General features: G+C 43.4%; 1 protein-coding gene and 1 long non-coding RNA gene across 3 annotated transcripts; both read right to left on the minus strand.

Moving 5' to 3' along the window:
• Window positions 1–4,162: 4,162 nt before the first annotated feature.
• LOC310699825 (LON peptidase N-terminal domain and RING finger protein 1-like) lies at window positions 4,163–41,962 on the minus strand. 2 transcript variants are annotated; one of them, XM_083488405.1, is made up of 12 exons: window positions 40,230–41,962; window positions 29,241–29,359; window positions 25,450–25,572; window positions 23,780–23,914; window positions 21,235–21,361; window positions 19,345–19,453; window positions 16,764–16,878; window positions 14,464–14,585; window positions 13,093–13,251; window positions 12,746–12,908; window positions 11,577–11,723; window positions 4,163–8,770 (listed from the first exon to the last, which is right to left on the minus strand). In XM_083488405.1, the coding sequence occupies exons 1-12, from the start codon at window positions 40,534–40,536 to the stop codon at window positions 8,606–8,608; spliced, it is 1,791 nt and encodes a 596-aa protein (XP_083344531.1). In that variant the 5' UTR covers window positions 40,537–41,962; the 3' UTR covers window positions 4,163–8,605. The 2 variants fall into 2 exon arrangements, with proteins under 2 accessions (XP_083344531.1, XP_083344532.1); XM_083488406.1 differs by having other exon boundaries at window positions 41,609–41,732.
• Window positions 41,963–52,061: 10,099 nt separating this feature from the next.
• On the minus strand, window positions 52,062–58,824 carry LOC310699910. The gene is made up of 5 exons (XR_014522289.1): window positions 58,707–58,824; window positions 57,867–57,905; window positions 56,147–56,247; window positions 53,513–53,566; window positions 52,062–52,254 (listed from the first exon to the last, which is right to left on the minus strand). It is a non-coding gene; the product is annotated as an uncharacterized lncRNA (long non-coding RNA).
• Between the last annotated feature and the right edge of the window lie 5,929 nt (window positions 58,825–64,753).

The raw sequence follows: 64,753 nt of genomic DNA on the forward strand, positions 1-64,753 counted from the left end.
CTATTGGCCCTTTCATATATGAAAGGAGCGTGTGATGGCTTCAAGGTCTTTGGAGAGGCACAGCCACCCAAATCCTAAAAAGAAAGTGTCAGAAACACAGTGGAGTGATGCTAGTCACTGCGGAAGCAGGTGGAGATTTGCATTCAACCGCTGTGGGACGCGGGTGGTGCTGTGGGTTAAACCACAGAGCCTAGGACTTGCCGGTTGGCGGTTCAAATCCCCGTGGTGGGGTGAGCTCCCATTGCTCAGTCCCAGCTCCTGCCAACCTAGCAGTTCAAAAGCACCTCAAAGTGCAAGTAGATAAATAGGTACTGCTCCAGCAGGAAGGTAAACGGCGTTTCTGTGCACTGCTCTGGTTCGCCAGAAGCGGCTTTGTCATGCTGGCCGCATGACCCGGAAGCTGTACGCCGGCTCCCTCAGCCAATAAAGCGAGATGAGCGCCGCAACCCCAGAGTTGGCCACAAGAGCTATGATCTCCTCCACTGCCGTTCCATCTGTACAGGGGGAAAGGCCATAACTCAGTGGCAGAGAATCCACTGGCATCTCCAGATAGAGCTTCTTTATGAAGTCCTGGAGAGTGGCTGCCAGTCAGTGTAGGCGATACTGGATTAACTAAACCAATATAACATAGTTTCCTATATTATTTTGCTCACTTTAACTGCAACGTCTTTGTGAAAGGCTGTCACAAATATGATAGAGCACCTCTCCCCCCGCCCCCCGCTGCCCCAGAAAGGTTCAAATTACAAGAAAAGGGGATTTCACTAGTCACTAAGAATAATATCCTTGCAGTATAAGCGGCTGGGGAATAGAACAGGTTGCCATGAAAAAGAATAGGCTTTCCTTTGTTAGAGGTTTTTAAGGCTGGGCAGCCATTTACCAGGGGTCTTGCTGGAGGGGTTGGACAATATGATATTTGAGGTGCCTTCTAATTCTATATATCCCCTAATGGAGAGATCCACATGTAAGAAGCATTTCATGTGTTTGCTGATGCACACACAAATCAATGTAGAACATTGAGGGGAGGCCCCATTAGCTAAAGTGGTGCTTCAGGTTAAGAACAGTTTCAGGTTAAGAACGGACTTCCAGAACGAATTAAGTTCTTAACCCGAGGTACCACTGTATGTCCTTGTTAATTCTCCTTAACCTCTCAGCAGCTTTCAGTACTATCTACCATAGTATCCTTCTGAAGCAACAGTCCAAACTAGGGGTGGGTGGCACCGCTTTGTGGTGGTTCCAGTCCTAGTTGGATGGCCGTTCCCAGAGGGTGTTATTTGGGGAATGCTTTTCAGCCTCATGGAACCTCCAATGTGGGGTTCTGCAGGGCTCAATCCTATTCCCTACATTGTTTAATATCTACATGAACCCATTGAGTGGGGTTATTTAGAGGTTTAGAGTACGTTGTCAGCAGTATGCTGATGACACTCGGCTCTATTTCTCCTTTACATCTGCAGGTGAGGCAGTGGAAGTGCTGGACTAGTGTCCTGCCTCAGTAATGGACTGGATGAAAGCCAACAAACTGACACTCAATCCAGATAAAGCTGAGGCACTGTTAGTGGGTGGTTCTCTAGACCGGATGGGTGGGAGATCACCTGTTCTTGATGGGGTTACACTTCCTCTGGAGAAGCAGGTTCATAGCTTGGATCTTGGATCCTTTGCTGTTGCTCAAGGCTCAGATGGCCTCAGTGGCCTGGAGTGCCTTCCATCAGCCTTGGCTTGTGGCCTAGCTGCACCCCTTTCTGGACAGAGATAGCCCAACTACTGTTGTCTATGCTCTGGTAACCTCAAAATTAGATTACTGCAAAGTGTTATATATATGGCTGACTCTGAAGGCGGTTTGGAAACTTCAGCTAGTGCAGAATTCAGCGGCCAGGTTGCTCACTGGAGCAAGACGGTTTGAGCATATGACACCGATCCTGGTAGCACTGGCTACCAGTTAGTTTCCAGACCCAGAACTGGTGCTGACCTATAAAGCCTTAAATGGCTCAGGACCGCAATACCTCAGGGACCGCCTCTTCCCATATGAACCTACCTGAACCCTGAGATCATCTTCTGAGGCCCTTCTTCATGTGCCTCCTCCATGAGAAGGCTGGAGGGTGGCAACTTGAGAATGGGCCTTCTCTGCAGTGGCTCCCCGTCTGTGGAATGTTCTCCCCAGGGAGATTCGGCTGGCACCTTCATTATACACCTTTAGGCATCAGGCAAAAACATTCCTTTGGTTGATTTCATTGACATCCAATGCCTTTTTTAAATGTGGTGGGTTTTTGGGGGGGTATTGGGCTATTGTTTTTATTTTGATTATGTATTTTGTGGTTTTATTCTGTGAACCGCCCTGAGACCTCCGGGTATAGGGTGGTATATAAATTCAATTAACAACAACAACAATCTTCAAACTACTGACATTTTATCCTAGAATCGGTGGAGACTGGGTACTTTTTTTTTCTACATAGTCCACACACATGTAGATCTATTGCATATTTGTTTTGCTCCTGAAAAGCAATGGTGGAGAAACTGCTTTCATTCAGAAAGCAAAAGCTCACTGCCGATTAACTCTGCATTAACCTGCAGTGTGTCCGTTCTTCATTCAGCTGGGGGAAAGGTGCAAAGAACCTAATCTGGGGGAGGTTTCAAATGTGTATCAGGTAAGGACACCCAGCCTTGCAGGTGGCAGGATCTGGAATCAATCTACATTGAAAGCAGCATATTGAGGACGAGCATGAACAATTCCAGATCAAGAAACATGACATTTTTGTGCTACCAATGAGTCTCTATGCAGCCTGAGCTAGTTGGTTATATGTCCCAGACCAGCTACTGAAGCTTTGCTGGCCCAAACTGGAACCAGGCCACAGAAACTTGCAACTGAACCTGAACAGAAACAGCAAAATTAACGGTTTGCTCTGTGCATTATGTACCACCCCCCACAAATACTTGCGCATAAACAGAGTGCTTTGGTGCATTCGGAAACGGGACACTTGATTTGGGAGTCGAAAAGCTTGGATGCTGGAGGAAATAGTCTCTTTCTATTGATAACCACCAGCGTGCTTAATTTTTCTTCCTTTGTCTGTGAAGTCCTCTGATCTATAATGACACCTAGTGGAAAGAGGCTTCATTGCAAAAGTACATCCCAATGCACTCAATACACTGCGCCGTCAAGAGATACATGTAACCCAAGAAGTAATACACAACCCATATGGCAAGGGGATGAACTGCTGGCCTCTTGTGCCATATGGTATATAGTAACCCCCTCCCCCCCAATCAGACTTGGGGGAGAACACCTTTATTGTACCCAACAGAATGCTTTTTGCAAGCCCAATTGCAATAGGAAGGTGCATTTTCAGAGAAGTCACAACTGAGGAAAGGAACCCTCCTCTCCCTGTGTGAGGCAACCCTTTGCTGAAAGCACAAACTAAACTACAATTAGTCTTGGAAAAGGCCTTCTATCACCTGCATGCCCCCCCATGGTGATTTTAAGCCGTTTCCTCTGCTTTTTCCGTTGCGTTGCCATACATCCGGGTTGTCCCTGACATTTTGCCGATTCGGCAAAATTCCCCCAAAGCCATTTTTACACCCAAAAAACAGGACATGGCAGAAATTTTCCTGACGTGTGGCAAGCCACTGATATGCAACCCCCTAGAGAGCAAGGGTAGACATCATAATGCCTTCCAGATTTTGATGGACTGCAACACTCATCAGCCCCTATTAGTGTGGCCAAAAATCAGAGCTATAGGAGCTGTGCATCACATTAAGCACCCTTGCCCTAGAGACTTGGCCAAGACGGAATATGCAGGGGGAGAGGGGGGGAGAGTCAATATCCCCCAAGCCAGTATCAGAGGCTGAAGGGGAGAGAAGAGTGGGGAGCCCCATTGCACTAGTTGAAGTCCTTGCTCAGAGCTGGATAGATGAATCCTGCCCACGTCTTTCCTGTATACCACATTACTCTGTTAGATTCCACCATGCTTCACTTGAAAATACTTCAGGCCAGTTACAACTTTTTCATGTATCTGTGTACTGCCTCCCCAATTATGAGAGCAGAGCATAAATACCCAAGTGATTGGAACTGCAAGGAGGAGGGGTCTTTTTGGATCTCTTTACAGCTGAAAGCTAGAGAATCCTTAAAGCAATTCCTGTGAAATATATAAACCCCAAGTAGACACAAACGCTGTGCTCAAAAACAAAAAAGTTTATTAGTTTGATAAGAAAATAATAATAATTAGACCAGCAGGAAATAAAAAGATACAAATTCAAATGAATTCGGAGTGGAATAATTCCCTAACACATTTTCTACCAGGTAAAATAAACAGCTCACTTACAGTGGAATCCGAAACGCACTTTCCCACCAGTGAGCCTCACTGAATCAAATGAGACTTACTCCTGGGTAACTGTATATAGGACCACAGCCTCAGTTTCTCTAAGTAATAATTTTGCAATGAAGAGAGAGCACATAAACACATTTTAAATACGATCCACACCCACATTTACAGACTTGGGGGGAAAGAGGGAAGCAAGGAAGTCCATGTGGGGTTAAAACACACACACACAAGCAGAATGAGTATATCTGCTGGTTGACTATGCAGTTTGAGAAATCCTAACTGCCAGAGGGTCAGTAAAACAACCGCTGCCACCCTCTCTTCCTTCAACCTGGCCTGGCTCTGAAGTAGCTCCACCCTGAAAAAAGGCACTTTCCAGTTAAGAAAAAACTTGTGCGTTTGTCAGTGGCTTTAAACACTCCCTTCATATTTCCATTTCCTATAGCATGTGAAGCAAGCAGCAGCAGCAAATCCCTTCCATAACAGGGATATATTTACAAAAGAGGCATTCACCCTATTCCCACTCCATTGCTGGGATAGACTCACTTCTCCTTACCCATAATTCCAAGGCCACGTGAACAGGCCTAGCACCCATAAGACTCCAATGCTAATTTGCTCCCTTTTTTTCCCTCCTTATGGAGACACAAGGTTGGACTGCAAAGGCTAAGCAGCCAACTTTGAACACATGGGGCAGGACGGACAGCAGTTCCCCACACAGACTGGCTTGCCATGTACAAAAAGACTGAAGGTTGAGGCTACCAAGCTGTTACACTGACACCTCCATGTATGAAAATGCCTCTGGGAAGTCAGAGTTAAAGTGTCTATCATACAAACTTCCTAGATACTCGAAATGAACCAGAGGATTTTATTTTATTTTTACATGTTGAAAAGAAACTAGTACTGATTTCAAGGATCCAACTTTGCCCCATCCCTTTTAAGCATCATTTAACATCTTTGGTTGCAGAAGCTTATTATTCCCCTTAATGAGGCACATTGTATGGAAGAATGGGCTCGACTCAAATGCTTTAGAACAAGACATTTGAAAGAAATAAACAGCTGATGCCAGCATGACAAAACAGTCAGTGAGGCTGCAGAATCTCAATTATACTCTATAAATAAATATCACTTATCCTGACTTAGGACTTTTAGCTAATGGGACAGATACTGTGATTGGCTGGAGAACCATGTCAAAATGCTGCACGGCTTATAATGTAAATAATATCTCTCCAGATGCTTCCAAATAAATACAGAATGAAATTCAAGATAAAAAAAGAACCAGCCTAGCCACCCACCACAGAAAAATTCAGGACACTAGACGATGTTGATGTTCTCTGTTCCTTTGCAATCCATTAAAGAAAACAACATTTGCAGTGAAGTTTAAGCAGTCAATGAAAAATAAATAATTACAATGGTAACTTAAAGTACTGGTTTTCTTCTCCTTGTGTTTTTAAGAACAGAGGACTCATTCACACTTATGTTTACCCTGCCCCTTTCCCCTGGGAAAACCTACGGATTAGCAATGGATTGGAACAAACAGCAATTGGGTTTTCTGTGGATTGCCATTTGCTCCAATTTAGTACTAAAGAGCAGGTTTTCCAAGGGAAAGCAGCCAGGCAAAGGCAAAACCATTTTGACTCATTCATACAAAGTACAGGATAAGCAGAGAACTGCTCAGACCTGTGCTTTCTAGGAGCTAACATGATGACCTTTCAAGTCTGCATACTAAACCTTCCAAACACAGTGCAGATTCCAGATTCAGAAGCTTTCAGACTGTAAGACACTTGCATCCTGTGAGAAAGCAGAGGTTACAAATATGGAGAAAAGCTAGACAAGGCCCAAAACTCGCACCCGTAGGCATTTTGGTAGCTTGGCACTCCCTATGTTATCTGATAAGCAGAGCAATCCTAAGTGTAGGAAGCTAGTGGAACTATAGCTCCGTCCTAGATTCCATTCAGGAGCAAGGATACTGCCTGTTGAGCCAGGATAAGCCTGGCAGAGAGGAAATGAGCTAATAAAATAAAATTTGACTTACACCACCCTTTTTACTCGCCTAACAGTGTCCTCAACTTGACTCAAGATGGCAACCATTTCCAGACATGTTGTCATCATACTGATTTGCTTGGGTGATTTTCAGCAAGTTCCCTCCTTTCTCTTTGAACCATTCCTATCCTATTACCAGGTGGTTGGGCAGATGAACCTAGTAGGAAGGATTGTGGTTGCCCAGGAGATGGTGAACATGTGCATTGCTAATTGTAATGTGGCAATTATTGGACAATCTGTCAAAATAACTTGTTGGGGTTTTCTGAACAGAAGGTTCACCTGCCTACAATAAAGTCTTAATTCTTCTTTCGAAATAAGAGGACCTGTACCCTGTACCTAACACTATTATTCGATGTCATTGGGAAAGAATTTAAGGTCAACTAAAAGGCAACAGAGCTAGAAATCTGGAGACGTTAATAACAGGACAGTTGTAATCAAGCACACCATGCCTTGTTGCTCATTCCTCACATCTATGTCCTTCAGTTGGGTGGCAGTTGAGGTCATTCTGCCAAGTACTTTTTTTCCTGAGGGTACTGAAGGGTACGTACCATCAGCACCTTTTTTTCTAGAAGAAATAAAATAATAAAACAAGGCCCTAATAATTTGGCCTAATAATTGTTAATCATAGAATGGTAGCATTTGAAGGGACCATAATAATCATCTTGTCCAACCCCCTGCAATGAAGGAATATGCAGCTGTCCCATACAGATATCCAACCTGCAACCTTGATATTATCAGCACCACAACATTCCCATCTTCTATGTAGGTAAGAGGCCTGTAGCACCTTAAAAGACCAGCAAAATGCATGACCACTCATAGCTTGCAAAGCAGATTCCTATACTGGATACATTTATGTGACCATCTCCTACCACATCAGATGAAGTGGTGCCTTGGTTACAAAAACTCATAATCAGCTGGCATTTCAAGGTGTTTTTTGTATTTCACATAATTGCCTAGCCAGGCACACAATAACTAGGCAGCGCAACAGAGCTGAAGCCTTAGCCTTGTTGGTTGATGCTCTGAAATGTAAGGTGATTCTTGGCCAATACATGTTAGACCACAGCGAATGTTTTAGCTCTTTGCTCCATTCCACAGCAGTGATTTCCAGAATTTAAATTTTCTTCTTCAAATCTCTCTGCAGTCATCTTTTGGAAGTTACATTGTTTTATTCGTGAACAGCCTTTCCCTAATTATACCACTTTGGAGTGTTACTTCTACGTTATGTAGTTGGGGGTTTTTTTAATCACATGACTACAGCAGGGGTGGGGAATCTTTGGCTATTGTTGCTAATATTCCCTGACCATTGGCCATACTAGCTACAGTTAATGGGAGTTCCAGTCCAACAACATTGGGAGGTCCACAATTTCTCTATCCCTGGCTATACCCTTGTTCTCCACAGTTTTCTTCTCTTCACAATGTCTTAAGGGCCAAGCCACACATGACTCCTGTGGTGTATTCTCCCACAGATTTTTTCTTTAGTTAAAATGCAGCTAGCAGGATAAGGGGTGCAATCTGAATTGAGGCTGAGGTGCAGGGGAGAGGATTTAACCCTTTGCTCCTGCACTGTGGCCTTGAGGAAAGTTGCTCCCCTCTGAGGTAACAACTGAAGAAAAGAAAAGAAAAGAAAATACAGATACCTGTATTGATCCTTTCTTTCTCTATCTTACTCTGTAACTTCAAGCAGATTGCTTAAGTTGAAGTTGAAGAAATGGCATAATATACACAATATACATTTTGTAGAGCTTTGAATAATTGTACACAAGCATCATTAAATGACATAAGAGGACAAAGCCCAGGAAGTCCTAGCATTCGTGGTGGGGATTTGGTTTTTGTTTTCAAGGGATGTGGTTGCTCAGAAGTTTCTTCACTTAGCACAATATAGGCATGGTAGTCAGATTTCTTGGACAGATTTCACATCTAGATCACTGCATTCTTTTAGACCCAACAAGGCCAACTAAAAGTCTTTCAAGAGATATTTCCTGTGGACGGTACATCTTTGCTATTGAATCTTGCTACTATTGCACAACAGTTTCAGTTATCTGGTTCATGGCCTATTGCTGGTCAGTTCTACAATGAAAAGAAGTAACTGAAACACACAGAAGAAATAAAGAAATAGAAGAACAGGTTAAGGCTTTACCCCAACCCCAGAAAGAAAACTGGTAGGTGAATACAGCAAAAACCCACTTTGTTTCTGCATATATATATATATATATATATATATGCATACACACACAACTTCTCTTGGGAATGAGGCTTGAGAATTAGCTGTTGTAGTCACGACTTTCCAGAATGACATTCAGAATATGCTTCAGTTGAGTGAGGCGAGCCTTCAGGGAGGTCTCAGAAAAGATTGTCAATTTGCGGGTCAAGTCAAGGGGCAAGATGGAGATAAGCCACCAACACCAAACTGGTCCATCTGGAGATGCCTTGTGAGAAAACAAGGGAAAATACATTAACTCATTGTGCTAGGGGTTCCATATCACTTCATGGAGGAATCAGTTATGGCCTGTTCAGTTGCAATAACTGAGGGATTGTCCCTTCTTCGGCTAATTAGTCTGCATTCCCCACCTGCAACAGTGATGGCTGATGTATGCATATTGTCTTGTTTATTATGTTACTAAGTTGTAAGCCCACCCTGTGAGCTTCTGACGTAAATTTCTTAAATAAATAGAATCCTTCAGGAACATACGGCTGTTGTTTCTGTGCTTTTTATCTTTGTTTCGTTCTTATGCCTTTTCAATGTAAGCATTTCACAGGTTGTATGCTGCTCTGGGAGTACTATATTGAAAGGTTGCCTAGAAATTATCTAAATAAGAACAGTAAGGGAAAAAATAACGACAGGAACCAAACTCCACTGGGAAATGTGCCCCTTCCTCACTTAAGATCAGGATAAGGGCTGAGAACGCCTGAGGATAGGAAAGAGTTCCTTCTTTCAGAGCTGTAATTCCTACTTCCATGTTGCTTCAGAATAAAGATATGCATGTTTTGTGCTGTTCAACAAGATAATAGTTCCTGTACTTTTAATTAATTAACCAACCAACCAACTGGGTAGAATAGGACAAAAGAATCTACCCAAATTAACAGGCTTCTTCACATGCTATAGTGAATGCAGGAACAAGCTGTCTCTGCATATGTACAAGTGTTTGTATAAAAAAATATGCAAGTTGATTAGTACAGCTCAACTATTTGTGTAACAGGTACATAGATTGTACACTCATTTAATAAGAAGAACTAGCGATGCAAAGAAGCCCACCCGTTACCACCATGAATTAGAAAATAGCTGCAGGACTGATTTGGAAAGTCCTTCACTTCCAGGATTTTTAAAAATACATCAGGTAGAAAATCCTTCTACAGACTTCTCTTCTTGCCTCTGCTGCACAGCCCAAGATGAAGCATCTTGTGGAAAATGCATGAATAGGGATGACAATGTATTGGTTCCATGGATATGGAAACAGAAGCCCTCCAACGACAGTCCATTGACCAAATATTAAGTAGCCTTTCTCTAGGAAATCACACAACCAATAACCAATACTGCAATCTGCATTTCCCATCAAAAGAATTAAAGTTTACTTTCATAAGAAATATGCATTAAAAGTTCATATTTAATGGATGTATTGCATTTAAAAAGTTTACTTTTTAAAACTTCGCATGAACTTAAAACAGTGCACAATCTTAAACTGCTTAGCACCCAATTTACTTGACATACTAAAAAAAAACCAACCTAGTAACAAAACAATGAACCACATGCTCGAAAAAGAAAATATCATAATAGTTCCTTTTTCCTTTTCCTTTTTTGTAATTTAAAAAACCTGCTTAGTTCCCAGGCAATAAATTTAGGCAATATCTCTTGGGAAGTCATAAGAAAAGCTTGTAAATAGACCCATTTATCTATTTAGCAGTGTGCACATATTTTAAACATATGCTCTAGAAATAAATTTGGGAAAGAAAACAAATATTTCGATTCATCCCATGTCCCTTGAGAGACCAGTGTAAGAGCTTAGTTTTCTGTAAAGTTGTTCTTGGCTGATCAAATATGCCTGAAGATTACATACTGTGGTCAAAAGTTCAAAGTTGGGGTCAAAAGTTACTTTAGTGGCCTTGGGTAGCAAGTTAACAAATGGACCAAATTTTCCATTCCCACAGTTAAGGTACATACAGCAAAGCATCAATTTATCCATAATGGCAGGCTGCTCTGAAAATCTTATGATGAAAAGCTGGGACTGATGGAAGTTGTGGTTCAACAACACCTGGAGGACCACAGTGGGAAAGGCTGATGTAAAGGAACTGGAGGAGCTGTTTGGTGCTTTAATCTATAGCCAAGTCTCACTTGGTATACAAACAGAAATTCAACACTTAATCATGCTGCATCAAGTCTTATCTTCGCCTCATTCCTTCAGTATTATTGTGTTCTTTCCCCCACACAATTTAGCCAAGATTGGCAGGCACCTGTAGAGATTGGCTACTGGTCTTTGAGACAGTCCACTGATCTCAGTAAGGCTATTCTTAACTTCTTGCATCTCAGCAAGCCAGCAAGAAGATGGAACAGATTAATCACAGGATGCAAATGATCGCACTGTTCCTGAGCTCTTTCAAAACAAGGCTGTTGCTAAACTTGGCAGCAGGCCATTTGCATCGCCATAGGCACAGCCAGTTCAACGGTGTGAAAAGCATAACATTAACAATGGCCTGGGCTATTAGTATCCCCGTTAGGCTGAGTCAACGAGCTGTCACTTCACTAAAGGGGAGTTTGAGATGAGGGGCCAAAACCAACACAACTCCATGAACTGCGGTAATTTTTTTCAATGCTGCTTTTATCCACGAGTGCCGTGCATCTACTGGTTCCTCACCTTATTATGTTATCTAATAAATGGTCCACACATCTTGTATGTAGAATCCTGTGAGCATTTTGCCCATTGGGAAGGCAGCTAGGCCAGTGCAAACCTACAGTGTATATGCTCTATTAGGCTCTTAGGGTGGGCTTGCAGGAAATAGGATGCATGCCAGTGCAAGTCACTCTGCACATTGTTGAAGCATCCAGATCTAACAAGACTGGATCTCCCATGATTTTTCAGCAAAAAGAGAAACAGAATGGGATGCGAGAGTGTCTGTATCATTAGGTACTTTTCTCCTATTCTGACCCTTCCCTAGTACCTTGTGTTTCACTAGTACATCGTGCTTTTGAATCTGGACAGCTCCCATTTCTAGGAGCCTGGAGAGAGAAAGTGCCAATACCTGTATATCTTCCTCTTTCTCAGGAAGAGGTCCATGGTGCATCAAAAGCTGTCTGAAGGTGGTGTCTCCATGTTCATAAAATCTCTGAGTTAGCTGGTATGTGCAGTCATGAAGAATTTGAAGCTCAGCCAGTTCTTCTCCTTCCACCTTTGCAGAGAGAGCAGCAGATGGAAGAACAAAAGAAGTGGAGGTGATGGAGAAGGGGAAGGGGAAGGATAAGAAGGGCGGAAAGAGGGAGAAAAGCTCTGTACGAACAACAAGGCCTTGATTTAAAGGGATGTCAACTAAAGCTTTAGGTAACTAATTGGCAGTGGGCAAATTTTAGCTGGTGAAGCTGAGAGTTAATGCCATGCTTTCTTCTCTCCTTTTTGAGGTTATTTTGGTTTTCAGATATGTGTCCTATTAAAGGTAAAGGTACCCCTGCCCGTACGGCCCAGTCTTGACAGACTCTAGGGTTGTGCGCTCATCTCACTCTAGAGGCCGGGAGCCAGTGCTGTCCGAAGACACTTCCGGGTCACGTGGCCAGCGTGACGAAGCTGCTCTGGCGAACCGCCACCAGCGCAGCACACGGAAACGCCATTTACCTTCCCGCTATAAAGCGGTACCTATTTATCTACTTGCACTTAAGGGTGCTTTCAAACTGCTAGGTGGGCAGGAGCTGGGACCGAACGACGGGAGCTCACCCCGCCGCAGGGATTCGAACCGCCGACCATGCGATCGGCAAGTCCTAGGCGCTGAGGTTTTACCCACAGCGCCACCCGAGGTTATTTTGGTTTTCAAATATGTCTCCTATTAACTGCACTGAATGGTGGCCTTTCCTTCTAACAATAAATTGGCTCTCCCATATCCATCAGTATCCTAAAAGGGCACGTTTGTGTGTCTGAAATTTTAATTTGATTAATCAGTTGAAAGGCAGATTAACACATCAGCTCAAGTTCCTTAATTGGTTGACAGCCCTACTAGTTTTGCATTTCTCCTGCACAGAACTTTCAATCAACAAAGTGCACCTGTCATTGCAATGATTTAGTAACTCAGTAAAATGAATGCCTGCCACATACACCCCATCACCAAAGCTGGCGCATAAGTTATACGGCCAATGGAGGAGACACTCTGTCCTATTCGGTGTTACGATTGCTGTAGCCATAAGCTACATGGGGCATGTTACTCACCTTCTCATCATCCAGATACTCAATATCTGCAGTGTGGTAGCCATCTCTATGTCCACGTCTCAAAACCTGGAACCTCCGTTTGCCTATGGTATCCACTAAAGAGCGTCCATCAGGTAGAAATGCTATCTTCTGAATCTCCAGCATGCAGCCATAATCAGCAAAACTGAAGAGAAGGAAACCAACATTGAGAGGGTTTCATAGAATAAAAGAATCGTAGAAGTTGGAAGGGACCTTAGGGTCATCTAGTCCAACCCCTTGCAATACAGGAATCTCAACTAAAGTTCAATAGAGGAAGAAAGGGATTAGAGAGGTCAGAGCCACTCTGCCAGGATCTCTCTGCCACTTACCTCTTCCCATTCTCATACATACACATGCCAAACATCTTTGTGCCAGTTTCCTGACACCTTCGCATCATGAGGCGGTAGCGAGGCTCAAAGACATGAAGGGGACACACAATGCCTGGAAAGGACATTGTGCACACAAAGATTGGGATATTCTTAGTCAAGCTGCAGAAGGAAGGAGAAAGAAGCATAATTACATGCTCTCGGTGTGGCTAAAATAATTTATACTTGTGCATGTGCACATGTGAATAATTCGCTAAACTGGAGCTCTCCAGATGTTTCAGGCAACAATTCCCATCAGCCCCGGCTGGCACTGCCAGTGGTCAGGGATGATGGGAGTTGTAGTCCAAAACATCTGGAGAGTACCAAATTGGTGTATGCTCCACATGTACAGTTATACAACTTAGAGATGAGGCACAAGCTCTCTCACACAAATCTAGGCAGCTGTGAAGGGCAGTCATTGCCAAAGGAATGGGGAAGACTGATCCTCTCCCTTACTCTTCACTTCCACGTCCTTTTCACACCTTTCACATTTGCTGGGGTCTAGCTTCCCTGGCAGGGCCCACTGGAACTGCTACCTATCTTATCTGATTCCTGAGACACTAGGCCCTCACGAAGCATTGCTGCCAGAGCCCAACACTGCTTGAGGCCCCAAGCACTGCTACAGCCATGGAGCCACTGCTCTCCCATATCCTCCTCCAGCTAAATGGGCCTATCCAGCAGCATTGGCACTTTGGGGGTGGAAGCAATTGTTTAAGACCAACCAGAGAAGTGGATGAATGCAGGCAGCTGCAGGGCCACCATGGGAAGACAGCTCAGAGCCAGGGCAATGGTGGTGGGATGACGATGAGTGGTCAGAGGGAGAAGAGGAAGAGCAGCCTAGGAGGAGGAAGGGCCATATGCTGGGGAGATAACAGAGCTTACTGAGCAGGAAGAGTTGGGGGCAGAGGACAGTTCAGACTCTGAGGCAGAAGAGGGGGCTGGAGGTGTGGGGCCAGGAGGCAGGACACTGAAGAAGCCCAGGAGACTCCAGCTCCACACAACTCCCTTTGATCTCCTAGGACATGTGGGGAAATGAAGTAGGCTGAGCAGAAATCAATCGTGTGCAGGTGCAGTTTGAAACTGCTTAGGAAAGACCCTGGGAGAGAGGAGCATTAGTGGACACTGGGAAAGTGGGGTCCTTCAGTTCTCACACCTGCCTCAATTGGGAAAGACCTGCAGAGAAGGGTTGCTGGGAGTACTAGGCCGGAGTGCTTCCGTTTCACTTTGAATAAAGAGTTAACTTTACTGACTTCTGGAAATCTGTTGTTTTTTTGCTCACCTACGCTTGACCTGAGCCCTGACACTACAAAACAGAAAGCAAAAGTCTCTGTTTACTTTGAAAGTTCTGCCATTTCAGCCTGGTGGACGCGTTTCCTGTCTGCAAGTTGTAAAGGGAAGACAGCCATCATGAGCTCCTCCAGCAGAAGAGTGGTGTTGTATTTTCCAGCTCTCAGGTACTGGAAGAAACCATAACATCGTAAGAAGAGTCCTGCTGGACCACAGCAAAGGCCCATTTAGTGCAGCATCCAGCTCTCACAGGGGCTAACCGGATGCCTATGGCAAGCCCAGGAAGAGGACCTGAGTATAACCCCACTCTCCCCACATCTGATTCCCAAAGGCATCACTTTCATTTCATGAGGAAGAAAAATCATTATGGCATGTATTAAGGATTCACCATTTCAAGTAGCCTCTCCCAACCTTAGGTCCCTAGATGTCTATGGACAGCAACTACCATCATCCCTGACCATTGGCCATACTGGCTGGGGATGATGGGTGAAACCAGGTTGGGGAAGGCCTCTTTTTTGAGAGTTGTAGATCCTTGTGCATTTTTCTAGACAACAGAATGGTTTTTGTTTTCTTTTTTTTAACAGAATGTAATTATCTAGTTTTGACAGCCAAGACCACAAATCAGATACATCCCAACACCAGAAACCAAATTCCATGTTAGCATGTTTTCAAACAAAGATCTACAGGGCTTCCAAACACAATTTGAAGGAGAAATGCATGCACCTTTTCATGTTTGATATTGCCACTATTTGAGATCAGTTCCCTCTTATTATCAGAGTCTATATTGTGCTACCTAGATTTTTTTTTAAAAAAAAACCACTTAGTCAACACACATCACAGCCTTCTTTCTTCTTGTTTTCATGATGAACAAACCAGTATCTACTATCAGGAGGGCCTCGCCCAAGTGGGGCAGAACTGCAGCAATAACCGCCTGGCACTGCCACTTACTGGGAGGGGCAAAGTGGTGGAAAGGTCAGGGCTGCATGACTACAGCAGCACAGCAAATCCGACATGGATATCAACTCACCCCTCCTAGTAAACAGCAGTGGCACTGCTGCCAAGAGGCTAGTGCTGTGGTTCCAGCCCACAAGGTGAGCAGCTCCTGTCTATGTGTAAGTCTAGAAAGCACAAAACTCAGGTAGAGGAAGGAGAGAATATGGAAACTGAGGTGCGGGAGCATTTACTCTGCAGTGCAGGAAGAAAATCAGGGCAATGCTGTAGCTCAGGACCAAAGCATCTGCAATCCCCAGAATCTCCAGGTAGGAGAGACTACTGCCTGACAACCTAGAGAACCACTGCCAGTCACTGTAGACAATACCGGTCCTGGATAGCTCAGTTGGTTAGAGCGTTGTGCTAATAATGCCAAGGTTGCAGGTTCAATCCCTGTATGGGATAGCGGCATAGTTCTGCATTGCAGGGGGTTGGACTAGATGATAATCGGGGACCTTTCCAACTCTATTCTATGATCAAGGTAGGCAAATGGTCTCACAAGTATAAGGCAGCCTACTTCTGAAGTAATATGACAATGTCTTCCTTAATTGGTTCCTTTAAGCAGGAAATTACAGTGATTGTTCCCTCATCATGTCAACTGCTTCTTTTCTTCATGTGAATCCTGTAGCATGCAAAATCACATGGGGGAGGGACCTCTACCAATGCAGGATATGGCCCACAGAAACCATACCTATAGCATCCATATAATAATTCAACTTAAGCTGATGTTTCTAAGGTGGGGGACAACGACTGTATTTGCCTCGTGTCTGTAGATTAGCTTTCCTATTCCATTACTTTGCTACCTGTTCACAGGAGGCCAGTTTGCTTGTGTCTGCTATTGACCCTTCTCCATTATGGGATGTGTTATGTGATTTCCCATTTCAATAATGTCATCTGCTCAGCAATAAACCTGTGGCTCAGAGGAGCCTCTTAATTGGAGGCTGAAAGCATTATTTAATCATTTCCACATCTAATGCAAATATAATGTTTCCATTTAATCAACAATTATCTATGCAAGTCATACCTGGCAATATTCAACAAACCCGCATTTATTTAGCACTTGGAGAAGAGCCAAGTACCTTTTGGTCTGATGATCCTAGCAAGAAAGCAGGTGCAGCGATTTCTACCATAGCCCTGCACCTGCTATAATTTCACTTACGTAACATGCTGCTTTTTCTAACAATTATCCAGGTCAACAATGGAATTAAATAAATGCCATCAGCTACTCACAGTGATAGAATCCACAATGATCTTTTCCCCTCAAGCACAAAGAAAAGCTCTAATTCAGGTCAAATTAAACACAAATCCAGACCTTCCTTTTCCTCCATTATGCACACATCCTGCAAGATTCCTCTTACCTCTCTGAGGCTCTGTTTGCAAAGTGGACAGTTGGGTCTATGATCTAGGCAACGCTCCAAGCATTCTTTGCAGAAAGTATGGCCACAAGGTGTGGTCACAGGCTCAAAGAACATTCTGCAGAAAAACCAGAGGAAGAAAGGGAACGTGAAAAATTCAGGTGGCAAGAGAATTCCCAAGCAGCATCACAGACAAGGCTAAGTTTTTTTTTAATGTACCAAAAAATATGTCCATTTGTAGAAAGTTTGGTAGTTGAAGCCACATTGCTAATTTTTGATGGCTGATGGTAAAGTATATAGGGACTTATTTCTTAACAATGAAAAATCTCTAGTACAGATCATTGCATTGTTATGGGGAAAGGAGTACTGTGTATATGCTTCACTGTCTTCCAAGAGTCATGTTTGCATGTTGTGTGTATATGTGCACAAATCCGCTGTTTGCTGAAAATCCTAAGCACTTACATAAAACTTGCTTTTTTCTTTTTGCCTGATAACATCAAGCAATTCATTTGGGAATAAAGTGCAGCTTATATTCAGGCCGATATGGTATTTGGTGTTTTCCTATTGTATTTTTATGTTGTGAACTGCCTTGAGATCTGCAGATGAAGAGCGGTCTACTAATTTAATAAAAACAGTGGTGCCTCGGGTTACAGACGCTTCAGGTTACAGACACTTCAGGTTACAGGCTCCGCTAACCCAGAAATAGTACCTTGGGTTAAGAACTTTGCTTCAGGATGAGAACAGAAATCGAGCAGCAGCAGAGGGATGCCCCATTAGCTAAAGTGGTAAAGGTAAAGGGACCCCTGACCATTAGGTCCAGTCTTGGCTGACTCTGGGGTTGCGGTGCTCATCTCACTTTACTGGCCGAGGGAGCCGGCGTACAGCTTCCAGGTCATGTGGCCAGCATGACTAAGCTGCTTCTGGCGAACCAGAGCAGCGCAAGGAAACGCCGTTTACCTTCCCACTGGAGCGGTACCTATTTATCTATTTGCACTTTGATGTGCTTTCGAACTGCTAGGTTGGCAGGAGCAGGGACCGAGCAACGGGAGCACACCCCATCGCGGGGATTCGTACCGCCGACCTTCTGATCAGCAATTCCTAGGCTCTGTGGTTTAACCCACAGCGTCACCTGCTAAAGTGGTACCTCAGGTTAAAAACAGTTTCAGGTTAAGAAAAGACCTCCAGAATGAATTGAGTTCTTAACCCGAGGTACCACTGTAAGTAAAAATAAAATAAATACCACACACTTTAACTGTTCTAGTCAGTGGTGCACCCAACAGATCATGCACCTCCTCATTTATGTGGTAAGATGGCAATCCAAGAATGTTCCAAGGTGGCATGGGGTAGCTAACTGAGAAAGGCTTGCTGTCAGTCTGTCCATGGCCTGGTATCGATCCAACCATGTTTTCAATGTCAATTTTTCAGAAGTTCATAAGGCACAACATCACCCTCATTCATGAGAAGAAATTGCTTTGCTACGAAACAAGGAGAAATAGGCACTGTAGGCCATCACAAGGAGCCACTGATTTTTCATCAACAGCATGTGGCATTTTCCATTGGTCCTTCTTCCATTTTGAAGGAAGCATCACCAAGCCTCACCTCGACTGCATTGGCATGTAGTCATCTCATTTCCCTTAACTAAAGTTTAGGTGGATAAGCCTGGGTGACAAAGTTGCTAATAAGGATATTGCCTAATTACAGGCACAAATCCCCCAGGCCATGAGCCTTTTGGCAAGGCTTGGGAGAATTAAGCTTTTAAATCCTGAGAGAGAAAGAGATCAGCACAGGGGCATCATTCACATCGGTTTCTCCTTGTCGTTTCCTTGATGAATGAGGAAAGGAAAGGCTGGAAAAGGTTCATAAAATAGGCAGACAAGGTGTGTGTTTAACTGGACATCCAAATGAACCCAAATCTCACAATCTCACAAAGCTCCAGCACAGAGCCCAACCTCATGCTTCCGTACAACTCAGCAGAAGTAGGCAGAGATGAGGGATCAGCTTTGCTCAGTTTCTCTGTATTTTTATTATTAAATTTCTATATTGTCCTTCATCTAATGATCACAGGGCAGTTTACAGTCTAAAACACTATCTGCTGAGAGAAAACAAGATATAAATCTAGAAATAAATAAATAAGGGTGGCTAATTTTATATTATTTGTGTGTGTGTGTGTGTGTGTTGTTTTATATGACGTATGTATCCCGACTCAAAATCATGGGTGATAATTCAACTACGTTTTACTCATAGCAGACCTCCTGAAATTAATGAACAAGCTAAAGTTAGGTCCATTTAATGGGTCTACTCTGAATAAAACCTAGTTGAGCATTGTCCTGTATATACGGAGGCCATGGTAAATATTTTAATAAATTGCTAAATAAATGGCTATCAACACTTTCATCTGCGATGATGAAAAGCGCTGAATTCTCAAATGCTATTATAAAGTCATTTTCACACCTCCCATTATATATATTGCATTCCACTCTCCGCCTTTCAAGCTTTGGCTAGAATGTGAAGCAGATGACTGATCACAAAGTTCTCACGTCAAAGTGAACAGGTGATCCTTTATCCAGCAACTCTAGAAACTGACCGTATGCAAAGAGAACACTCCAAGTCTGATGTACTCAAGAGATCTGCAAAGTCTGGTTTATGCTCCTGGGTTGACTTGGCTTCTGCTGCCGATGCCCCTTCTTCAAAATCTTTGTTAGTGAAAGAAAAAGCAAGAGAGAAATGTTGAAAGCCACACATTACCCCACCTCAAGTCCACGGGGCAGCTTCGTCAACTTTGCTTTGCACATGATGATCACAGTCATACTGGAACAACCCATGCCTTTGTACCTCAACAGACTAGTGGTCTCATGCTACACCTGAGCGACAAGGGAAATTGCATCAATAAATAGTGCCTTCACACCTTACATTTTTAGGTAGAAACCTGAGGGTTAAAGTGGATCCCTGCTGAATGTGAACTTAGTGGCAAACCTAGTAACATCATGGGAGTTAGTGGCAAACCTAGTAACTTAGTGGCAAACCTAGTACCATCATGGGAGTGGTTTTCCAGCTACTCCACCATTCACCTTTGAAGGCTTATAAGAAGCTTCTGCAGGAGAGGGACCATGAGTAAAAACATGGAAGGGGTGTTTCTAGGACTAAACTGAAACTGTGAAGCTCCCTTGTTATGTTGCTGTTGGATACTGCATGTTGTTATATTTATAGTACTGGAATGTAGTTTTTGGTGTGTTATATTTGATATTGTTTTATTATGTCTTTACGAAATTGGTTTTGGATTGTTTGTTTCAAATGCATTCCTATTTATATGCTACAACCTGTTATTTTTTTGTGTGGAAAAGCAGCGTACAAATAAAAGGAATGAATGAATGTCTCAGTATAATGTGTGAAATGGCCTTATGGGATTTGCAGAGGCAACCTGCCACCTGACAGCATTTTGCAAACTTGCCCTGCGTAGTGTCTGACATCTCATAATTGCAACACTTAACTCAGGCTTCCTCAACCTCAGCCCTCCGGATGTTTTTGGCCTACAACTCCCAGGAAGAAGAGTTTTGATTTGATATCCCGCTTTATCATTACCCTAAGGAGTCTCAAAGTGGCTAACATTCTCCTTTCCCTTCCTCCCCCACAACAAACACTCTGTGAGGTGAGTGGGGCTGAGAGAAGTGTGACTAGCCCAAGGTCACCCAGCAGCTGCATGTGGAGGAGTGGGGAAGCGAACGCGGTTCACCAGATTACGAGTCTACTGCTCTTAACCACTACACCACACTGGCTCTAGCTAGCAGGACCAGTGATCAGGGATGATGGGAATTGTAGTCTCAAAACATCTGGAGGGCCAAGGTTGAGGAAGCCTGACTTAACCTGATGCCCCCTTCCCTGCAACAACACCAAATAGGATTCTGTGTCATCAGACCCAGTCAAGAGCAGGCACTGTAGACTACGGAGAAAGCCTCCTGGAAGCAGCATCACTGACGCCCGCCGTGGTAGGGCAGAGCACAGTGGCAAAAAGGGCAGGGCGGCAAGGGCAGAGCCAATCTGGTCTTCCCACAAATGCGCATAATTACCCTCAGCTCACTGCCATCCTGCCCTGCTCCAAGTAGCACCATCGCTGCCTGGCCAGCTCCATAGCATCACCACACCAGCCACCCCTGAACCCAGTAGTTGCCAGTAGGTCTTCTGGCTTTTTTTCAAGCAAACCAGTGGGAGTGTGTGAGCCCCAGGCAAGGCTAGGGTTATTCCTATCACAATAAACAATGGCTTATCATGAGATCCAAACACTGCCATATGTTGTGTAGATAGGACCTCTGCTCCTCCATTAAAACCTTGCACCCTAATATAAGCTATAAAAATTGACTGGTGCAGTTTAGAGAATAGTGGTTAAGATACCATACTCCCATGAAGATTCAAGTAGCCACGTTTTGTTTTCCCCAGGTAATACTGACTTCAAAACATTGTTTTTTTTATATATCCTTACCCCTTTCCTTCTCTGCTGAAAAACCTGAATTGGACTTCTTCCTCAACCATTCTGGTATGGAAAGTGCTGCTTGGCTGTGATCAGAAGCATCTTCTCCCAGCCAAACTTCCTTTCTTCCCTTCAAATCCTATTTCATAAAGAAAAGCATCCTCTTAAACACCTCCTTTCCAGAGCAGACCAAGCAAAAAGACTACGGGTGAAGAAAGACATGAAAAGACAGTAGTAGTCTACAAAGCACATACATGCAATCCCCACATTTCTTGACTAACGTTTTGCTTTATTGAAATCTAAAGTTGTTGTCTGCAACAACAGTTGCCTACTTCTTTCCACTATTATTAAGACCCTCAATTCTCCAAAAAGGTAGAATCTCATTCAAGAGGCAGATTTAGAAAGCAGGAATAAAATTTCCAAGAGCAAATTACTAAAATACAGTATGTATGCTGGTTAGGTGGTCTATATGATGTGCACACCCATCCAAAGTGATATTCAAATGAACTAAGGTTTTGGAAAAAAAATTGACACCTTTGGAATCAGAAAGGTTTCAGAAAGAGATAGGTTTAAATGTGGTTAAAAAAGTGAAATACCTAGGGGTCAATTTGACTGCCAAAAATCTGAACTTATTTAAAGACAATTATGAAAAGTGTTGGTCAGAAATTAAAAAAGATTTAGAAATTTGGTCAAGATTGAAACTTTCCTTGTTGGGCCGAATTGCTGCTATAAAGATGAATGTGTTGCCAAAGATGTTATTTTTGTTTCAGACCCTACAGATTGTGGACAGGGTGGAATGTTTCGGAAAATGGCAGAGAGATATTTCTAAATTTGTCTGGCAGGGCAAAAAGCCCAGGATAAAGTTTAAAATATTAACTGATGCTAAGGAAAGAGGGGGGTTTGCCCTGCCAGATTTAAGGCTGTACTATGAAGCTGCAGCTTTCTGCTGGTTGAAAGATTGGATACTTCTTGAGAACACTGATGTCCTAGATCTGGAAGGGTTCAATAATGCTTTTGGATGGCATGCTTATTTGTGGTACGACAAGGTAAAAATTCATAAGACTTTCAAGAATCATATTGTCAGGAAAGCAGTGTTTAATGTCTGGACAAAATATAAAGACTTATTAGAAAACAAGACCCCAAGGTGGTTGTCACCAATGGAAGCTAAGGCTCGGAAAAGACTCAATATGGAGGCCGAATGGCCGAAATATTGGGAAATAATAGAAAAAGTTGGAGATACTTGGAGGCTGCAGAGTCTGGAGAAATTAAAGGACAAAGTGCGAGATTGGTTACACTATGCTCAGATTAGGGAGACTTTTATTCTGGACAAAAAGAAAGGTTTCCAGGTGGAAAAATCGAAATTAGAAACAGAATTGTTAGAATCTAAGACTAAGGTACTTTCAAAAATGTATAACTTGCTGTTAAAATGGAATACTCAAGATGAAACAGTTAAATCAGCAATGATAAAATGGGCGCAGGACATTGGGTACAACATTATGTTTGAAGACTGGGAAAGGTTATGGACCACCGGTGTGAAGTTCACGGCTTGTAATGCCTTGAAAGAAAATATTATGAAAATGATACATAGGTGGTACATGACCCCAGTCAAGCTTGCAAAAATATACCATTTGCATGATAATAAATGTTGGAAATGTAAGGAGACTGAAGGAACATTCTTTCACCTCTGGTGGACTTGTCCGAGAGTGAAGGCCTTTTGGGAAATGATTTACAATGAGCTAAAAAAGGTATTTAAGTATACCTTCCCTAAGAAACCAGAGGCCTTCCTTTTAGGCATTGTTGGTCAGAAGGTGTTAAAGAAGGATAGAACCTTTTTTATGTACGCAACAACAGCAGCAAGAATACTCATTGCAAAATATTGGAAGACACAAGATTTGCCCACACTGGAAGAATGGCAGATGCAACTGACAGACTACATGGAACTGGCTGAAATGACTGGCAGAATCCGAGACCTGGGAGAAGAGACAGTGGAAGAGGATTGGAAAAAGCTTAAAGACTATTTACAAAAACACTATAAATTGTATGAATCTTAAGAAAGTGCACGAAAGGAAACAACATGGCATCAGTAATTTTGTTGAAAGATATATGAAAATAAGTGGAATTTAATGATAAAGATGAAATTTGAAGTAATGTTATGTCTAAACTAAGCAGTTAAGTATTAAATTAAAATATTCAAAGTTCGAGACATAACGTTTGAGAATTAGAAATAAGAAATGAAACAAGGTAATAAATTGCTGTACATAACTTTATTATGGAGAACGCAGGAAAGGGAGGTGTGAGGAAGTCCAAGTAGGTATGAAAAAATGATATATGAACGGTTAGGATTTTTTCATTTTATGTTTGTGTTTCTGTCTTTGTATGTTTTTTTTCTGTGTTACTATTTGGTGAAGGTATTGTATATGTTTGGTGATATTCTCTGTTTAAAATTTGCAATAAAATATTATAAAAAACAAAAAAAACAAAGTGATATTCAAATGCATGCCTCCCTTTCATGCTGCTGCTAGCCTTGTAATTGGTACTGCCACTCCATGTTGCTTACCTGCAGGGGTTCTCCTTCAAAAGACACAAGGGCAGTTAGCTCTTCCCCTGAATTAGACCCTTTCAAGTTCTGACTGGCATCACTCTTCAGCTCCATAACAGTGCCTGGAACAGGGGAGGCGTCATTCGTGAGAATCTGGCAAGAAGAAGAAAACAGGTTACTGTATTTCTGAAAGGAAAAGAAACTTCAAGGTAGAACTTGCTTTTAAATACCAGTATCTCTCTTACTAAGAGTTTTGTAAGTCAAAAATTGTGAAGCTAGCTAAATGCAAATTAAAATGGCCCTTCATAGGCGCCGACTCCATGGGGCTTGAGGGGGCCCGAGCCCCCTCAAAAATTCGTTTGGGGGGGCTCCGCCCCCCCAATAATCTCCGGCACCCCTCCAGCAGAGCGCCATCGCAAGAAACCGAGAGCAGAAAGCGGGGAAGAAGCGCGCTACAAAATGTAGCAACAGCGGATACAATGTTTCCTCCTGTTTCCTTGTTTCTTGCAAGACAGAAACAGAGGGCGATCCAGGGCTCCCCTCCCTCCCTCCCTACCTCCCTAGCAGAAGGTCCTTGGAGCTGATTAATAGGCGCAGCACGCTCTCCCCTATTCGCTCACGAGGAGGCGGCGCCACTTTATTTGCATATTCATGAGCTTATTTATTATTCATGAGCTTTCCCGGCCCCCCCCCCAATATTTTTTATAAGTCCGCGTCCCTGTGGCCCTTGCTGCCACAACTAAAACAAGACTTCAAGCCAGTTTCTTTACCGTTTTTCTTTTAGTCTTTCCCTTTCACTGAACAGAAAAACTGTTTCCTACAGCTCCAAAAAATCATTAACAACATGCCTTTAAAAATATGCATGCAATGGGACTAGATGTAAAGGCAGAAGCTTATACTTATATCACAATGCATTAACTAATATATTTGACTGTAGTACTATAGTTAAAGAACCCACCTGAAATCAAATTATTGGAGGATTTCCACTCCAGGAACTAAAGTCCCTGTCAGCATAAATGGTGTACTGTTCTGAAATGCAAACAGTCACACTACCTCACCAGAGTGTTTTACTCCTAACCCATAATAATGGCAGGAGCTAAACTGTTTTAAACATTATGACAGATGCTCACAGCACCTGTTGCCTAGATTACTGTACACTCTTAACACCTAGCAATACTAATGTCTGGTTCATTTGAGCCTGGCGTTATTGAAATATTTCCGTTCAAAGCTGTGATTATATTAAAAGGTCCTGTAGCATTATTTCATGCTCAAGCCATCAAAGGGAGGGAAGTTTGCAGTGTAAACATGGAAGCGCCAGTTTAGCTTTGGTTTTGCGGCCAATCAAAATAAATACTCCATCTATTGTTTTTGAGCAGTCCGTGTAGGCACAACCATGAGGCTGCAATGCTGCATGATCAAACAGATGAAGAATCTCATGTTATTTCGCTGGGAGGCAATAAAGTGTCAGACATGGCAACACTAACAATTCTTTATACCCAAAATTTAAGCTGAAGCTAATTCAAATGGCCATTGTGCATTTTAACAGTGTTGTCTAGGTAAACTGTAATATACGTGTGTGTGTGTGTGTGTGTGTGTGTGTATCACACACACACATTTTATGTTTCACAAGCCACATTGAGAAAGTTTCACCTTAAAGGAACATAAAATTATTTAAAATAAACAAATACCTTTTCTGTTTCGTATTGAGCAGCATGAAAATTGGGATTCAGCGTGAGGCAATGTTGGAACTGCAGCAGGGCCTCAGATTGCTTCCCCATTTCCAGGAGGACCTTTCCCTTCCTAAAGAAGACCTGCAAAGAAGCAGACAACATAGAATTTTAATTTGAAGCCTTCAGAGTTCCTGAACTTCCATATTCTTCTCTTAGTGTGCTGCTTTTGGCATAATTCAGAAGGCACCAGTCCAATCCCCAGCATCTCTAAGTCAGGCCTGGGAACTGGAGACCTTCTGTCAGACAGTGCAGACAGCACTGCATGTGATGGAACAATGGTCTAAAATAAGACAGTATGCTATGTTCCTAACAGTGACTGGGAATTATTTATGATTCACATGCTAACCAAGATACATCAGTACAAAAATCATACTTGTGATGCTGTTGAAGCCTGTTGAATACAGTAAGGGAAACCTGGAATTTATTTGTTTCTTCATTTATTATATTTCTATGCCGCCCTTCCTTCCAAAGCAGCAATAGTTGAACAAGCTGTCAATCACAAAACCACTTTTAGCCCTTTGGAGTATAACATCCGGCATGAAGATTGCTGGACTTATTTGGCTGTAATTTGGTAGGATTTATCCACTACAGAGTGGCTATTATGCTTGCAAACTTCATCCACTTCTGTCAAAATGGAACCAAATTTGTAGCTTTGTTATTATTATTTCCCAATAGTGAATGGGGAAAACAAAGTAGGCTCAAGTTGAATCAGGCGGTCTTGGTGCAGCCTGAATCAAGCATAAAATTTTAGTCTGAACCTAATCTTGTGGCTGCTGTACACCCCCACCTCCTCAAAGCAAAAGCCAAATAATCTTATTGAAGCAATGCATTTCCTTGTCCTGTTTGGACTTAGATTTTTGCTTAGTCCAAACGTATACATATTCTGCATATTATAAATTTGTTTTAAGTGTTTGTGAGTCACTATTCCTAGAAATGTCTCCAAATCAATGGACAGTCAAATGAAAATAGACAAATAGACAAATAAAACAGAGATGAACAGTAAACAAAATAAACAGAATAGCAGTCAGGAAACCCAATAGAACAGCAGGAGTGTAAATCTATTTAAAGTCTTAGTGATTTTAAAAAGCACAGTTTGTAAATGTAATGCTGGATCTCTCAGGCTCATGCCTAAATGATGGTAGTATTGGTACCACATAAATCTATCTAGGAAGGATAGTTCAAAGACAGGATGCCACCACTGAAAAGTACCCATGGTAGGGTTTCTGAAGCCAGCAGGGTAGACTCATATGGGAAAAGGCAATTCTACTTCCAGACCATTTTAATTCTTATCAACTTTTACAAGCCTTGTCACCCATTCCGAGACCATGGAAAATCTCACCTACCCCCAACCAACAGATGAATTATTTTACTCTAATGCCATTTCACGCTAATTGTTGCTTCTCTCTCTGAAAGTAGTCCTGATACTTCTGATCTGTGTATTGTTTCAATTAAAGAAACTGAACACCTTTACCTTGCCAGCTTCATCAGTTCAGCTCACCACCGCAACTTGTGCTCGCTGCAGGAATTCCAGCTTCTTCATAGCTTCTGCCTTATTAATTTGCTGGCAGACAAACTATGACACTGACTGAATGAATGAAGATTGTGTATGACAGGAAGCCAGACAAGTTCTTGGGGTGGGGTGCTGTTTTTCTTTTAACCCAATAGAGTTGTCTAGGCACACCGAGTTTAACGAGGATTGACAGATGAACCAATTAACATAATGCAGTGTTTACATTCTATCCTTGAAACCTAATGCTTCATTGACAGATTTGGTTAGTGTGTTTCCGAAGAAGATCTACCCAACAAAGCCGCCAGGAATGTCTACGTTTAGGATTACCAATGAACAGCTGTACCATGGCTACAGGCGATGTGCTGGCAATTCAGAAGTTAGATTCACAGTGCAGCAAGTAAACACATTTGTTTCTGCTCTCCGATGCTAGACCTGTGCTATCTGTTTTCTCCCGGCAATCTGAAGACAGTAAGAATTTCCTGGATGATCTATCTAACCCTTCTTGATACTGTGGGTTTAGCACAAAGACGGGGAAGCAGGATCTGGCTAATGGGCCAGATCCGAAACTTTCTCATCCCCTGTGGGCTACTTTGACAAACGAACAGCTCCACCCATCTGTCAGATCGCATGAAGTCACATGATATCAGGTGATTCAAAGGAAGAATTAGCATTGCACACTGCGTGCTCCAAATTATTCGCTGTAGCTTCAGTTCAAGTTGGGCTGCAAAGGGAAAAATCTGTAGCATATACAGAGTATAGAGGTTGTTGCTGTTGTTTTATATGCCTGTTGTCTTTGTCCATGGAGTTTTCTTGGCAGGGATACTGGAGTGGCTTGCCGGATCCAGGTGGATCACGGTTGGCCAAAGCTCTCCACTATGACCTGTCCATCTTGGGTGGCCCTGCACGGCATAGCTCATAGCTTCTCTATGTTATTCTGCTTCGCCACAGCAAGGCAGTGATCCATGAAGGTACAGAGGTACCTTACAGCAATTACACAGATGCTATGTCACAATCATGGATCCAAAAGTTTCCTTACAAAAGAAACAAGAAAAGCTCTCCCTTCATCATGGGATGCATGTCTGCTACCTACTCTGGCACAAGCCTACTTCTGCAGCAGAGGGGGTGGTTATTTGTTTGCCTTGGTTTTCGAAAAGCCTAGTTCTTGAAGGTTTTGGCTCCCAAACGCCATAAACCCAAAGTGACCGTTCCGGTTTTCGAAATATTTTTGGAAACAGAATGTCCGATGGGGCTTCTGCAGCTTCCGATTGGCTGCAGGAGCTTCCTGCAGCCAATCAGAAGCCGCGCTTTGGTTTCTGAACATTTTGGAAGTCGAACGGATTTCCAGAACAGATTCCATTCAACTTCCAAGGTACGACTGTATATGTTCTTGTTTCTATCATGTATTTTATGTTGTGAACCACCCTGAGAGCTATAGATGGGATGTATACTACTACTACTACTACTACTACTACTACTACTAATAATAATAATAATAATAATACTTTATAGAACGATAGTCAAATACCATTCTCAAAAATCAGTGCTCCAGTTGTTGAGGTTTTCAGCCATCTAACATATGACCACGTACACTTCCGGGGAAAGAGAAATTACCAGAGAGGTTGTCAAAGCAAACTTACATATACAAACATCAAACAGTACAACGGATCTTTTAAGGATGCCATTTCATGGAGCTTAGATGCTCAAGAGGGGTTTTGTGTTTGGGTGGTTGTTGTTGTTTTTTGTTATAGACTGAAATGCCACTCCTCTTCTCTGGCACCCAATAATTCAAGCACCATAAAATATTCTGGTAACACTTTCTTAAGTTTACTGTCTGTCTACCAAATTTTGACAGTAACAGTGAACTGGGAGGCAATCTTGGCGGCTGTTCCTCAAGTACAGAATGTCTTCCTTCCAAAACCTCGCCAGAGTCTGTGAATATTCCAGAAGTAGTGAGGAATTCATCCTTTTTGGCTTTCGGTAGCCAGGGAGGAAGGGAGAGAGGAGGAGGAGGATCATTTGAAGCATTCTAATAAGCTTAGTAGATTCAACATCATTAAGCCTGGCAACTTGGCAAAGGGTTGCCCATTAATTAACTGCTCCCTTTTCACCTGATTGCAGGGCTACAGTATCTCACTTGCACACTATTACAGAACACAGTTCCATCACATTCATGGCTTGCCTGTGGGCAAATACAGATGCTTGTCCGGGACAACAACATCAAACTGCACATTCAACTCACCTCACTCTCTTCTGGCTTTTGCCTGCACAGCACCTCCAAATCCTCCAGGGCATCTTGGTATTGCTGCAAAGCCACATACACCTCCGATCGGCATAGTCTCAGCATAAGATCATCCGGAGCTACAGGCAGAAGCAAGACACTTCAGAACTGTTGCTAGCAAAGCAGTAGTCAAGGTAAATCTCTGTGCCAGAAGTGGGGGACCTGGGATCTATTTGGACTTCCAACTGCCATCAGCCCTTGCCAATGGGAGCTATAGTCCAGAAATATCTGGGGAGCCACAGGTTATTCACCTGCTCCACAAATTCATGCACTCCCAAGCAGGGTGGATTTGATTTAAATCAAATTAAATCAAGTCAGTAAGTCTTGATTTAAACCATTTTTTTACAGAAAGAATCATTCTTGCTAGTATAATCTTAATATTAACAACCAGATGAAGGTTTCATTTTTGGAATAATAATTTTTCAGAGTAGTTTTTACAGTTATGTCAAAAATTACTGATTTGGTTATACTATTAGAAATACATAGACACATAATTATGAAATTATTGTGAGGTTTAATAAATTAACTGTTTATATTTGAACAACTTTTCTGCTGTACTTTATTGGAAGGAGAAAAATAACCATTTCCTTAATAACAATTTAAACAATTTATTTAACTAAAAGAATAACATTATAGCATCTGTATCCATGTTTGTTAACTGATGTGGTTAAACATTTTTTTAAAAAGAAAACTTAGACTGAGTTTTAGCACACATGAAAAACTTAAAACAAATCCTTATTTCCTGATGAATAGCCTTTGGACTATAATGTAACTTAAGTAGAAAACTATCTTTAGAAAGATTTTTCCTCCAAAAGCATTTTATTTTAAAAATCCAATTTAAATAAAAAAAAATCTGATTTAAATTTTTTAAAATCTTATTTTTTGATATATATATTTTTAAATCATTGATTTTTATCCACCCTGCTCCCAAGTTAATATAAGGTGACATAATTTTTTAAAAAACTGTGTGTTGCTTTTGTTTGTTACTATGGTATGTATTTTTTGTGTATTTATATTGTAAACCACCCTGTAGTTCTTGGATGAAGGGTGGTACAGAAATTTGATTAATAAACAGTAGTAGTAATAATAATAATAATAAATACTAGCTAGAGTGTGTTAACTTCCAGTGCTTTATGGTTCATCTGGGCAAGGTTTGGAGATCAGAAACCACTGTACAAGTGGACATCAAAAGGGTTGAAATGATGGGCTTGTTGGGTGACTTCAGTTTGCTCCTAACCGAGTCACAAATCCCATCATCTCCAAAACCCACTCACTACATATACAATCCAGCTATCTATAAAATCTATAAGTGATGTTTCCTTCCAGTACACACACACACACACACACACACACATGTTTTCCACATCTGAAGTTGCAGTAGGAGAGGAAGTTGGAAATGAGGAACTGGAGACAAAGGTTCTGTGTGGCACAGCCCAAAATAATTCCCATCACAGATTAAGGCTGCAATCTGGTACACACTTACATGGGGAAAGCCTCATTGAACTCAACGGGACTTATTTATGAGTACATATGCATAGGACTACGAATACAAGACAGGAATATACATCCCCAATTTCTGAGAATCGTCTAGTCCATCCTCCTGCAACACAGGATTCTATCTGTGGTTATACTCACAGATGCAACACTCTGTATTGTTTGAGGTCTCTATTTAATATGGTTGCTATTGGACCTAATGGTCAGGGGTCCCTTTACCTTTTTACTCATATTCTTTTATTTTTTGCTCCCAGATTTTAATATTTTGCTACCAGTAGCAAATGGCGTGGTGGGGCAGAGTGGCTTCCTTAACCTCCTGGCAGATGAGTCATGGCTGCTTACAGGAAGAGGTGAGGCACAGGCACTATAAGGTCAGTGTGGGGCAAATGCGCCAGCAGAGCCTATACAGCACTCCAGTCTCTTGCTGCTGCATTTGCACTGCTTTCCCCAAAACCCTGGTGAGCAGCACTGACTCACCTGCCAGGAGGTCATATAAGCACCTTTGCCCCACCATGCCCGTCTGCTACTGATGCTGCTTTGATCTCCTTGGAGGGGAAAGCTGGCTACAAATGCCTTAAGGTAAATAAATAAAAAACAAATCTACACCAGAGGTGTGGGATGGAAATCAGCATTTATTTAGAGAGAGATGAAAGTCCACAAGTTTTAAAGAGGTGCTATGTGTATTGATAATGCGAAAGAAATTCCCTACCAGAGAGGAATGGCAAACTAAGCTGTTAGACTATGCTGAAATGGCAAAGCTGACAGGGAAACTCAGAGAACAAGCGGACAAGAAATTCAAGAAAGAATTGGAAAAGTTTGTAATTTATTTAGGAGACTACTGTAAGCAGATGAAACATTAGCAGGATTTTAATCCCACTTGTAATGTAACAAATACTATGGACAATATGGATAGATACAAGACATAGAGTATGAAATAATATGCAGTTGGAAAGGCTGACAATAGAACCCATGGAGGGGATGGGGGGAAGTCTCGAGATTCAGAGAAATCTCATTTTATGGATATGTATTTGGTATTGTAATTAATATACATTTGTAAAATCAAATAAAAATGATTTCAAAAAAAGATAATGATATAGAAATAACATTGATTATTATCATTAATGAACATAGGATTCTACCAAGGTTGGGAGAAAGCTCATATAATCTACATCCCTCAGTTTATAGCAGCACCTTATTTGCCCCCCATCATTACGGATGCTTTAGCTAAGATTCCTGCATTGCAGAGGGTTGGACTAGATTACCCTTGGGTCTCTTCCAACTCTAAGATTCCATGTTTAAGCCTTATTTAGAATAAAACATCTGAACTGTATCTCAGATAATCTTCTCTTTGTGCAGATTCATGCCCCAAAACCCTCGTTTGAAAAGCATGCTCTTGTGCAGTTCAGCAGAATCCGACACGGTCACTCAATTCAGTTTGTTTAATGACAGGACCTACTGGCTTTTGAGTTAGAGTGATGCAGCTGTGCTTATTTTACCTCAGAGGGGAGGAATTAAAACTGGTAGCCTACATGGTTCTTGGACTGTCAACAGCCCACCCACCCCTCCATCCCCAGCCAGTACATTTCCACAATTAAAAAAAGAAAAAACACCACAGGGCTGCCTTTGCTGTAGTGATTCACCTATCAGTACTGCAGCAGTGATTCATCTATCAGTGCTGCAGAAAAGTGATTACACAACAACAGTTTCCATTGCAGAGATGTTGAAAGAATGAGAACCACGGAGCACAGGGAGCCTGCTTGCCGTGAGCTGTGGGTCACATTCTCCCCTTACATAAATTAGCTAAACTCTGACCCTCGTGTCTAACTTTAAATCTGGAAACCTGCAATGAAATCATCCCAGAGTCAGTTGCTAAACAAAGTGTGCTGGAATGCTTTTAGAGCTGGAAGGTTGAAATTCATCACGATCAACCCTTTACTGGCAGAACCCAACAATCGCAAGATGACAAAGATCCTTAGAGTAAGCCATGAGCTGCCAGCGCTTCTAAGAACTTATCACACTACCCCACTGTAGAACCCACAGATCTTATCAAGTGTTGCCATGGGCTCCTAATGTATATTTTGGAGTTGGGGGGACAAGCTTTGATTATGCAGCAAATGCAGAAATAAGAGTTACACAAAGAAGCTGTGTACATCATAAGCATGTGATGGACAGATGATCCATGAGAGGACCTACTCTCATACAAATGTATGGTGCATGGAGATGGGGACTGAGAGCCCACACCTCATTCTCATGCCAAACTCCATGTAAAAGAAGCAATCAATCCTAGGCCAGCCAGAAATGCAAACAGTAGGGAACAGAGTACAAACTGCCACTATTCATGGTCATGCGTTGAAGAGAAGTTCCCTTCCCGTGTTTAGTGAACATATGGAGAAAGGGGGAATCAGGATCACAGCTCCTGGCCTCTCCCTTACGCATCTGAAGGCTGTATGCATAGGTAAATCCCACCTGCACTAAACATTTAAAGCAGTATCACAGCACTTTAAAACAGCCATTGCTTCCCCCAAAGAGTTCTGGTAAGTGTAGTTCGTTAAGGGTGCTGAGGGTGGTTAGGAGACCCCTATTCTCCACACAGAGCTACGATTCTCAAGAATGGTTCAACAATTTTAATTGAGGGAATTGCAACTCTATGAGAAAAAGAGGGATTGCCTAACAACTTTCGGCCCCCTTAAACAAGCATTCATATGGGGAAGTGACAATGGTTTAAAGCAGAATGATTCCACTTTGAATGTATAGTGCATGGTTCCTCAAACAAAATCAGGAATTCTACAAGAGGCAGGATCTCTGCAAATACACATTATGTGTAGACATGGTGATGGCTGCCATCTTGGATGCCTTTAAAGGGGGATTAGATGAATTCATGAAGGATAAGACTAACAGCAGGTACTAGTTATGACAGCTAGTTCCCCCCCCCCCCACACACACAAATGTGTTCAGACCTTCAGACCTTGTTCACTGAACAAGTGAAAATGACTAGAGGAGGAGGCAGGCACAGTCTTCAAGGCTGAGAAAAATCGGAGGGAGGAGGGAGTCATTTGGAAAATGCAGTAAGCTTTGCCTCGATACTGTTTTGCTTGGTGTTTCAAGACGTCTATCATTCGTGAATATTTTAACAATCTACAGCTTCTGACCGATCAAAATACCTTTTAGTGGCATATGCCCTAGTTATTTTGTTAATGCTCACCACTTATGTCTGCAGTATCCAATGACTGTACATTCTGTTCTTATAAAGAATTGATAAAAAAAACAAGCATAACAAACAAATGCAGCACTTTCCCAGCTTCCATGGCTCACAGGTTCCCCCTTCAGATGCCAAATACAGGTTCCCTGAGGGCATGTTGTTGCATAAAATACTTTTTAGTGGGAGCAAGAGAAAGTTTGCCCTGGACTCCGCAGACAATAATATCCTTATCCTTGCCTTAAATCCCTTTTGGATAATAGCAGGGAAGGCTAACCTGTGGCTTTCCTGTATCTTTAAGGCCTTCGCCAAGCCTTTGCCTTGCACAAAATATTTAAGTGCCTTTGCCATTTCCTAGCCAAGCAACATTATAAGGGGTTGTATGGACTGGGCTAAGGTGGTGGGTACATTGCTGCATCTTCGCAGCACCCAAGTATGTCTTCTTTCAGATGGGTCTTTGAACCTAGGTGATAAGATGGAAGAGGAAGTAGTGGAGAGACTGTTCATTTTGTCCCACTTGGTTGACTGAAAAAGCAGTCTAAAGGCAACCCGGTAGCAAGGTACAGATTCTGCAAGTGGCCTTGAGTCTCGTCAGGGGAAAAGGCACATTATATAATAAGAGTATATATATGAAAAAGCAGTCTAAAGGCAACCCGGTAGCAAGGTACAGATTCTGCAAGCGGCCTTGTGTCTCATCAGGGGAAAGGGCACATTATATAATAAGACTATATAATAAGCAATTAAATCTGAGCACTACTCTTGCTTTGTGTCAAGTATAATCGGGATCACCACTCAAACAACTCTGCGCCTTACTTCTGCAAGCAGCACCATGCTTTGCAGAATCCAACTCTTTTACTTAAGATTGCCGCATTGTCTCCTGTCTGGGGCCTTGGTGATGACTAGCCACATGCCAAGAGCGGATGCAGAGAATTTAGGACTGTGTCAGTTTGCCAGATTACTGCCAGGCTTCTTCAGGCCCATTAACAGTTTATGGGCTATTCTTACATAGCCCTACAGACCTGATCCACAACATGCTCTACTAAAAAGTTATGCCATAGCCAGGCTCAGCAAGATCTAGTGTTTGTTGTGCTCGAGTATTCCACCATAGATTCACCCGCTGTGCTGGGGAAGTCATCTCTATCTCTGCGCTATCCATCTGTAAAATGGGTTGGTGTCTTCTAAATGCTCGACAGAATGCTGACAACATGAGCGTAAGAGAGAGGTGATTTGAAGTGAGTTTATAGTCAAGCTCAACTTGTTATCTATACTGTGTGTACTTTCAGTTCTTGCTTTCTGCCTGTGACACGGTGAAGTCTGGATTGTGTTAGAACAATCTGAGGTGGCTTGGTATCTTGTGTGGATGGTATTGCTTAGTGGCAAGGGACTCGGAGGCACAAGCAGCAGTTGTATAACTTTGGTGACAGGTCCAAGACATTTTGCTGCTTGAGGTGAAGTATAAGATTCCTTCCCATTTCTAGTGGCTACATTCTCCCATTTCTCATATGTCCCTTTGCTAGAGCATCCTGTTTCGAAAGTACAGCTTCAAGCCAAGGCCTTCCTACAGGGGCATTATATGGGGGGCAGCTCGTGACAGCCACCTAAAGAAGGGATGGGGTACCTTGCTCTCCAGATGTTGTTGGACTTCAACTCCCATGTTCCCTGGCCATCAGCTACGCTGGCTGAGGCTGATGAGCCCAGCATCACCTGCAGCTGGAAGATCACAGGTACCTCATCCCTATCCTAGAGCTACTGTAGGCAAGAAGATTATAAATATAGATCTAACTTGTAAGTGGAGCTGCACTCTTTCACCTGCTTGCTCACCTGTTTTGTCACACGTGGGACATCACAACCTTCTGCTTGTATGAAGATTGCAATATGAAGAAAAAAACAGCCTGAGTTTAGGGTCTTGCCACATGTCATATTAATCAATTGCTGTTTCTTCACCTGTCCCCCACCCAACATCTACACCTGATGTTCAACTGTTCTGTTTTGTATCCAGGTCTTCTTGTGTGTGTAAATAAAGGGTTGAGGGTCTTAAATCATTTGATATGATTGAAGACGGGGTGCTGGATAGGTGGCTGATGCACTGTTCAAAATGTGGACCAAGATTAAATTGCTTAAACAGTCTCTGTCTAAGAGAATTATGAAGAACACAAGGGGGCTGCATTGAGCACATCCCAGACCAATACCATTTCTCTCCAGTTACCCTGTGTTCCCACATAATTATAGCTTATGCATCTCCATCACTCCTAAACATTTGGTGAGGAAACAAACAACGTTCCATTTTTTTAAAAAAAAGTTGGATATAATCACTTATTTATTTTAAAGTAACTGTTCTGTTGGAGGGGTTCCCTACTGTAGTTCCATGATGTTTCTGCTGTGGAGGGTCCACCAGCCTCTGCCTTGACTTGCTAAGGCACCTCTTCTCCCTCTTGGGTGGCAGCCATGTCAAGGTGGTTTTAAAGAAACAGGGACCAAAAATGCTTCTTCCTGTTTCCTGAGCCCCAGGACCTTCTTCCAATGGCACCAACTCCAGAAGAAGAGATTCCTTTGCAAAAGAAAGAGATCTTTGAATAGACTCGCTTTTCCTCCCCATCACAGTGTTGTGGAAGGAAACCTCTAGTTCCTAGAGCAGTATAATGGGGAGGAAAAGAGCTAGAAATCCCACCCCACCCCCTTATTTGGCTGGTCTGCCTGCCTGTGTATGCCCCTCACTGCTGAGGGGATGTGTGAGAGACACTGCTGCCTGGCTACCTATGTGTCCTGCCTTTGGCAAGTGAGCCTAGCTGAATCTGTAAATGTTGTGTGTTCACTTGTCTACCTGTTTGTACCACCTCTGCTCAGTGCATATGTGTGTGTGCACCTGCTTATGTGCATTCATGTGTGGTTTGCATGCACACAGATGTGCTGTATGGGGTGTGCACACAAGTGCATGTTGGCCAAATGAACCACCTTGTAGCCTTGCAGGATGAAAGGGAAATGTATGGCTTAAGAATTGCCCCTGCATTAAACCCAATCATTTCTGCAACAGCAGCAATACTTGCCCTTTAACTATTGTATGTAAAACTCTACTTGATGTTTGCATATGCTCTCGTCCTTAATGTTTTAAACAGGTTTTATTTCATTTTTTAATTCTATTGTTTTACTACATTGCTATTTGCCACCCTGGGCTCTTTTTCAAGGAAGGGCAAGATGGAAATTTAATGAATCAAAATAATATTGTTCACAATCCATTTCAGACTTCGGAAATCAGGTTTAGGATTATACAAAAACATGGGATTGGTAGGAACCTATTTCTAACCCACTTAAATTTGGTGCAGCTTACTCGCAGGTAATTGTGTAAAGGATTGCTGCTAAAGGCAGAGAAGATCCCAAAGGTTTGTTTTAAGTTGAGTCTACTGGAAAATATTTGACTGAGGTGGGAGTCCTAGCAATCATAATTTTGAAGAGAAGAAACATTAAATAGCCTAAAAAGAAAAGGTTTCAATTTCCCTGGATTTTATTGCATGCTGTTTCTTTCACAAACCAAAGCAATAATAGAAAGAAATTATGACATGAAGATGAATAGAGCAATAAATGTGGCTCTGAAAACAACAGAATGCCAGTTTGGTGAGTTTCCATAAGGAAGCTCTTGTCTGTTGTGAAATGCATTAAATTGTTGCTCTAAGAGGTGAGCTGAAGAAAGAGCACTTTCTATCATACAGGCAATATTAACTAAATACATAGGGCTGCCTTATTTTCCTGACCAAGTCTCTAAACCGTTACTAGCAAAGCAACAAGCAGAAATTGAACATGCAAAAACCCTCCTAGCACAAAGACAGTGGTTGGGAGAGCTGCACCTCTTGAACATCTGCCTGCTGCATGGCTGTCAAAGGCACAGTGTCTCCAGAAGAAAAATGTGATAACCCAAACTGACTCCAACAAACTATGCAGTCAGCTTTTCATGCTAGAAGTTTGACAGAAAGGGTGAGGATTTTACAACTGAATAAAAAAATCACTGATCTGGACCAGCCTTTTCAGGAAAGTCTCTCTCTCTCACACACTGTCTATCTATATGCAAATACCATAGAAGAATAAATGTATTTTGTGACAAACAAGCCGTTAAGCTGTTTGGGAGAGTGGTTTAAATGGTTACAGACACAAAAGTGAATCTAGTACTATAGCTCATGGCGGAATTAAAGGTTAATTTCAGATCAGTTTCTTGTTGTAAAACCAGGAATATAGTTGGAATTCTACACAAGAAATATAAATCTCTCCATAATAAACTGAATAAATGTTCAGCTAATTCCTAAATGAATCCTTGTGACTACTGCTGGTCATGCATATTTTGCTGAATTTACAAAACATAAATAACGTAACATGCTGTTTACAGGCAAGTCCTGACAAGAAATTCATGACCCAAAGTGAGGGCTAGCTTTTATGCTAACCGCTGATTACTGTCACAGAAACGGAAATCTTTGTGCTGTGTTATATAAACACACACACGCCCCAAAACCAAGTGCTAAATTAAAGGATTTAACAGTGAGATCCTAAGCAGATTTACTCAGAAGCAAGTCACATTGTGTTCAATGGGGCTTACTCCCAGGTAAGCATGCATAGAGTTACAGCTTTAATCTATATTATCCAGAGAGTTATTTGCACCCTGCAACATGTTCCCTCCTGAATAAGCCTAAAGAGGAATCTAGGAGGACTGCCTTTGAGGTTGGCAAAGTTGAGGTGACCTAGAGCTTGTGGGATTCAAGAGCAGCTGGATCATACAGGCTTCAGTGATTCAGACCTTCATCTCTTTACAGAGTTGCTGAGGCCCTCACATCATTCTTCATTTGTTAAGAGCCTGTTATAAAACACCAGCTCAGAGTCTGCAATGACTCAAACGCAGAGCACAGGTGTTTCATAAAACAGGTGAGCCTAGCATAGTGGAATAAGCTCTTCCAGCCTCCACTTGACAGTTTCCCCCTCTTCAGTTTGATGGTTACTCCCCCCCAACACAATGTCATGCTAATTCAATAGGTGCAGCTTTCTCTTTCACTGCCTCTCTATACCAGGAGTCTGTTGAATTTCTGCCTATCAGCCAACTATTTAAAGAAAGCCTGGGGTGGAAATCACAACACTCCCTGAGTTTGGGGAGTGGGCATGTAAATGATGAGGTGAAAGAGGGAGTGTATGTCTTCTCTAGGGAAGGATAGCACAGTCCATAGACCATAAGACTCTTAATCTCAGGATTGTGGATTCAAGCCCCACATCAGGCAAAAGATTCCTGCGTGGCAGGGGGTTGGACTAGATGACCCTTGTGGTCCCTTCCAGCTCTATGATCAGGGAAGAAATAGCATTGCTCGCTACACTTTTATTTTGTGCAGCAAAGCGTGTACTGGGTTCAAATCCCCACACTGTCTTGGGCAAGTCATACTGCCTAGTAAGTTCAGAAAGGACTAAGTCCTACCCCATGGGCTTAGCCAAGGGGGGGGAGCTGCCCCCCATAAAAAAACTCCATAAAAGTACATAGGAAACTGAGGTTCTCTCCCCCCCCCCCAACAAAAGGCCTGCCCCCCTAACAAAAATCCTGGCTGCTCCCATGTCCTACCCTATCTTATTTTTGTGTTCTGTGCCCACAAAGAGGAGCCAAAGGCGACCACATGTTCCCCACACCCCTGAACAGATCCAGCAAATCTGGTAGCACAATTCGCATAGGTCAGCTTTTCAAAGGTCCCACGAGGTGCCCTATAAAAGGGCTGTGCCTGCCATATAAGGCAAAGCCATGCTTTTTTCTATAAAAAGACAAACCAACAAACCCTCGTTGTATAAGTAATTTTCTGATGTCACCATCGCCACTGGAGGCGTTCTTCTCCTTGACACACGCGCAGCATAAAAAGTTGCAAGAGAAGCAAACTTCCCAAAAGTTTGCATTAATATTTTTTTTAATTATTATTAAAAGTAAAGAGCTGTTTTGGCAGAATGCGACATGCATATGTGGCATACGCGGAAGGCGGCTCCGTGTCCGCAAAGTCTCTTGCCTGTAACGAGCAGGAAACGAGGAACTCGGCGACAAACTGTTATCGAGGATTGTCCCTCGCTGCTTACACAATGCGATACGGTGACAAGTTGCATAACCGGCGACGGCGGGGTGTGTGTCTTCAAATTCAAGACTCCCGAAAGAAATCCGTCAAAGCCCCCCTATTAACCTGCCTTGCCCCTCCACCCCCACCAGACCCGTCAGTGTCCCCAGTCCCCAATAAGGCATCTCTGGGGCATGCAACGCTTACCCAGCGCGACCCCTTTCTGCACGCTCCTCAGCGCTGCCCGGTAGTCTCTGCTTCTCAGCAGCTCCTGCAAGTCGGTCTTCAGCCTGGCCACTTGAGTGCCTTTGTCCAAGCATTTCTCCAACAAGTCACACAGCAGGACGTTGCAGGCCACCGTCCGCGATCCCAGCAGGACGGACTTCCCCCCACAGAGCCGGCACTTGGAGGGCAAGTCTCCTCCAAGGCATCTTCTGCAGAAGGTATGGCCGCACGACACGGTCACTGGGTCCCACAGAGCCCGCTGGCAAAAGGCGCACAGGAAAATCTCCATGACTCCTGCCACGGAGAGAGAGGGCAGGCAGCGGGGCTGGCTAAAGGGTGCCTCCCAGGGCAACGGGCGAAGGGCGATCGCCTCTGAAGAAGAGCGGCATCGAAAAGGTGCGGGGATGGAATCGGGGGCGAGGGGTGGGAAGAGGATTTCCCTGGAAAGCCGAGTCTCCCGTGGGAGCAACTTGGCGTGGCGAAGTAGCCTCCTGCAGCGACCGGGGACACTTTCCCAAAAAGGCCGGGAGGTTCACCTTCCTGCTTTTGTGGGGGGGGGGGGCAAGACCACGAGCCGAGTGGCTCGCTCGCTCTTAAAGGCGCAGCGCTCTTCCCCGGAGGTTCCCCACGCAGAGCGCACTCCGGAGAACTTTGCAACGGATCGAGAAGCAGCAGCTGGTGCAATGAGAGCAGCTTTCCGCTTTCACTTTCCTTTGTTTATTGCGGGTCGTCGTCCCACCCTTTTTTATTGCCCCTATTTCATCCCTTTTCACCCAAGAGGTGCCTGCTCAGCCTCGTCGCCCGAGGCATAGAAGCTTTCAAATGCATCCAGACAGACACCAAAACAAAAACAACAGAGGGAGGCGGCGGCGCAGGGGAGGATGACCCTTTGTCCCCACCACGACCGGGGAAAAGTCAAGCTCGCTCGCAGCGCGCCACCCGCCGCTCCTCTGCCGCGTCTGCGCGGAAACTAAGCGAGCAGGTTACTTTTTGGAGAGGTGCCGGCCGGGGAGGAGTGGAGGTTGCTTGTGTAAGTGCGAGCTCCACCCGCCCCCTTCTCCTCAAACTCTTCTGACGGGTCCTGCTGCGATCGTGCCACTTCGCCGACGCGCTGCCCATCCGCTCCCCTTTCCAAGAGGCTGAGAGAGAAGCGAAAAGCATCCGATTTCCTCCCTCGCCTCTGGATTCATGCAGGGCGCACCGGCCGCCTCTCCGCGTGCGTCAACTTGGGGCGAGTTAGCAGGAGGGGAGAAGCGTGGCGGCAGGATTTGCAAACAGAAAAAGCACAATCGGTCACTTTTCTTTTCCTGCTCACTCGCCAGATTGCTTCCCCCCCCCCCCGCACCGACCCCTTTGGTTACCTTCTGAACACAGGCGCGCGCACAAACATGAAACAACAACAAAAAAAGGCCCGAATATTACATAAAATGTGGAGTAGCCCCATGTGATGGAGCCGGAGAGCTGCTCCATTGGCTGCCGGCTTCGGCCCGCCCCTGTTGTGAAACAGCCATTGCGGAGCGCGTTTCATAACCTCTGAAATGGGCAGTTCGGAGTTTGGAGGTGGGGGCGGGAAGGGAAGACGGAAGAGAGAGAGAAGACCCTACTTTTGGGGGGGGGCTGGGATCTGTTTTGAAGTCTCCAACCAGGAAGGAGGGAGTGGCGATTGCTTGCGAAGCGCAGTTGATGCATTGCAAGAGGCCAAGACTCCTGGGTCAGCTCTGCGTGTTCTCGCAGGCAGCCCTTAGTCAACCTATAGCCCTTCAGCTCGGCGTTGCCTCTTCGTCGTTATGCTTCCCCCGGTGAAATGACGCTCCCGGGAAGTATTTGCATGCAGAGTACAAAATGTTCCGGATCTGGAATGATTGCTCATGAAATGAGCAGCGCGAGCAATCGCAGGCAAGTTTGCTCGGAAGAACCAAAGTGCCAGGGAAAGGCGTAGCTGGTAGGTGAGCTGTTCCCTTCCTTATAGGGAGCAGGACCCATGGAAGAACCTGGTGGAAGTGGCCTTTTGGGTGTGGTGTGGACAACGCAGCAGTAGGGGACAAAGGTGGCATAATTTACTGGGTGGCTGTCAGGCTTACTTGGGTGGCCATGGGGCAGCCTTCCCCTTGTGACCCAAACAATTTCATAGGGTTGTTCTGAGGAGGCTAAAAGGGACATGGAGGAAAGAACACTGCCTCAAATGTTTGCGCAAATCGCCAGAATAGAAATGCACTAAATAACGTATCTGGTAACTTGTGAGCCATCAGGACAATTCAGTTCCCCTTCTGTTTGTCCCCCATCATAGGAGTGCTGTGGCCAATCCATAGGCCTGTTTAGCTCCCCCAGGCCTCCCCATTTGGCCCACCAGACCATTTGGGCCAAGGCACAACCCTGACATCAGGTGTGGGACACGTAAACACAGGGCTGGGCCAAAGGGGGGTCGGAATTGGAAGATGCTTTGAAGCCTCAAACAGTCAGCAGATTGAGCTTTAAAGTGCAAATTGCAAGCACCAACGATCAGCTGATTGTCAGTGCTTGAAGATGAGTGGCATTAGAGAGTTCTGCTTTGGAAAGAAAGAAAAAATGCTCCAGTTAAAGGAGCATTAAGAGGAAGTTGCTGTAGGCCCTGATGGGCAGTTACGGGGACCTCCTTTGTCAGCTGTTAAAGTTCAATCATCCAATGTGATTAGAACATAAGGTGATTGGCAGGTAGGCGGTCCCACTCTCCTGCCAAAGTTGAGAGGGTGAGGAGAATCTACCATCTTGAATTCAGAATGCAATAAAACTGTAATAGTCTCTTAGAGTTTGTTTGTTCTTTTTAAATAAGAATCTTCATTTACATCTATCAATCTTAAATGTTATGTTTCCATCTCTAAAATGGGCACACGTTTTTTGGGAAAGTCATCTACTTAATTACTTGATGCCAGATTTCAGAAACTTCATTGAATTATTTGCTCTGCACATAGTGCACTTTCCTGCTTTCCATTTGGGGTGCAAGTTGTGTTGGTCTGCGGTTGCTGGATGCCATGCGTGGATAGAATCGACTCGTGTCAGGGGGCTTGTAAGTACAAGCAATGGATGGATGAGGTGGAAAAGGGGGGGATCTGTGTGAACAAGAGTGGTGGTACTGCTTACCTGGGTTTGGTTTCCTTTGGAGCAGAGAACACTGGAGACATGATATTTTTGAATAGTTGAGTTTCTTTACAAATATGCATGTAGAACATGGATGGAGACAAACTAAACATGCCCAAAACAGCATTTTCACTGCCCCACATCAGATCTCCAGGTGCTTTTTGCTTACAACTCCAAGCTTGAATCTCAAGGCGCAATTTCTCTTTTGTTCCTTTTCACAGACACACCTGCCTTCATTCAATTAAGCCAAGGGGCCTCCAGGAAATACTCCAGAGATTTAGGTACCAAGAACCCATCTTTTAACACTCACAGACATTCATTAAGGATCACCAAGCAGCCATTACACAAGAATATAAGAAGAAGTGTCAAAGGGCCCTCTAGCCCAGCAACCTGTTCTCTCAGCCTATGGGAATCTCACAGATGATTATGGGAAGCTCTCAAGGAGCCTCACCATTCTTTTTCCTGACAAAGCATATGAGCTGAGTGACGAGCAGGGCTTGGCCACCTTTCATAACACCATTGTAGTCAGCACTGCGAAAGAGGGCAGAGGCAGATGGCTACTGGGATGGGCACAATATTGGGGAGTCCCAGAAAAACAGTTCACACACATTCATCGCTGAGCTTAGAGCCAGTTTGCATGTTACCACAGCCACACAGAAGCCATCACAGGAAATGTTTTCTCACGCCATGGACTCCATTCCAAAGCAAGACTTCCAAAATGGTCTTCAGTGTAGGAAATCAAGAGCTGTCTTCATTCTCTTGGGCATAACACGAATTTCCCACAGTTCACCAATGTCTTTTGATGCAAAGTTTGCTAATCGTACACCAGCTTATGTATCCTTCCCCTTAGCATTCAAAGTTACACATGACTTCCCACCCCCCTCACAAAGAAGTTATCAGGGGTAATTTCAGAGAAGAAAATTGGAATAGCTGATTGCCATGGAAACAAACTCTCTACGCATTACATCGTCATGCAGATCGTGGAATAAATGCATTTTAAGATGTGAAATGCTACCGAGGGGGCTGGTGTGCTTATGCAGTAAAATAAGCAGATATTTCAGAGAGAGGAAATTGGTGCCCTTGGATTGTTGCAGAACTGCAGCTCCCAACAACCCCCTCCATTTGCCATGCTAACCGGGACTGATGGGATATGGAGTCCAGCCAAAGGTTTCCGCATCCATGCCTGTTATTGTGAGTTTAACAGCCTGTCTTTTTTTGGTTGGTTGGTTGGTTGTGCTTGTTATGTAGAGGGCCGTGCATATTGATGGTTGTGTTATATAACTAAGTAATAACAACGTTATTAACCCACAAAGTATCCGTAAGCATTCCTAACTTATCTAATTATTTTAACAATACTCAACATCTTCTTTAAAAATGTATTTTTTAAGGGAGTGGCATGCCCCACTTCCCTTGCTAGTAAGAAATTTGAGAGGTTTGCCACTTATTGCTCTGTTTCCTTGCAATAAAAAAAAGTGAAGATTTATGGTGTATTTGTAATTTCTAGTTATTTTCAAATATGCCAGCATAGCATATTGAGACCAATGAGATTTACATCAGACAGAATAAATGCTAATCCTGTTTTGGATTCCCCATTAGCAATAGTTGCATCCCTCCTTCAGGCAGCTCCAGCTCTCAGTCTGTCATTGTCCATTTTCAAACTGCCTTTGCTTTCTTTTTCTGCCGCACACAAAGTTTGTTTTCAGTTGTGATTGGAAGGCATGGTTTCCCACTACGTGAGGGAGCCTAACATTCTCCATCTCCCCTTATTTCCTGTTTCACACCCCAAGATGGATATTATAAGCTTCATGGACTGGTTTCAAACAAGCCATGGCATTATGATCTTTGAACTTTGGGAACTCTGGTTTGTTTAAACCCTGGTTTGAGAGTAAGCCACAGATCAAAACACTGGTATAAAGGGACAGCAGCAGCTGATTCAAAAGTTGGCAATCCTATTTGAAATCAAGCAACACTGCCAAAGCTTGCAACAGTATGAGTTAATATGAACTGGGGCTGATTGGGGAATATATTCTAGTATTGCAGTGTGTGATTTGGCCATAACTGGTGCTTGACTGAACAACAGAATACAGAATATAATACCTTTTAATGAAATGCGAAATGATCTCTATACTGTAGATGTTTCCTTTATACAACGTTGGAATTTTAAACAGGTTTATTAGACACGCCCATTAAGAAACAAATCTATTACAGAGGCTTAAGATGTGATTGCAACAAGCAGACCAGAAGCATACAGACTGCTGTAAAGAGACATCAAAGCCGTTGATTTGTTATTAGATTCCAAGAGAGAGCCCTAAGGTGCTTTACTTTCAACCAGACTCTTTCTCTCTCTCAATCTCTCTCCCTCTTTGCACTGGGCCCGGGGGTAACCCGTGAAACATGGTCCAGGACCAGTCTAGAACCCGAAGGTTCCGCTGGGAGTCAGTCTGACAGGGCCAAGGCAGGACACGAGGCAAGGACAGGTGCAGGATCTATCATACAGCAATGTTGCTCCTGCAACCTGGGGCGGGGTCCAACAGCCTTTTATCTTTGTCGAGGTAGATGCCGGTACTGATCTCCTGGCAACTCACCTCCCTGTCTCGCCCAAAGGTGAGCACTCCTCCTGCGAGTACTCAGGTCTCTCCTTCTCTCAGACCTTAGTCTCTGCAGCTCGGGAGACGTCAGTGGGTTACTAGACCCAGGGGCCACCTCAGCCTCCCCTGACCAAACCGGTAATGGAGCAGCTGTAAGTGATGGCCCAGCTGAAGGCAACAAGGTAATTCTCACATCTGGAGCCAGGGCAGGCTCAGGCCCCTGACTCTGCCCAGCTGGTGTTTGTTGCAGGGGAACCTGTGCAGACTGGCAGACTGGAACTCTTCAGGATCAGGCCCCAGACTTGGCTCAGATGATACCTGAGGCAAAGGATCCGGTGCAGACTGAGTCTCCTCTGGTTCCATGTCCGAGCCTGAGTCCCAGGCCATCACACTCTTGGAGGTCACTTACACATCACCCCCTCCCCCCCAAGGACAGAAGAGGATACAGACTTGCATAAAATCTGCACATTATAGTTTATATAAGATGCCAGCTTTAGAAATAATTATGATAATTTAGATGGGGTGAGGATCCTCTGGCCCATGGGCCAAATGAAACCCACCTGGGATCCCAACTTGCCCCACAAAACCATTTCCACCAAAACATGCCCCCTACCCCTCACCTGACGTCATCAGGTATGGGGCAGCGAAGGATGTGGCCACAAACTTAACCATGAGTTTAAAGTGAGCTTGAAGAATCCGACTGCCATAGGCGCCGACTCCATGGGGCTTGAGGGGGCCCGAGCCCCCTCAAAAATTCGTTTGGGGGGGCTCCGCCCCCCCCAATAATCTCCGGCGCCCCTCCAGCAGAGCGCCATCGCCGCCCCTCCCCCAGCCCAAAATGCACAGGGTCGCGCTGCATGCCTCCTGCCCTCCCTCCCGAGCAAAAGCTCCACCTTCGGAGCCGATTAATAGGAGCAGCACGCTCTCCCCTATTCGCTCGATGAGGCGGTGCCACTTTATTTGCATATTCATGAGCTTATTTATTATTCATGAGCTTTCCCGGGCCCCCCCAATATTTTTTATAAGTCCGCGTCCCTGCCGACTGCTCCTACTGCAGTAGCAATTAGAATGATGGAAGATGGTACCGTTGAGAATGAATTATCCACGCGAAATTTTGCTCTGAGCAAGCTTCTGTCAGTTGCACTTTTTAAAAGAACCCCATAATAAATCCATTTGATTTCAGTCACACAATCAGGGTTGCGACTGTATCTGAACATGAAAGCTTTTGGTCGAACACTACCACAGGGATTGAGATGGTTGGGCATCAAATCCCCTTATTTATTTATTCTTTAAAAACCCTCACCAACAGATGGCATCCGAATCGGGAAAGAAGTGGATGAAAAAAAATGGCCCAACATTAAAATTGGTGAGAAATACAAGTGATTTGAAATCTATTGGGGAGACGGGGCAACCACATTGACTCTTGGATGAATGCTCCTCTTGCTGTTCTGGCTTCTGGGATAGCTGCGCAGCCTGCATTCGCTCCATAAGACGCACACACATTTCCCCTTACTTTTTAGGAAGGAAAAAGTGAGTCTTATAGATCAAAAATTACGGTAAATCAAATTGATTTAAAACACAATTTAAATCACTATTCATTGAGACTTGATTTAAATCTTTTTTAAAAAAGAAAGACTCATTCTGGCTGGCATAATCTTAATATTTACAACCAGATGAAGGTTTCATTTTTTGGAATAATAAGTAGTATTTACAGTTTATATCAAAAATTACTGATTTGGTTATACTATTAGAAATACATATACAATTATGAAATTATTGTGAGGTTTAATAAGTTAACTGTTTATATTTGGACAGTTTTTCTGCTGTACTTTATTTCCTTAATAACAATTAAACAATTTATTTAACTAAAAGAATAACATTATAGCATCTGTATCCATGTTTGTTAGCTGATGTGGTTAAACAATTTTTTTTTAAAGAAAACTTAGACTGAGTTTTAGCACACATGAAAAACTTGAAACAAATCCTTATTTCCTGTTGAATAGCCTTTGGACTATAATGTAACTTAAATAGAAAACTATCTTTTGAAAGATTTTTCCTCCAAAAGCATTTTATTTTAAAAATCCAATTTAAATTTTTAAAAATCCGATTAAAATTTTTTAAAATCTGATTTTTAATTTTTTTAAAAATCATTGATTTTTATCCACTCTGCCTGGAAGGAAGTCCCATTGAATTCAGTAGAAGGTACTTCTAAATAAGCATGTGAAGTCCTGGCTTAGAATAAAATACTTAGGGTTGCGTGACACATACAGCCTTGCCCTGGATGTTTCGCCACTTGTGGGAGTGGAAGCAGGCTTCCATCAAGCCAAAACATGAGGGAATTGTGGGGAATTGTTGATGAGACTCCATCATCTGTGCAAAATTCTCATCTTTCCAAAGCCTGCAGGTGGGTGGACTGCTATTTAGAAGAACTCACTGTAGACAGAAATGCTAACCAGCTCTTAAATTGGGACAAATATGTAATCTGTGGGGTTCTCCTCACCACCATCACCATCATGTACTTAAGGCACTGAGTGAATCATACTTGTTTTAATGATTCAGCAATCACAGGGAGTCTGAACACCAGCTTTTGCACACGTTGGGAGGTTGCTACATAACAGGAGCTTTCAAGTTATGTCACAGCAAAGCCTACCATCTCAGCAAGGGAAGAACAAAACATGTATGGAGTTCTACGTCCTTCCAAAGCACTTTGGTCAAGCCTAGAGACCTACAACCCACCCTGTGGGCTTTTCCCAAGGTGTACCTTCAAGTGCATTTAAAAAGCAGGTTCCAATTGTAGAAAAATGAAACTTTTCTGGGAAAGAATGCAATTGATGCACCAACATGTGGAAAACCATGAAGCCTTTTCACAAAAACAGAAATGTTTCTACAGGTCTGATAAATTTTGGGAAAGGAACTCTTGCAGGTAATGTTGCCCATTAAAAGGTGGGAGAAGCAGAACTGGATTTTGATTGTTTTGTACTTTTAGCATTAGAGCTGTGAGAAGTCGCTTCTGGCATGAAAACAATCAACATAGTTTCTAATCATTATGTGCATCGCGCAAGTGCAGGCAACGACTGATTCAGCAAAGATATGACAGTCCGGTCAGGTTGACCTGGCTTACAGTTCAGCTCTTTATGGCTCATCCTCCTTTCCCAAGTGGCTTTGGTCACATTCACACACCATCCATTTGAAGCACATGACTTCTCCCAAAGAATCCTGGGAATTGTAGTTCACCCCTCACAGAGATTGCGCTTCTCAGCACTCATAACAAACTGTACTCCCCAAGGTACTTTGAAGGAAGCCACACACTTTCTTTGAAGACCTCTTTTCCCCTCTCTCTGTCCTTTGGTTCAAACCCTTGCCTCTGACCATGTGCCTTTTCAATCCCTTGAAATAGCAAAGCATAGTTGCATTTAATTTTGAAATATATATATATAATCTGTCTCGCTCTCTCCACGTCATACAGAAAATTACTTTGAGGACTGAAGGAAAGCTGGCAAGGTGGTGTCCCAGTTACAGGAAAAGGGGTTTCTGGGGATCAGTGCTGGACCCTCTTGCTAGGGCCATGGGTTTAAGGATTCCCAAGGATGCCAGCCACTAGAATCTCCTTGATTCTTCTTCCTCATAAGAACCTTGCTTTCTGGCCAGCTCACAAATTTTATAGACACTGATTATGACCGCTACAAACTAAATAGGCTCATGTGCTTCTGTTGCTTCTACTATTAATCCCATTTCACATCAAGCTGCAGCTCCTGGTAGTCATTCACATGATAGCTATCCAAATGCCAAAACCACAGATACCTTCCCTTCCATAAGGGTGCCCTACCGTAACATTCCTCCGAGTGTTCAGAACAGAAATCCATTAGAATACAATCACAACATTGCTACCCAGATGTTATTTGACATGGTTTTTAGAGTTTTAGATCTTCATGACATGCACACATAGAGGCAGACCAACAATACAGACTTTGTTTTTCAGACAGTGCCTGACGCACAGAGATCCTGTAATTATTCCTCTATGCGTGAGCTCGCCTGAGTATTTCTCATAATTAAGTAAGATGCTGCTATGGTTGTTGTTCAGATGTTCTGTTCAGGGACTCCTAAAGAAAACCTGTGTGTGATGACATGGTTATATAAATATAAGTGGATGCATGTAAACAAGATATCTCTTAAGTAATCATTACTGGCTCTCTTGCTTTCTCTGCTCCACCCTTCGATGCCTTATATAACAGGCATTTGGTTTATATACTGATTATTTTATGCAAGGTTGTGTGTCAAAGGGGGTAATGAAATACATGTGGGTGTTTTCCAATCCTAGTAAAGGGATTGGCTGGTTGGCTAGAACCCTGGAAAGGGTGTTACGTTATACAGCCAGGTTATACAGCAACCAATCACCTATACTTGGCCAATTTAAATAACAAAAAACCAGGCTCCTTTGGTAGGTTAAGCTGGGGTTAGCCAGTATGATGACCCCCTAAGGTTGCTGGACTCCAAACTCCCATCATCCATGACCTTGCTGGCTGGGGGTGATGAGAATCCAACATCATTGGCTACCCCTGACTTGAATAGTTCTGCTGTCCAGACCCCAGAGCCTTAGAGCCATTAAGCTGCAAGGGACTTGAAGGTCATCTAGCTCATTCCAATCCCATAGCGGGGGGGGGGGAGGCAGGATATAAATATGATAAATGAATCTATGCCTAAAAGCACAAAGAGCTTCTCTCCAAATTGCCTTTCTACTGTCAATCCACATGACTTAAAGAAACAAAAACATTTTTTCTAATTGGGTTTCAAGATAAGAATACAAATATAAAGAAAAAAGAAAACCTATAACCAAACTTATCCCCTGCAACATTAGAATCATAGGGAAATGACTGCCTGAGACCAGTGTGACTTGCCACAAAGCAAGTTCAGAGCTCAGTAGGAACTGGAACTTAGCTGATCCAAGTCTATGAGTCTCCACATGTGGAATCAGAGAAACCCACAACAAAACACATTCCCCTCTTCTACTTTATAGACATGCTTCATTTATGTAAAATGGATTCAAGTTGCAAGAGCTTCCAACTAAACATCAGGAATAACTTTGACACTAGAACGGTCTCCCTTAGAAGATAGTGGACTCTTCTTCCTGGAAGGTTTTTAAGCAGAGGTTGGATGGCCACCTGTCGTGCATGATCTAGTTGATATTCCTGCATTGCAGGGGGTTGGACTAGATTACTTTCGGGCTCCCTTTCCAACTCTACAGTTCTATGATTTCAGATATCTCCTATGTTATTTCCCCTCTCGCTCCCACATTACTTTTTGATGAGCTCTGAGACCCCTAACATCTTCTCTGCTTTGTTAGGGATCAAACAACTTCATCTGAACACTTGTTCGACATTTAGGATTAAAGATAGTAGCTTCTAATTTGCAGCTCCTGCACAGGTCTCTTCCAGTATCCTCCCCTCCCCACTTTGTGAAGCAATTTTTTTATTTTTTAAAAAGTACATACCCATAGTAGTCATTAGTTAAGAACAAACTCAGCAGGAACGTTCAAACGTGTTTGGCTAAATGTTTGATGAGCATGAGACAAGACCTTATGAGAATGCATATTATATTTCCTTCATGTGCCGGGTGCGGGGTCAGGAATCCTGACTTGCCTGGGATCCAGTAACTGTTTCTACATGTGCAGATAACCGTTAGCATATGCAAAATCTGCGTCCTCTCTTATCTTCTGTTCTGGAATTGCCCCCAACCTTCCAGAGCAAGTTTAGGGACTGTGGGGTGGGAGACGCCGGGGGGAGGTGGGAAAGTCCCATTACACGATTGGACCACATTCCATAATTACCTAACCCGTGCCAGAAGCCTAGCATGCATGCTTAATGCATTTTTGTTTTCTGTTGGGCACTGTGGAGTCATGCTGAAAAAGGCTTGACAAAGCATCCGTTAGATAAGATTTAGAGTATAGATGCAGCAGTTTTGTAGCACCAGCTGGTGGCACTGCTACCTCACTTTTATAGAGCTGATCCTTCCTGCAACAGGGTATTCCACAATGTGAATCCTACCACAATTGTATTTAGTTATTATCACCTTTCACTAAGGCTAGAAGCAGCTTGCTTATGAAGGGAGCATTAAGCAGAGTATTAAATTTTAATGGAAAACAAAACAAATACACTCCGTTTTACATGCATTGAACCCAGACACTTCTTTCTTCCTTTCCAAATGCCCTGAAGACATTCTTAGGCAACTCGGCTCATGTCCTCTGCTAGTTGTTGGCTGCCCCAAATTTAATCCTTTTCCTTCTTTTTCTTCTTGTCACCACTGCGAGCCTGCGGCATACAAGAAGAGAGAATGTAATTTGGAGCTGAGGAACATTTCACAATCCCTCAACCCTCTTTCGCCTTTCATTATGGTAACCACATTCCAAAAAGCAGCAGCTTCTGTCAGTTCAAGCAGGGATCTTTTATCAGGGAAAGTTTTCATCCTCACTGCCATTGCTTCTTTTTTCTTCAGAGACACAAGTGCTTTTGTACCTAAGACCACACAGTTTCTCACTGTATCTGCCCAGAGCATGCAAATACAGGGTGATGATAGCAAGAAGGAGGGCAGACTGGCCCATCCACCAGCCAAAGAAGGAGCAATTATAGGAAACTGCTTACCCCCTTCCCTGCTAGAAAAAACACATTCAGCTTCAGCCACCAGTTGCACTGGGACTTCAAAGGAATCATCTGCCGACTGACCATCCATTGGCAACAGGACTTAAAAGTGTGGTGTGGGTTTCAAGCTTGTAAATGTCCATACATTATTGCAGTCTACTGTAAGCCGCCTTAACGATCATCCAATCTTAAGGTGGGATATAAATATGCCAATACTTCTCACAGGGGTACTAAAACCTTCATTTGGTTTGTACCACTTCAGACTGCCATTGGGTGTGGATGGGGGTGTTATGCGATTGTGTAATTCTCCATACAGTGGTACCTCGGTTTACGAACAGCCCTGTTTATGAACTATTCAGTTTACAAACTCTGCAAAACTGGAAGTAGTGTTTTGGTTTGCGAACGGAAGCCGAACAGTGGAAGGGCACCAGCAGTGGGAGGCCTCATTAGGGAAAGCACACCTTGGTTTAAGAACAGGTTTTGTCTAAGAATGGACTTCAGGAACAAATTAAGTTTGTAAACCAAGGTACCACTGTACAATGAAACCCCCACAGCATAAACTGGCATGTCAAGGAGATGGATGATTGTTGATACCACGGAGTGCCTTGCAACATAAAGGTCCCCAATTGAAGTCTGAAGTGCTACAGCCCAGAAAAAGGTTTATGACCTCTGTGAAGGACTAGACCGTGTCTGCTGCTAGTACAGGCAGGGCTGCCAATTAGCTTTCCAGCAGGTCTACTAAAAGGCAAACATTTAGAAAGTGGCTCTATCTTTAACTTGGATAAAAGGTGGAGGGGAAAGTGTTGTCCGCTAAAATATGGGACCAAATAATAATCAGCCTCAGCCTCAGCCTCAGCCTCAGCCTCAGCATCCCTACCTACCTGCCAGCAGTTGAACCCCTTCCCATTCAGTCTACCAAGCATCCAATTACCTTTTCAGAATCGCTGTCTGAGCTGCTGCTGCTGTCATCATCTTTCCCATCATGCTAGGGAGCAAAAACCAAGCGATTAGACCAGTGGTGGTACAGAACACAGAACTTAGCAGTCACATGGAACATACCATTGGTCCACCTGGCTTGCATCATCTAACCTGACTTACAGCAGCTCTTCAGAGTTTTTAGAAAGGGGTCTCTCCCAGCCCTACCCTGGACATGCCAGGGATCGGATCTACAGCCTTTGGCATACAAAGCGTCTGCTCTACCTCAGAGCCACAACCATCCCCCTTGCTTATGGCAAAAAACAGCTTTGTATATAGAAGGTATCAGATTCAATCCTGGTATCTCTAGAAAGGCCTGGGAAAGACTCATGGGGAGCTGCTGCTAGTCAGTATATTTGTTTCTTCAATTTCTTACCTACCCTTCCCCATAAGGACACAACAACAACATAAATTTAAACAAAAGCAACCATTTAAAAACCACCAACCCCAAACAGCCATACTTTTCAGGCAGGTCATAAAAACAACATTCCTCGGCTGTCAGAGTAAGGAGATGCATTGTCAGCCTATGCTGAAAGCTATACAGCGTCACGGACTGGGTGGATGCAGTCAAAATGGGGGGAAAGAGAAACCAGAGAACCTAAATTGACAGATCCATCCATCCCTACCATCACAAGACATATGGCAAATTTGGGGAATGTTTTTTTAAAAAAATGTGGCCGATAAATGGGTGGGAATCTTTTGAGATTTTGAATCCTCGACATTTGCCAAAGCTTACATAAATGAACAAAGCCTACTGCATCTTGCAGGATGAGAAGGTAACTGAAAGAAGGCACCTGGGGCCGAATTAGCATCTTGACTTCAATGCATGTCAGTGCACTTTGTGCCAGTCATGGACTTCTATGCTGTGATGTGGAAACATGAAAGTGGATTCTAAAGGGTAAAAAAAATCACTGCACTCTCATTCTAGTTTAAAAGCTCACTCATCATGTGCCCTTTGAAAGATGCTACACACCCATCCAGCTGTTTTTTCCCTACATTTCGCAACAGCGTCTTTCTATCTCCCTATTAAATGCTGAGTTCTGTAGGCATTTCCCCCCATTAAAAATTTCCCTTTAGTTATCCAAGCTGGGCCCAGGTTGACTCACATACAGAGCAGGGAGGAAACAGTCAACTGAACTGCATTGCTTTCAAAGGTCTTAAGAAAACAAGTGATGAATCATAGCCAAATAGTGATTGTGGCATGTCATGTCTTGCGGACCCACTGTGTGGGAGCCTCACAGTTAGATAAACACTTCTTCTCAACAGTGGTTTACCAAGACGCACAATCTGAGCCTGTGTCTGTAAAAGATTCTGAGTTTTAAGCCTTCTTGCATAGCCTCCAGTCATAGGCCTTTATTCCAAACTTTCACTACCCTTCACATTCCTATATCTTTCTTCTTGCCACCTAGACTCACATTGGCACAGAGAATATAAAAGTGAAGCAACTACTGTATATATCTTTTTGAAGTGTTACACAAATAAATGAATTTCCAGATCTGCGTAAATGTATTCCTCGTGGAGGATGTTGGTAGAATGTGGTCAGTCCTTTGCGGCCACTGACATCACCTATAATTTGAACTCCCATTGTAGGACAAATTCTCACAAACTGCAACATCATGTAATTAATTGGATCAATGCAGCTTTACAGGAGCAGCTGCTGCCTCAGAGTGATAAATAGTTCTGCCATCTGAGCAGAAGAAACGAGCTTGCAGTAGCTCCGATGTGATGATTTCATATGGCACAGACAGTGAATGAGTTATTAAAGATTTTCATGCTACTTCATAAAATTGGATTGTGTTTACTGTATTGATTTTTGCAAATTCATCCATCAGGATATACAAAGGTAGCCAATGACCATCATTCTGTCGGGCATTTGGAATGGTTTTAAAGAGTACTAGTAAACTAAATTTTATTCACACTAGATACACTGAAATTAATGAACATGACTAAGGTCCATTACTTTCAATGGGTCTACTCTCACTGGCGGAGGAAGCTGGGGGCAGGGGGAGCACAACCCTGGTGGGGTGCCATCGCAGCTGCCCCCCTGCCCATGCTGGGCACCACACCCCCGCAGGCAGCAGGCCATGCCCCCAGAACGTGCGCCACACCCCCGGGATGAACGCCAGCCACACCCACGCCTGCTCTCCACCCCCACCCCCCCAGTGCTGGAGCATGAAACTCCTCCACTGTCTACTCTAAGTAAAACTTACTTGAAAACTACTCAAAGGCTTTCAGGACATTGTACTGAGGAATCATCTGTCTCACCAAATGAAAGAGACTGAAGGTGTGTATGCATAACCATTTACTCCGACTCCAGTGCTCTCTCACCACTGATGTTTGAAGCCATGTGCACCCTGACAATCACCACAGTCTGTATCTATTATGTAGTTTGATGAAACCACCTTACATCAGACTTCAGAGTTAAGCTGAGATGTGTGCATTTGAGACATTCCCAGGTGACAACTCATGAACAGGTGACAGCTTCACTTGAGGGACTTGAAGGGAACCAAGCAAGTAAATGTGCATTAGGTGGAGACATGCCTCCCAGCTGTAAGAAAAGCCACCTCTAATTCAGCATCCTTTTTCTTACCTTTTTCTCCTTTTTCTTTTTCTTGTCTTTCTTGTCACCCTCTTTCTTGCTTTTTTCCTTTTCTTTTTCTTTTTCCTTTTCCTTCTCGTCTCTCCCAAACACTAGTGGTTATGAGATGAAAGAAAACAGAGAAACAGGAAGCAGGGATGCTGTGATATTTACAAAGTGCAGTCAAAGATGCATCACCTTCATCTGCATTCCCCAGCCAAGAAAACATCCAAACACTATTGCAGTGGTGGCCATCCTTGCTTTTGCCAAGTGTGCCACATGCCAAGGCTTTGCAGGTCTGCTTCTCTGCTATAGGCACTTTACCAAAGGCCCTTCAGCCTTCAGTCTAGGAATGCCACAAACCACGGTTGCATATGCCACAACTTGGTCATCCATGCTTTTTTGCAAAGATGGGGAACCTATAGCTCACCGGATGCTATTGGATGCTTCAGCCAGTATGGGAGATGATGGGAGCTGTGGTCCAACAATATCTGGAGAGCAACTAGTTTCTATCCTTGCTTTAGTGGATAGTTGAGGTATCCTCCAGATGTTCTGAACTACACCTTCCATCACCACCGGCCATGGGCCATTCTGACTGGGGCTGATGGGAACTGGAGTTCACAGCATCTGATGGGCATCATATTGGCTAACCCTTGGTAGTGTACTAGTAGGAAAAAAGCAAGAAATTAGCTGTACATTTTACAAAAGACTAATTCTACTGTCTGGATTTTTCACAGAGGATCTATAATCAAGTAGATGCCTATCTCTGATGGCCTCAGAACAGAAGTGAGAAGGAATATGGAAAAAGGAAAGTCAGCCTTGAGCCTTCAGGAAGCCAAGAGGATGGACCAGCTGGGCATATTATTCTTGCCAGAAAATAGCCTGTTTTAGTTTATGAATGGCATTACACACTCATCTCCGAAGATTAGAAACTAAAGGGGCAACTCAGATACGACACTGAGTATTTGAAGGCTTCAGTATCGTAACTGCTGTTCATGACACTTTCTGCTCTGTTGAGATGTAGGGATCAGGTGTATTTCAGAATGCCAAACATCAGCATTTTGTCCATAAGAACATAAGAAAGCCCTGCTGGATCAGGCTAAAGGCCTATCCAGTGCAGTGACTCATCACAGTGGCCAATCAGTTGCCCATGGGAAGCCTGAAAGCACCTCCCACTTGTGGTTCACAGCAGCAGGTATTCAGAGACTCTGACAGTTGATGTAGAACATAGCAATTGGGCTTGCCGAATGCTGCACAATTGGAAACAGGTGCTGGTGATATGAGAGAGTTTTTATTATGTTAACTTCTCAGGGCGGCCCAAGGGGTTCCAACGCTTGAAGTGAAATGCCCTGCTGCTGCCCACACGATGGGGGAACAAGTTTCATAAGAAGTCTCCCTTGCTAGGTGGTGGGGGAAATCCATTCCAGAACCCCTCCCTCCCACCGGCCAAGGGGTTTTGCATACCCTTTCAGGGGAAGCCAGTGCAAAGCCCCACCACACTACCAGGTGATAGAACCCTTCTCAGTAGGAGGGGAGGCATTCCACAGAGCTTTGCCACCAGTCCCTCTCTGCCCCTAGAGGCCGGGAAGACCAACGGCAAAGCTGGGCAACGCAATAGGGTAATGCTCCCTGAGACGTGCCGCCTGAGGCAACCACCTCACCCAGCCTCGTGTAACTTCTTCTTTGTTAACAGATGTATTCTCAGTATAGATGCAAAGCAAAAGTGACCCACCTTTTAAAATGGAAGACATTCTTCAGTCGTGATGCAGCTCTTGCCGGGAGGAAATGTAGATGTATTAGTATTTAAACCTGTTTCCTAAGGCCACACAATGCACATTCCCAGTTATATCAAGGGGACTGGTAAGGATTTGGAAGGGGCAGGAGAAAAAGACTGTGAAAAGGTTATTGGAGGCAAGGGGATTTTTACATGGGAGACAAACTATTTCTGCCATGGGGTTGCTCCAAATACCCTGATTTAAATTGTCTTCAGGAGACTTGCCTTGAGAGAGTATATATCATCCTAGCACATACAAAAGAATCTGGTTTTGCCTGTTGTTATTTGGCCTCACCCACCACCACCACTATATAACATACACGGACAGATTAGCCAGCACTGGATAAGCAAATTGACTAATTTTGTGTAGCAAAATAGGAAAAGTTTAGTTCCTCCCGATTCCCCAGCTAAGGCCGAATAAACCAGCAAAACCACTACAGAGGAACTGAGGCACATAAAGTCAATGCAAATTTCACCAAATGCATATGCTTATTTTCCTATGCAAATCTGGCAAGCCCTAACTTTTACTTCTCCTGTAGATTTGTCTCTGGGTGAAGTCTTAATCCACAACTGAGACAGCCTCTTTCTCCCCCTAAAAGGTGAAGAACCTATACCACAAGGCAAAAATGTCCCAAACCTTAGTTCAGTAGGTGATATGTAATGCAAACAGCCTAAAATCAATAGACTCCTTCAAAATGCACGTGCAAAATATAGTGTCTTCTATAAGCACAGAATGAGAATCAAGTTAAATTTTCTTAATGGGAGAAAAGGAAAGCAGGTAAAGGAAAGCAAGCTTACCTGGTAGGGAAGAAAGAAAAGCAGCCTTGCCTCTCCAATGTTCTTTTGACCTATGGAACTTCCGTCCCTGCCGCCTTGTCATTTGTGCTCTCTCCTCCCATATTGCAACATGGACAAGAAGAAAAACTTGTTCCACCCACCCCAGGCACCACACACAATCAGGGAGTGTCCTTTTTGTAGATGCTGTCCTTGCTCAGGCAAACCTCATTCTGTAATCCTGGCATACCTTCTACCAGAAAGGTCTGGTTCAAAGCAGTTAGAACAATTCTGCGTCACATTTGAGATGTCTTTCCCTTATTGCTCCACAGTTAGAATTAAGCCACTGAATCAAATGGTGGTCAGCTGCAGGGCAGCCCAATACTACTGGCCACCTGAGTCAAAGGACCGTCTTGCATCTCCCCACTCCCCACTCCCCATTCCACGTACAAGAGCTGATTGCAGTGATAGTTGAATCTTGCTAACCTTACGGGATAGCAGTCTCCTAAGGTCAGCAGGCTGGTTGAAGGAGTGTAGTGTAAGCTGCAGGTCTCAGCACTGGCTTCCTCACTCTTGATTCAAGAACTTGTTTTTTATTTATCAACTTTGCGGGGGGATGTCCCAGAGTTCTCTCCTGGCTCGTAGAGTTTATTCACTCATTTTATTCTTATCCCACCTTTCCTCTAATAACTCAGGGTAGCATATAAGATATATACCCCTCTAGCTTTGATCCACAAAACAATCCTGCAAGGTAGGTCAGGATGAGAGTGGCTGGTCCAAGATCTGAACTAAGGATAGAAACAGCTACACATCTCTGGGGCATGTAATACAGTCGTACCTTGGAAGTCGAATGGAATCCGTTCCGGAAGTCCGTTTGACTTCAAAAACGTTCGGAAACCAAAGCACAGCTTCTGATTGGCTGCAGGAAGCTCCTTCAGCCAATTGGAAGCTGTGGAAGCCCCGTTGGATGTTCAGCTTCCAAAAGAACGTTTGAAAACCGGAACACTCCTTCCAGGTTTCGATCGTTCAGGAGCCGATTTGTTCAGGAGCCAATGCGGTCAAGATCCAAGGTATGACTCTATCAGCATCTTTAAAGGATTGTTCCCTGCAGGCGATAAACAAACAAATATTCTGAGCTAGGCAACTTCACTGTGGACTTTGTTGTCTGCTCTAGGTGGCTGCTGCTCCAGCGACAGGTATCCCATCTGTGCAAGTGACTTGATGGCATGTTCCTCTTGTGTTTCACTTGCAGCTTCTTTGCTTTGCAAGGGCAACCTGCCTATTAGGGTCCAAAGCAGTAATAAAGTAGAAGCCAGAGGAAGAAGCCGTTATGTTGCTTTCTGCCCAGAAATACCACTTCATTATGAAACGTTAGGATGGAGAACTAGGAATAATGTAGTATACTATTTTATTATTAACAAAAGGCATCTTTGGGGTGTGGATTTGTATGCAGTAGTATTACTATTCCTAGAATGACCTCATTCAAAACCACAAACTGTATTCAACACACCCATTCCTTTTCAGTATGACACCTACCACCTTCCCTCCAGGGTCACTATTTATCTGATGATCTGCCTTTCCATGCAGATAAATAGGTGATGTGTTGCCCACTGCTAGCATGGAGGAAATTTTTTTATTATACACCGACTTCTGTTGTCACATTAGGGAAAACATAAGCACCTGTATATTTCCCTTTGTGGGGCAGACAGTTGCTTAGATGACATTTGCATCGGAAAACTACCCTCTCCTCCTTCCTGGGTACCAGGCTGCCAGTCTCAGTTTCCTCCTCCTCCAACTGAAGGTGCTTTTTTCGGGGGAGGGAAATACATTTAGGGAGAATGGAGACCCACTTGCAAATCTCCATCATCTCTTCTAATTTGACCATCATAGAATGAATCAGCCTAACCACAAGCACATGTAACACATGTGTTTCACAGGGGCAGACTTTAGTCTTTCCAATTTCAATGGCACCCTGTGCAAGGCCAAAACTCGGCACCCTCCCACCTCTCGCCTTCCATCCTGCTCAGTTCACTATGTCATATATTTGATATCCTGCAGCACCCGCTAGGCTCAGCACCCAGTTCAGAACTCCTCGTACTGCCCTAAATCCGCCTTTGTGTTTCACTTTCACTACATTTTACTTTTAGAAAGTGCTTCTAGTCTTACCATTTGTTCTCAGCACTCTGAGTATTGCCAGTTGCTTGCCTGGCTGATGAAGCCCACGCTGTCAGCAGATGTTCATAACTGACCACATTCATGTCATTCATTATAGAAAATGTGGCCAGTAGCCATATTGTTTGAGGGGCCAATCATTCACAACCCTTCATTTCTGTTTCAGGTTAGAAAAATCACTTAACGTTTTTGACAGCTCCATAATATGACATGAATTCAATTTTTTCTCAGCTGTTGACAGTGGATAGATTTCCATGGAATCTACTTAACAGGCTTATTAAATCTGATGCATCTGGTCCTGCTTAGCACTCCTGTCCTTTTTTCTTTAAGTATTACATGCTGTACTTAGTAAGTCGCATACTAAACATACCAAGCTGCCCCTTGAATTTTGGAGCAGTCGTTAAAACAAAAGGGAATGGGCTTGCTTCCCTCTCCCCATTCTGATGTGACTAAGTGTGTACAGGTAGGAAGCAAGGCTTGGGGAAAGATTGTGGACAGCTGGCCACGTCAGAAGCCATTGTTGTTTCAGGCGGTACCAGACCTCCAGCAGGGATAGGATGGGTGTACGAATGCACAGAAGCGACAAGCAAATAGTGCTACGGAATTGCTTTTATTAGCTGCATAATAGAAAAGAGATGTTATGTGGCCTGCAAATGGTACAATTATATTTTCATTGGGGAGATATTTCCTGCCCAGGAGCAGGGAACTTTTGACCCTCCAGATGATGTTGGACTCCAACTCCCATCAACCCAAGCAAATATGGCTAATGGTCAGGGATGATAGGCGTTCTAGTCCAACCACAGGTTCCCTATCCCTGCTTTAGAATAGCACGTCCTGTCTTCTTAAATTCAAATTTACATGGCTGGTATCGCAGACATACACAAGCCTATGTTTGCTCAATCCCTGCTCAACATGCATCAGGTTTCCTGTTTTATGGAACCACCTTACTACTTCTATAACATATTTGTATGTGCATTTACTTTCAGATCAGGGCCTGCTTTTGAAAATGGTGCGTACCTAAAACCCAGAGTCAACATATTCCTATGCTTTCTCACAGTATCAGGTAAGCAAGTCTCCATGTCTCGAGGGATGACATAATCCACTTTTTAATAGGCAGGTACAAGCAGGTTCGGGGATGTGGGTGGCGCTGTGGGTTAAACCACAGAGCCTAGGACTTGCCGATCAGAAGGTCGGTGGTTCGAATCCCCGCGACAGGGTGAGCTTCCATTGCTCGATCCCTGCTCCTGCCAACCTAGCAGTTCGAAAGCATGTCAAAGTGCAAGTAGATAAATAGGTACTGCTCTGGCGGGAAGGTAAACGGCGTTTCCGTGTGCTGCTCTGGTTCGCCAGAAGCGGCTTAGTCATGCTGGCCACATGACCCGGAAGCTGTACGCCGGCTCCCTTGGCCAATAAAGCGAGATGAGCGTGCAACCCCAGAGTCGGTCACGACTGGACCTAATGGTGAGGGGTCCCCTTACCTTTACCTTTACAAGCAGGTTCAACTACTTAAATGTAGAGGCTTAGGGCCAGTTCCTAGACCCAGGCCCTGCTTAAGATGATGGATTACAATAGGTTTAAGCATGCTTAACTCTCTATTAGATTGTAGCTATGGAGGGAATGGCTAGAAACAGAGACAATTGGTCAATACTGGAAACTGAGAATATCTATATTATTTTCAAAGCATTTACCCATAATTTAATGAACACAATACCATGCTGAATCAGGCCAATGGCCCATCCAGTCCAGCATCCTGTTCTCACAGGAGGCAGACCAGATGCCTGTGGGAAGCAGGACATGAGGCACAATGAAACTCGGCTCACCTGCGATTCCCAGCCACCAGTATTCAGAGGCACACTGCATCTGGCAGTGGAAGTAGAACACAGCCCTTGCGGCTAGAAGCCATGCATAGCCTTGTCCTCCATGAACTGGGGTAATCCTCTTCTAAAGGCATCCAAGTTGGTGGTCCTCACTGCTTCTTGCAGAGAGTGAGTTCCATAGTTCGACTATGCAATGTATAAATAAGTCCTTTCTTTTATCGGTGCTGAATCTTCTGACATTCAGCTTCAATGTCCACAAGTTCTGGTGTTATGAGGGAGCAAAAATATTTCTCTATCCACTTTCTCCAACCCATGTCATGTCACCCTCTTACTCACCTTATCTCTAAACTAACAAGTCCCCAAATAATGCATCTTTTCCTCTTAGGGGAGTTGTGTGTTTTTTAAACCTATGGTCTTAAAAAATTTGTGTGTTATTTTCACTAATGTGTGAATTTATCCTAGTATATGTATGTTTTTACACATCACTGGCCTTGCAAAATGCAGAGAAGTGTGAATTTGGAGGCTGGATGTTTTTTGGTTCACATACTGATTTGGATTGGCGCAAATCAGGTAAGCTCACCTTTAAGCATGAACGGAGTTGAACTTTTCCTCCACTAAAGGCATTAAGATTGTGGGAACAGCCTTTAAAGTAAATTCTGATTGGCTACAGAGACTGACATCAGAGATGCAGCACCTCTCACAATTGGACAAAATAACTGTCCCTCTCTATCAAGGGGTCAGCTTTTACTGCTCTCAAATCCCATAAATAGATGAAGTCTCATGTCAGTATTTCTTTTCTTCCTATAATCATCAAAGTCGTTCTTAGAATCTCTTCTACTCTGAAACCCAATACTCTGCTGAAGCAAGTAAAATATAAATAGCTATGTTTAAAGAAGGTTGATTGTTAAGCTAGAATTTCACAAAACTTTCTTATGTCCTGTGTCCTCTGGGCATTAGGAAGTATAGTCAAAGCTCCTTACTGTTTTAACGTTTCTAGAGCTGGGATGAAGATAGGATTCCTTGGAAGTAGGACTTGACAGCTAGAATATTCAGTCTAGGATTAGCCTGTGGTGGCAGACCATTACCATTCTTTTCTGTGAGTATCTTTATACAAAAAAGAGCCCCAACCACCCAATAACACCAGCTAGCATAAGTCAGGTCCAAACTTCAATCTTATACAAACTTACTCAAGAGCACACTTCATTGAACCCAGTGGGACTTGTCTCCAAATGCACATGATTACACAACACTACATGTGAAACTTAACTTTCTTTGCAACTAGCTTTTACTGAATATGCTGAAGGATGGAAATCTATAACCATTTTTCTTTAGGGGAAAGATACCCTTAGCACCACCTCCTGAGTTAGCAGGAGACCTTTGCAACACCACCCTTACTTAGCCCTGCTCATGCCCTTCCAAAACTGAGAATGAAGCTAGTCTATCATATTTCCTTCCTGCTACTTATATAACTTGACTCCACACTCATTTAATCTGAATACATTTGGCAGTGCAATTTCTCTCCCACTGTGTCCAAGCAAGGATTTGTTTTTAATTCCTGGAGGCAGCAGGATACTGACCACTCTTCCCTGGGGGTGCAAAACATTTTCTAGTGCTCTATATTTTATTTGAACAAGATTTAACAAGGAAAACTGCTGGAGACAACACGCCATTATTCCATTTGAATAAATACTCTTTTTTTTTTCTTTATGAGTACAGCAGCAGGAGGGATGATGTCTGCTAAGCCAGAGCATAATACAATTCCACACAGGAAGAGAAGAAAAATGATTTGATCTTGTTGATGTTTATTCACAACTGCCACGGCTATCTCCTATTCTTGGCACCGATTTACAGTTCTACTTTTTCTCTGCGGAAGGATAACCATGAAAAAGGAGTAGGTGGGAATGCAAAACTATGTGGGAAAGCAGATGGTAGCAATAATTGGATGCTTCACAACAGCAGGAAACAAACAGTAGAGTGCACCAAAGAAATAAATTAGTATTACTGCTACAGAATAGCTAGTTAATAAATAGTCTGAACTTGGAAGAGCAAAGTAGCCCAGTCTGGGACTGGGAAATCCCAAAG

Source organism: Podarcis liolepis (assembly GCF_965112155.1).
Source record: "Podarcis liolepis genome assembly, chromosome: 2".
In the NCBI taxonomy this organism is placed as follows: Eukaryota; Metazoa; Chordata; class Lepidosauria; order Squamata; family Lacertidae; genus Podarcis; species Podarcis liolepis.

Coding starts and splice junctions, on each gene's coding strand:
- LOC310699825 (XM_083488405.1), bottom strand. CDS start 40,536: ATGGAGATTTTCCTGTGCGCCTTTTGCCAGCGGGCTCTGTGGGACCCA. Junction 23,915..25,449: donor CTCAATACGAAACAGAAAAG/GTATTTGTTTAT, acceptor TCTTCTTGCCAG/ATTCTCACGAATGACGCCTC. Junction 14,586..16,763: donor GCAAACAGAGCCTCAGAGAG/GTAAGAGGAATC, acceptor GGTTTCTTCCAG/TACCTGAGAGCTGGAAAATA.